This window comes from Nycticebus coucang, chromosome 8, assembly GCF_027406575.1.
Source record: "Nycticebus coucang isolate mNycCou1 chromosome 8, mNycCou1.pri, whole genome shotgun sequence".
Taxonomy (NCBI): domain Eukaryota; kingdom Metazoa; phylum Chordata; class Mammalia; order Primates; family Lorisidae; genus Nycticebus; species Nycticebus coucang.
The window spans coordinates 115,629,203-115,699,636 of NC_069787.1; the positions used below are offsets into that span (position 1 = coordinate 115,629,203).

Genomic DNA, 70,434 nt, shown 5'->3' on the forward strand with positions numbered 1-70,434 from the left:
TATATTGTTCCATAATCTGATTTTTTGCTAACATATCATAAACATTTCCATATCATACAGTATCCGCCTACATTACTTTTAATGTAGATTAATTCTAGGTGTATCATAGCTTTTTTGACCAACCCTTTATTTAAGTGCTATTAAATTTGTTTCCAATTATGTGATATTTTACATGGTAATGTAAATAATATCCTTGCATATAAATCCTTGCATATACTCATTACTAGTATTTAGAATAACTTCCCAGGCATGCAACAATCCTACAGAAATATGTATATAAAGAGAGTAGAAAAATTATATACACATTTTAAGAAAGGAAAAATCTATCACAATTCTAATACTCAAGTCATGTTTGACTTTTCCAATTATGTGAGATACTCAAACATCACTTGTATTTATCTTTTGTTATGGGCATTTTTTGGCACCCTCTGTATTTATGTATTTACAAATATGTACATATGTGTGTGGGGGGACCATACTGGCTTCCCCACAACTTTCAAATTTTGATGCGATCATCTTCTCTTTTTAATCTTTGTTAATTTGATAGTTCAAAACTTGCACATTTTGCTTTAAATTACTGGGAAGAATAAACTTTTTTTCCTGTTGATTGGCCATGGAACTTCTTCTTTTGCATTTCTTGTTGAATTTGACCTCCAGACTGATGTTTAGATTTGGGCCTCTGGTAGATGATCTAGACTGTGACAGCAGCCACGTCCTGCCTTCAGCAGACGTGAGGCCCTGGGGTATGGCCTTTGCTCCTCTAGCATTTCAGCGACCAGACTGTCCTTGAGTTCTATGCTCACACCTGGCGGCTACACAGTGACAGCACCTTTCAATCCTTCCTTCCTCGTGTGACTCACACACACAGGAAAGAAAGAAAAAGCCTATATCTAAATTTCACAATTTTAATATTAGAAACAGATTAATGAAGGAGATAAAGAAGTTTTATCTCTTTTTTAAAAACATCGAAACGCTAATACATCCGTGACCAGCATGCTCAAGTACCTGCTTCTCACTAAAGAACACTGCCATCTGTTAAGCACCGAAGAATCAGTATACTCTCTTTGTTTCAGCCCTGAAAAATGTTTGGGGAACATTATTGCCCATATATTAAACATCCGTATTAGAGGAAAAACTTGCGTAAGTGTACAGGCCTAACAAGTACCACAGCTAGCCTTTGCGTCCCTCCCTCTAGTCACCACACTCAGGTGCACCTTTTATGGGATCAGCATGTCACTGTATTATAGCACAGCAGCCAGGATTAAAACCACATCGTTACTCAGCCAATTCACCACAGTAATACAGATGCCATCAATTTCTTGGAAGCTTGTCCTTCTCATCTGCTTCTTTCGATGATATAATAGCCTGAGAGCAAACCCCACCCTTGCAGGAGGTTTTACCCAGCTCAGCTGACTCTCTACAAAACTTCAGCCCTCAAAACTATAATTATTTTTGAAACCAAGTTGGAATTTAGTATGGAGAGTGACTGTGGTTAATGATTTATAGCGGTAAATAGATTTTGAAATATAAAGATCTCCTGAATCTTAATAATCACAGGAGCACTTCCAATTTTCATTCAAAGCCTTCAGACTCGGTTGTCCCTCACTTCTGGCTTTCCACAAAGAACTTGTGATAAATGGTTCTAAATATCTGTGAGGCTATGAGGTAAGGCTCATGAAGGTTCCAATTTTAAAACTGAGCTAACACGTAAATCAGTGCCTAGGACAAGCTCTGCACTCGATGAGAGAGTCGTCTATTGCAAGTTTCCTCTCTGGTCTCATAATTCCTACATGTGGACCCCCGCACCTTCCCCAGCACTGCCAAGCTGCACCCCAGAGTCAGCCGCATGTGGCCTCCTGTCAGGGGAGGTTAGCCAGTGACTTTCATCTCTGCTCCCTCATCACTGAGCATAGCACCAAATACAAAGAAGCTCAATAAACATTGCTAAGCAAATAACCCAGGAGAGGCTACTGAAAACTGTATACACAGGAAGAAGTTATATAAAATAAAAAGAAATATTGCCGGGGTGAGTTCCTGACTGCTGGCAAGCACGGTAAGAAGGGGAATGCCACATCCAAGAAAAGTGTTATGCATTGCCTATTTAAAGTAGCGCACGGCAAGGCTAGAAAATCAATGCTGAAAAATAAAAGAAGTGCTGCGAATCCTAGAAATCTGTAAAATCTCGCCGTATTTTAATTCTTAACCACCGTTTCTTCAGGTCCTCAAGTGACCCCAGCCTCCCAGGGGTCACTCTCCCTCCACCTGTGCCGCTCCTGCAGCTGGTCCCTCTGCTCTGGCCTCTTTTGCTGTTTACGGCCCCCTGATGGCTTGTTCTCTCCCTCGCTGTCTGCTGTTTCTCCTCTCTCTGCCTATGGTTTCCTAAATTTTAAATACAGGTCAAGGTCTCTGCTTGATTCCCTCCACTATGCACTCTCCTCACTGCCAAGTCTCTTGAAATGCTCATTTCTGTGGCCCCCACAGCCTCTTTGGAGCTCCGATCATGTGTTCATCCCCTATGTCACCACCCTCTCCTCTACTCTAAGTTTGGATCAAATTCCTCGTCACCCCAGTCTGGAATAGAAATACAAATCTTTAAAAGGTACCACAATCTGTGACTATCTTTTCCAGCCATTTGAGCTAAAACAAAGGGTACCTACAAAAAGTAAACAGAGAAGTAAATATCTCTAAGCCCTCCAAAGGAGACCCAGACTTTTTCCAACCCTAATGGACAGTGAGACATCTCTGCTCAAAGTTCTTAAATGGATGAAGCTGACCAGCTGCCTCTCATAACCATCCCAATGAACCCACTACCCCAGTGATTTCTGTAGAGCCTCTGTGTTCTGTCTTCGCACTGTTTCTAGGCCTCATTTCACCAAGGTGGTTACTTCTTTGCTACTTCTAGCTCAGTCCATTGTTATCCCTACTTCTAACACTTCCACGCTCTAACCTACCATGCACATTGTGCCTTTCCTCACTGGAAAGCCTCAGTCATTCCTCAAGAGCCAAACGAAGTTCAAACCCCTCTGCTAACTTTTGAAGTTCACTCATGTGAACCCCATCTTTCTAGCTGTTCTGCTTGTAGTGAATACACAGGCTATAATGCCACACAATCTGAAATCTTGGCCTTGCCTCTTACAAACCATGTAACCTTGGGAAACTTGCTCAACTTCTGTACCTTAACTTCTTCATCTGTAAAATGGGGATAAAAATGTACTTTCTATATGGGGGTTTTCACCAATTATTAATTAGGTTAATGGGTATGAAGGGCTTAAAAGATGCCTAATATGTGCACAGAGAGAGTAATTATCCAATAGATGATAGCTTTTGTTACAATTATTCATGGTGCTCTAGAAAATTTTAGTAACTATCTCTTCCCACATAAATGATTCTTTTTTGCCTTAGTATTTTTATATATGTTGTTCCCCAGTCCTCAGTTTAAAAATCTGATCTATCCTTTAAGAACCCATTTCAAATAACATTTCTCCCAAGACATAGTCCTTTTCTTTCAGATCGAGTCCCTGGGTGGAGTGCTGTGGCTCACAGCAACCTCCAACTGAAGCTCAAACAATCCTCTTGCCTCAGTTTTTCTACCTTTTTTTTCTTTCTCTTTTTCTTTCTTTTCTTTTTTCTTTTTCTTTTTTCTTTTTTTTTTTTTTTTGAGACAGAGTCTCACTTTTTCACCCTTGGTAGAGTACTGTGGCATCACAGCTCACAGCAACCTCAAACTCTTGGGCTAAAGCAATTCTCTTGCCTCAGCCTCCCCAGTAGCTAGGACTACACGCACCTGCCACAACATCCAGCTATTTTTAGAGACGGGGTCTCACTTTTTGCTCAGGCTGATCTTGAACCCATGAGCTCAGGCAATCCACCCGCCTTGGCCTCCCAGAATGCTGGGATTACAGATGTGAGCCACAGCACCCGGCCTCCAAGACATAGTTCTTATACGGATTGAAAGTCAGTCTTTGCAGTGTGCTAGCATGTGTAAGGATTCTTACCATGTTCCTGACACCCCAGGAACACGGTTAACTGTTAAGGCCAGCCTCTGTCCCAGAGACACAATCTGCTGTCTCCTTCCCATGTTAGTATGTTCAAGACTCACGGACCATGTTTTCCTCAGCTTGGCATTCTGACCAAGTCCTCCTGCAGAAATCTATGTTAACTACATGTTTGATTACATCTAAGTACATTTGGCATTTCTAATTTTATAAGAATTCAAAAGCCATGAGTGCTTTCAACATATGGTAGGTTGCCAAATAAAAGCCTTTATTTTTTTAAATGGTCTTAGTTAATAATTAATTTACATTATGTTTCTGACCTACAATGTTGTCTAGCACAAAGGTTGTTAGTGCTTGCAGAGGAAAGCATGAAAGACCAGAGCTGAGTGCCTCCGCCCTCTTCAGAAACTTGGACGCAAGAAACAAAAGTCAGACATCCAGGCCTTTAGTTGGCTACACAAATCTCATATTTTGCCTTTTTAAAACAGCTTTATTTTTTTTTTATTTTTATTTTTTATTGTTGGGGATTCATTGAGGGTACAATAAGCCAGGTTACACTGATTGCAATTGTTAGGTAAAGTCCCTCTTGCAATCATGTCTTGACCCCATAAAGTGTGACACACACCAAGGCCTCACCCCTCTCCCTCCGTCCCTCTTTCTGCTTCCCCCCCATAACCATAATTGTCATTAATTGTCCTCATATCAAAATTGAGTACATAGGATTCATGCTTCTCCATTCTTGTGATGCTTTACTAAGAATAATGTCTTCCACGTCCATCCAGGTTAATACGAAAGATGTAAAGTCTCCATTTTTTTTAATAGCTGAATAGTATTCCGTGGTATACATATACCACAGCTTGTTAATCCATTCCTGGGTTGGTGGGCATTTAGGCTGTTTCCACATTTTGGCGATTGTAAATTGAGCTGCAATAAACAGTCTAGTACAAGTGTCCTTATGATAAAAGGATTTTTTTCCTTCTGGGTAGATGCCCAGTAATGGGATTGCAGGATCAAGTGGGAGGTCTAGCTTGAGTGCTTTGAGGTTTCTCCACACTTTCTTCCAGAAAGGTTGTACTAGTTTGCAGTCCCACCAGCAGTGTAAAAGTGTTCCCTTCTCTCCACATCCACGCCAGCATCTGCAGTTTTGAGATTTTGTGATGTGGGCACTTGGAATCGAATTGAAAACCAAGAAATGAAACTAACATTTTACAACCACCTAATCTTTGATAAACCAAACAAGAGCTTTATTAATATAGTATAATCCACATACCATGTTTTTCTCCCATTTTAAGGACACAAGTTCAATGTTTTTTAGTAGATTTGCCAAGTTATGCAACTATCGCCGTAGTGGAATGTTTAACTTTTCTTTTTTTTTTGAGTTTTCAACTCTTTATTTATTTTTATTATTATTATTATTAAATCATAGCTGTGTACATTAGTGCGATCATGGGACACCATACACTGGTTTTATAGACCATTTGACACATTTTTGTCACACTGGTTAACATAGCCTTCCTGGCATTTTCTTAGTTATTGTGTTAAGACATTTACATTCTACATTTACTAAGTTTCACATATACCCTTGTACGATTCATCATTCTAAAAAGAAACCTTACCCCCATCATTTCCTCCCACCCCTCCATCCTCAGTTCTAGACAATCAAAATTTTTGACAGATATGCCTGTCCTGGGCATTTCATATAAATGGAATTAAATTATATGTGGGCTTTGTGAATGGCTTTTTTCACAGGGTTTTCAAGACACTTTCATGTTGTAAAATGTACTTTATTCATTTCTGTTGCCCAATAATATTCCCTAGTTTTGTTTATGTAGTCATCAGTTGATATTTGAGTTGTTTCTGTTACAGAGATTTTGTAAATAATGCTGGTATGAATTTTCATGGGTATGTTTTTGTGTAGACTGATATTTTAATTTCTCATGGTTATATACTTAAGAGTGGAATTGCTGGGCCATGTGATAACTAGGTGCGTAACATTTTGAGGAACTGCCACTGTTCTCCAAAGTGGCTGCACCATTTTATGGTCCCACATACGGTGAGTGTATGAGAGCTCCAATTTCTCAACATTCCTGTCAGTACTTGTTATTATCTGACTTTTTGATTATAACTATCCTAGTAGGGATAAAGTCATATTTCATCATGATTTTCATTCACACTTTCTGGTAGCTAATGATGTTGAGTTTTTCCACGTACTTACTGCCCATTGTCTACTTTCTTTGAATAAATGCTTACCTATCGAGAAGGGTATTTATGTTTTTATTATTGAGTTGAAACAGTTCTTTATCTATTCTGATTATAAGACCTCATCAGCTATATGATTTGTAAATATATAATCATATTCTGGTGGATTTCTTTTTACTTTCTCAATGTCCTTTGAAACATAGACGCTTTTAACATTGTCAAAATCTAATTTATCTATTTTTCTTACATTGTTTATGCTTTGGATGTTACATCTAAAAAGGCTTTGCATAACCCAAAGTCACAAAGACATATGGTCCTAAGTTTTATAGTTAAAGTTTTATGATGTTACCTCTTACATTTATGTCTTATGATCCATTTTTAATTATTTTTCATGTGTGATATTATAAGGGGTCCAATTTCAGTCTTTTGCATGCAAACATCTAGTTATTTCCAGTACCACTTATTGAAAAGACTATTTATTCCCCTTGAATTATCTTGGTACTCTTGTTGAAAATCAATTGATCATAAATGTAAGTTTAATTTATAGACTCAATTCCATTCCATTGACTGATATATCTATCCTTATGCCAATATTACACTGCCTTGATTATTTTACTTTTATAGTAAATTTTGAAATAAGGAAATAGGAGTCTTCCAACTTTGTTCTTTTTCAGAATTGTCTTGATATTCTGGGTCCCTTGCACTACCATATGAATTTTAGAATAGCCCTATCAGTTTCTGCAAAAAAAAAAAAAAAAAAGTAGCTTTTTGGATATTTCATCTGTAGATCATATGGGCATCAATGTCATTCAAACAATATTAAATCTCCCAATCCATGAATATAGACTGTCATTTCATTTACTTAGGTATAATTTAATTTAATTCAACAATGTTTTTGGTTTTCAGAGTACAATTTTTGTGTTCTTTTTGTTGCATTTATTTTAAGTATCTTGTTCTTTTGATCTAAGGTAAATAACATTTTTTCTTTGAATTTTTAAAAATTTAGTAAAGTTCAAATAAGTGTATGTGGTTTCTTTCATCTGCTTCTCTGGCAAATGAGGGGGCTGGGACTGCCACTTCTCTGCTTTCTCCTTTTTGTGTGTGTGTGGGTTTTTTTGGGTTTTTTTTTTGGCCGGGGCTGGGTTTGAACCCTCCACCTCTGGCATATGGGACCAGCGCCCTACTCCTTGAGCCATAGGCGCCGCCCTCCCTGCTTTCTCTTTATCTGTGATGACCAAGCCTGAAGGTATCTGATGCCTCAAACCTCACATTTCTCTGACTTTTTCTGACCTTGACAGATGCAGCCTCCTTCCATCTGGCTGTGAGCAGAAAGTCCTCGATTTCCTCCATTTTTCCAGACATAACAACAAGATGTACAGGGAGAAGGTATAGATGGCCACAGTGAGTAGTAGAAATGAAAGAGTAAAATGTTTCCTTCTTCTCACTTTTTATGTTTATTGCTAGTGTACAGAAATACAACGGATTTTTGCATATTGATCTTATACTCTGAAAACTTGCTGAGCCCTTTCATTAGCTCTAATAGTTTTTTAGTTGATTCTGTAGGATTTCTTAAAATACAAGATCATGTCACCTGCAAACAGAAATATTTCTATTTCTTTTCTTTTTTTTTTTTAAAATTTTTTTATTAAATCATAACTGTATACAATGATATGATTATGGGGCATCATACACTCACTTCATAAACCATTTGACACATTTTTATCACAGTGGTTAATCTAAATGCCTTTATTTCTTTTTCCCACCTCACGGCCCTGACTAGAACCTTTAGTACAAAGTTGGATAGAAATGGGGCAAACAGACATCCTTATCTTATTTCTGGTCTTAGACACATGAAAACATCATCTTTCAACATTAAGCATGATATTAGTAAGTTTTGCATAAATGGACTTTGCAGTTTGAGGACATTTCTTTCTAATTCTCCTTCATTCACCGTTATCATAAATGGGTGCTGGATTTTCTGGACAGCGTCTGTGGCTCAAAGGAGTAGGCCCCATATGCCAGAGGTGATGGGTTCAAACAGAGCCCCGGCCAAAACTCCAAAAAGAAAAAAAAAGATGCTGGATTTTCAATTTTTTTCATTTGTTAAGAAAATTATGTAGGTTTTGTCCTTTACTGATGTGGTTTATCACACTGATTGTTTTCTTTCTTTAATTTTATATTTATTGACACATACTAGATGTACATATTTCTATGGTACAAACAACAATTTAATACATTCACATAATTAGTAAAAATCAACTCAATGTAATTGGGATATTAACCATTTTAAATATTTGTCTTTTCTTTATTGTAAAAACATTTGAATTATTTTCTTCTAGGTATTTTAAAATATATTAATACAATAAATTATTGTAAACTACAGGAACATCCCTGATCTATCAGACATTTTTAAAAAATTAGTAACTAATCTTACTTTCCTGGGGAAAAAATCTCACTTCACCATGGTGTATAATTCTTTTATATGCTACTGGATTTAATTTGCTAGCATTTCATTGAGGATTTTCCTCTAGACTCCTAAGACATATTGGTCTGTATTCGCCTTGTAATAAAGATATCTTCATCTGGTTTGGGTATCAGGTTTAATACCGACCTCACAGCAGAAGTTGGTAAATGATCTTTACTCTTCTATTTTTGGAAGAGTTTATGAAGAATTGATGTTAATTCTTCTTTACATATATAAAAAAGAAGTTCTTTAATTCGTCCTTAGAAGTTTTCCAAGTTTAAATCTAAACAGTGGAGGCACATTAATCTTCTTGGGAACTGACACTTCTTCCCCAGCTCTCTCCCCCTGCGCGACCCCTCCGGACGCCGGTCCGGCCAGGGGAGGCTGATGTGAAGCTGGTGGATGACCCGGGGTGACTGTGGCATCGTCCCCGCTGCCGGCGAGTCGGGGAGGGAGGGCCGGCCGTCCTCCGGGGCGGGGCCGGGAGGAGGGAACGAAACATCAAGCTGGGTCTCGGAGCCCGCAGAGCAGCAACGCCCCTCGCTATAAATGCGGAGCTGCCTCGGAGCCGCGGATTCCAGCGCCTGCCGGCAGGACCCCGGGCAGCGGCGCGTGACAGCCCGGGCGGGCGCACCGCAGCAGCCCCGCGGTGGACAGGCAGCGGCCCCGGGGAGGGCGCACGGCCGGGGCGCGCAGGCCGCGGGCGGGGGCCAGCGCGGCGCTGCCCGCTGGGACGGGACGTGGCCCGGGGACTGCAGAGGCTGGGGTGTCTTCACTGCTGGCTCTGCGCTGGGAGGTTCCCGAGGACCAAGGAGAAGGAAACCGTCTCCGAGCCGGCGCCCTTCTCCAAATCAGGTGAGCGGCTACTGGAGTGGGAGGGAGCAACGTGGGCTTGTCCGCTGCGTGTCCCCAACATTTCGTTCACTTCCACCAACTCTTCCAAGTGAAAGGGCGAAGTCTATTGAAGTGGGCTGCCCCCAAACTTTCTTCCCCAGGCTCTCAGTTAACTCTTGTCTTTTTACCATGACTTAGATGGGGAGTCCGTGTGACTCTACGGGGCCCCCGTTTAAAAGTTGTGCTACTTTGGAGGTGAAGCTGAGAGTATCCTTAACCCACCCGTCTGTTTCCCAGGCAGAGTTCCTCCACCGCTCACTTCCCACCCCTCCGTAAACCGTCCCGGCGGTTCTTGACACTGGACAACGCCCCCAGTTTGGCCAGACTCTCCACCCTCCACCCTTCGGTGCCCTGGGTGTCCTTTGGAGGAGCAGGGAATCTCCACAGCCCGCCTACAGCCCGTGGCTGGCGCACCTTTGCAGCTGGGGCAGGATCTTAGCAGGTCTTCTGCTCCCGGGGCTGACCCTCTGTGCAGCGTATCTAGCTCCCGCGCTGCAATTCTCAGGGTCTGCCAGTCCCCAACCGCCTGTGGTCTCCAGAAGATCGCAGCCCATCTCGCCCCGCCGCCCCGTTGTCTCTGGGCGACCCCTGACCACCCGGTTGTTGATCCCATCTGCGTTGATCTCTGTTGATCTCTTATCTGCGTTGATCTCTGTTGATCTCTTATCTGCGTTTGCTGACAGCCTCAGTAAGTATTTTAAAACCCACCACTGGCCCTCGGCAACTTTGTCTTCCTGCTGAAAGTTTAGGTGCTCACTTTTTCCAGGACACATCTGGGACTTGGCTATGTTAGTTTCCTGTGTCCGGAACAGAGAGGCAAGACATTGACATCTGACTGTTCTGTCATTTTGGGGGGCAATTTGTGTCTCCTCCTGAAGGTGCTTCGCCCCCAACATGACCGTCTTAGTGGTCACCTCTCTGGGCCCTGGGTCCCACCTTAGCACAAGGCTTAACCCTCTTACCCCTCTTCTCTAGAAAATTGCCCTGCTTCCCGTGTCTTCCTTGGTGTTTCCCCAGCTGTAAAGGCCCCCGGTGCTGATGGAATTCCTGGTAATGCCCTGGCACCCTCCTCTTCCTCTCCCCCACCCCTCCTGACAACACAGAAGCAGGGAAGCTCCGAGGAAGGGAATGAGACTCCCACTTAAGTAGCTGTGAGATATCAGGAACATTATTTAATAACCCTGCACTTCGCATCTCTACTTATAAAGTCCCCTCCAGTGATAAATTCTTTGATTTCTTTTGTTTCCTGGTTATTGCTTTTTTTTAAAACGTCTAAAATAATTAGTCCATTAGAATAATGAACACTGTTCTGGTGATAGACACAGGTATAGCCCTGACACTAGCCATGTAGCAAAAAAATCTGTACCCCTTAATTTTTTTAAATAAACAATCAAAAACAAAGTAATTTACTCTATTATAAGATAGTTTTCAAAACTGTCTAACTTCCTGTTAAATTATCTGCTCTGGACAAACATTAGGATTTTCGGCGATTGCTTCCAAGTGTCCATTTCCCAAATTCTCCGGGGCAGTTCCTACAACCTGGGTTCATGCTGAGGGATGGCCCCACATAAATAGGTCTCAATATTTGCTGAAGTTTCACGATTATTAGTCTCAAACCCGTTATCTACTCTCCCCCCTCCCCTTTACCTTTTGACTTCATTGTTCTTTGCCCCCATCACCAGGCCTTGATTTCTGGTTCTGATCTTCTTCGATCTTAAGCTGAATTAATTGTTCCATCAACCAACTCAGAAAATAACTGGTTTTCTTCCACTGGTTCAACTGATGCTGATGAAAGACTTGTGCTCCTCGAAATTCACAAAATGTCTTTTTGTCACTATTGGCTATTGCAATGCTCCCCCTCTCACAGTACTCTGAGCTCAAATCTTTCCTCAGCCTCTCTTAGTCTGGGTAAGTGTTCAAAAGAGGACTAATTTCGGATTTTTCAAGGTTTTTACTTTCTTTTTCTGTCTAGTTTGGGGTCAGAATTGTGTGTCTGTGTGTATATGTTTTTTTTTTTTTCTGCTACTACTGCTTATTACTGATGGTGCTATTATGGCTTTGCTAATTCACAGTAATAACTAATTTTCCCCACGCTAAAGGGAACATAAGAAAGAACAGCTACTTACCCAAAACCCAAGTAAAATACTTAGCTGAGAAAGAATTTGAAACTCACAATTGCATATCTCCTGTAAAGCCCTTTCAAGGAGATAACTGCGAGTGCCTGTATTTGGTTTTACATTTGCAACAGGGACAAAGATAGGGACCCTTCACAGTTACATATTTTGGCTGCTTCATGCAAGCTCCTGCCCTCCAGCCCCATGTTTGTTAGTGTACCTAGTCCTTTTCCAGTTCAGTCATGAATCTCCCAAGAATGCCAAAGAATCTCCCAAGTAGGCCAGCAAATTACGAATTTTGTTTAGAAGTTTGAAGTAAGTCCAAGTGTTATAAAGATTAAAAAGCTGTCTTGAAGATACATTGTGGCAATAAACAAATGTGGATCCAGGGCAACAAGATATCACAAAGTATCCAAGCGCAGCAGGTTAGGGGCACTTTCCTCCCATGTTATCTGGCAAACTGGACAAATCAGCTTTTAAAGGCATCACCACCAGAAAATGTTATTATTCTTCTTCAAAATCATTGTAAGGTTTCTCTTTCAAAATTACCTGCTCATTGATTGCATGGTTTGTATTTCTTTTCATGTAGATGTTTATTTCATCAGTAGACTAAATTTCCAATAAGCAATAGTAAATGTTGATCAACTTCTATCCTACATTTAGCTATCACTTTGTTTCCTATCCTATAATGATATGAACTTTAGCTTTCAAAACTCAACTTTTTATTGGCTTGATGTACAAAACCATTTTAAATCGAGGAGTATCTAACAGGATTTAAGGTAATATTCAACTGATTTGACAAGTGACTACCATATTCCTATTAAAGCTCTAAAATACACTGGATCATGGCAACAAAAAATTTTAAAGATTGCACATTTTCCAGATGTTTCATTAGTTATTAATACAATGACAACTTTGATAAGTGGAAATAGAAAGCAAAGTATATGCTTAGAATAGTCAATCACAACTGAATACTGCAACTAGCTGTGGTTGTATAACATTAAAAGATTTGCTATTTGATTTCGATTATTTTTCTTCATAGTAGATATGGGGGGGGATTCCTCTGCATATGAAAACCAAAAACCAAAATCGTCTTTCAAAATATGTTAGTAAGAAAGAATGCATTGTATCATGTAAATGCTGTATAACTGCTTTCGTTTATGCTATTCTTATGGCTCAGTTCAGAAGGGTTCATTTGGTTTGGTTTGGTTTGGTTGGTTCTTCAATAGATGTATCTTCTAAATGTCTTAAGTAGACATTTAGTCAGAGTTACTTTTCTATATCCAAGCATGTTTTTAATTGTATTGCTAGTCTCACATTTAATTACTTTTCTAACATATAAAAGTTCAGAAAATAGTTAAGAAAGGACTATAATTGCAATATGCCTTCCTATTTGTTTTGTTATAGTCCTTTTTTGAAACTGCATGAACTTTAGCTTTCGAAACTCAACTTTTGATTGGCCTGGTGTGTAAAACCATTTTAAATCAAGGAGTCTCTAACCGTCCTTTTTTGAAAGGACTATAATTGCAATATGCCTTCCTATTTCAAGTCCTAGCTCTACATGCGCTTATAATTTAAAATTATAGAATTAATCCTTCAGTTTGGGTTAATTTTTTATGTCATTCCTTATTCTATACCCACATATGTATACATAAAGATGACTTAATCTTCACCAAATGATGTTAAAATCTTATTTAAATCAACTGGACTTAAGTACTCTGAATAGCTGACTAAAGAGTAAGGATATTGGAAAATATATTAATACATATGATTGTGTACTCTTGAAGAGAACTTAATTAATGATTGTTAATTTGCTAAGTTTCTTTGGGTATATTCTCATCCTCTATTAATCAAAGCTCCTCTTGTCTACTTTGGAAAGTGAAGAATTATCTTTATAGAATGTATCAACAACAGTTGCAGATACTTAACAGAGGATATACTATAGATCTGAGTGACATTAGACCCTGAGGTTATAGCAAACCATAGAAATGATCTTTGGGCCAAGCACAGCAGCTCATGCCCGTAATTCCAGAATGTTGGGAGGCCGAGGTGAGAGGATCGCTTGAGACCAGAAGTTTGAGACCAGCCTGAGTGAGGCCCCATCTCAACAAAAAGTGGAAAAATTAGCTAGAGGTGGTGATTCGTGCCTGCAGTTCCACCGACTCAGGAGACTGATCCAGGAGAAACACTTGAGCTCAGGCTTCAGGGCTACAGTGAGCTGTGATGACACCACTGCCTTGTCAACAGCACAAGACCCTGTCTCAAAAAAATGTTGGTTTTGACCTAGAGAAATATTGATCAAGCTAAGTGCATACCTAGAGATGAGTCCTTAGCTAGTCTCAATGCCACTGGGGTGGGAGGACATTTAAAAACAGCCCCTCCTTCTGTCCTGCCTGGGCAGTGTGTCTGAAGAAGTCGTGTTTGGTTCCATCTACTTCTGTAATAACGTCTGCTCCTTTCTCTTCCTCACAGGATTATAACTCCTTTGATAGTACAGGCCACGTTCAATGGATCCTTGTTTTCTATTACTAAACACGCCACAAAAGTCATCTGTGGCCTGTTTGTAATTTGTTTGCTTTGGGTTAAAAGTGCAGAAAATGTTAAATATATTTTCAGATCCCTATGTTTTAGAAGAGAAATGTTGGAAAAACCATTTTTTCTGATCTCATTTAGGTGTATTATCCTATAATATACAATAAAATCACTTAAAGTAGTCTTGCCAATTGGGGGGCTGGCATTAATTCCATATTTCAGCATACGCAGCAATGGCCAGAGAATAGTACAAGAAAGAATGAGGAAATGGAGTGGGGGGAGGATAAAAGTTGAAATATCTATCAGTTTTTCTTAAGGTATTGGGAAGCAGGTAAAACAAGAATATTAGAATATCCAGAGGAGCATATTAAATCTTTTTATATATCGCCACACCTTCCTCTGTCCTCCTAACCCCCTTCCCCATCTTAAGACACATTGTACTATGTATTACAAATTAGTAGCAACCATCCACATCAACCTCAGGGGTCGTAGCCCACACTCCAGCACCACGGGCATTGCCTAGAAGTTTGTTAGCTGTGCAGACTCTCAGACCTTACCCAGGTGCACTGCATGAGAATCTGCACTTTAACAAGATCCCCAGGTGATTCAAACGCACATAAAATTAGAAAAGTACAGGACTTATGGCTTGTGTATAGTGTTTGCTCAGAGGTCATCTGCTTGGCTTTTTAATAAACTAACATTTTAAATAAATGTTGTAGAAGTAAGACAAACAATGTGCCAAACACAATGTTCATCCTTTAAATGGTTTTCATTTAATTCTCACAACCACTTTGCAAGATCGTCACTGCTTTATTCTCATTTTATAGATACTGAATAAAAAAGATAAGGAACTGAGGGTGTTGAGAGTTAAACACAAGAGTTCTAATTCCAAAGCCTACGCTCTTAGCAGCTCTGTGCTAGGCTGCCTCCTTTTTAAGACCAACTAATTACTTGAAAATTTATATTTTAAAATGTATAATTTGAAATTCAATCCTCATAAAAGAAAAACAAAACCTAAGCCATATTGACTATAATATTTGTCTTTGCTGCAATAATAAATTCTAGAAATTCTCTCTTTAGTTGTTGTGAAAAATACTATGACAGCTTACCTAAATTTATCATAATACGTATCTCATATGTACAAAATAATTTTGCGTATCAATTATGCTTCAATAAAGATGTTTTTACGGAGTGAGATAACTTTAAAAAATTAGCTTTTGATATCTCAACTTTTTCCCATAACTTATCTAAAATTTGCTGTTTACCTTTTGTTGTTCTGATGCTGCAAAATCATTTTTCTCTTGAACAAGTTATCCTCCACACACACTTGGACTATTTAACATCCCAACCCAAATTATATACTGCTTTTCAGCTTTTAATAGAAATGCTTATTTACTCTATGTGTGGTTTACAGAACCGTAGTCTCATATACTTACTAACCAGTCAATATCCAAGCAAATGATGACTTATTTGAAGCCAGTGACTGTCCAAATGATTTGCTCCCTGAACTATTTTTCCCAGTGCATGTAGATTCTGCTAGCTGTCAGCTAGTTCATGCCAAACTTCATGTGTTTTGGGCCTTGGTGTCAGTCCAAAGACTAACGCGTCTGGGTTCCCCAGGATCATGGTTGAGAGGAGAGGTGTGCTAACATGACTGAGCAGCCAGTTTTCTGAGTGATGCTGGAACATTCCTAAGAGACAGAATTTCCCTGAATGCTTGGATCTAGAATTTTAGCTGTTCAGGCAGTACTAACAAGACAGCATCTAACTTTTTAAGTTATGGGTTAGGGCAAAATCAACCCAGAGGTACCATCATGCAAAGTAGTGGGCCGGGAAGGAGAATTACCAAGGAGACACCCTACACCCAGACACAGGTTTCTTAGAGCTTGGAAGTGGTAAAGGACCAGTGATCATCTCCTATGGCCCAAATATTTTGTGACTGTGGCTTAATATAATCTGCACCGGATTATTTTTTTAACATATTTTTTAAAAGCTCACATTTTTTTTCTATTAAACTTCATGTATTTATAATTTTATCAGCACAGACACTTTTTTCACTTTCCAACCCTTGTCATCTGATCCAAATGCTTCTAAATTACACAGTATGTCTCTGGAACAAGAATGTTCCATTAACCTAGCTTTAATAACCTAACTCTCTTTCCTCTCAAATGATGTCACTTCACCTAAAACACGTTGTTCCAGAGTATCCCCCGGCCCTTAATCTTTACACAGATAATTGCTAAAACTTCATCAGGAATGAAAAAGAATTAGATGTGATTTTTGCATAGTGATTGCTTGACTATATCCTGGCTTTTGATTTACTGATGTATCAGAATGCATTTTTGAGAAAACACACATCTATTAAGATTCTTTTAAATTCCCACTAGGTTAAGCCACATTATAGAACATTATACATTATTTATAAGATACAAATATATAATATAATGTAATATACAACACATATTTTATATGTTTAAATATATTTAATGGCAAGGAAAGATAATCAAGTGAAAAAATCAATATATAAAACATGAATCATAAGCATGACCCTGGGGGCAGCAGATTCTTCTGAAAGTGCAAGTAAAATCTGTCTTGAGTTACTGTTGCCTTCGTGAAAGTAATTACGTTAGCACTGATTTGTGAGGATTTGTGAGTAAAATCACTTATATATTTTTTAAATGCATGCATACCTGTAGAGTAGATAAGACTAGGAAAAAAATATAATAAATCTTTTGAGAGTTATTAAAACCAGAGGTGATATTTTTTCTTCTTTCTCTCTGTCTCTCTTTTATTTTGTATATGCTTTCAAAATTTTCTGTAGAGGATCTCTATTGAGTTTGTATTTCCTACTTTCTATTTATCTTAGAATTGTTATTCTATTCCTTATAACTCACTCTGCGTGTTTATTTTAGGTCTTAGAACATCACTGTTAACTCTTTATAGAATACTATAAATCTGACACTTTCCATCATTTTTTTTCCCTAAAGTGCACCAGAGACTTACAAAATAGCTCACATGATGCACACTGGGTTGGTATTTCGCAGGTCAAATCATTTGGGAAATTTTTTTGGCTAATAGATCCTTCTTATGCCAAAATTCTTCTATATGACAATGCCAGAGGAAAGCTGGTATACCTAGCTGTTTAAAAAGTAACCTGTACTCAGTATTCTGTCTTTAATTTTAAAACATTATCTATTTAATCCTTCAAATCTATGATGAAAGTTAATGATGAATTTGGCTATGTTCATAGATGTTTGCACAGTAAAAGTACAAGAAACGAAGTCAAAAGAGAAACAAAGCCGGGAAATCAGTTTGCCAGCCACTGTATGTAAAATGCCTTTTTATTTAACATGAGTTTTTTAATATGAGAAAACATGAACAACCTAATTGGAAAATGAGCAATGGCCAAGGCTGGGCAAACTAGTAGAAGAATAACTCCAGAAAATAAGAAAAAAATGAAAAGACACTCGACCTCATTCATCACTAAAGAAATGTGAATCAGAGCAAAGATACCTTTTCACTTATCAGATTAAGGAAAAAAGATTTGATTAAAGCAAGATTTGGGGTATCATAAATTGCTATTACCTTTATAGAGTATATTTTATAAATATCTATAAAAACTTAGAGTATAAAATTTAGTTCAATAATTCTGTTTGGAATCTATACTGATACATTTATGTAAGCGCTAGAATGCATATGTATAAATATGATTATAGAGAAATTTTTGTAGCAGCCAAAAGGAAAACTGATAAAAAGACTAAGACCCATTAGTAGCAGACTGGTTAAATTATCATGTATCAGCACAACAATGGAATATTGTATAGTCAACGAAATCTATGAGGTAGATTTATGTATGCTGCTGTGGGAGATCTGCTAGCCATAAAAATAAGTAAAATAAATGAAAGAAAGCAAAGAACAGGATAGTATGATGTGAAAAAGAAAAAAAGGATATCTACATTTATATGCACGTGTATGCATTTCTGAAAGTCTTGGGCTACCTAAGAAACTATTAGTACTTCTGAGAAGTAGCTCCATAGAGAAGTTTAGAGATAGCAAGGAGATGTTTACTTCTGTTTTATATTCTTTAGTAACTTGACGTTTTACCACGTGCAGGTATTACCACTATGAAAAAGAAAAACAGAAAAGATAATCTTTGAAAAAAAGATATATTTTAAAGTATGGGATTGTAACACGGATATAAGCTTTATACTACAATGGAAGTAGAATCATTTAACACAGTTTAACTGTAAATTCACAAGTAAAAAACCAGTCCGTTATTATATATCTTAGTAACTGTGTCTACAGAAAGAAGAGTCTCAGAAGACTACACTATTTTAACCAAAAATATTCTTGTTCTTTTTCCCTCCCAGGGGATGGTAAAGATACTGACCATGAACAGGGAGAGGGGGAGACCCCATGACAGCCACATAATACAGCCTAACTCTACAGAAGGAAAAATAAGTTCTTGATGTAGACCAGACGGTTTTATTCCCTGTGAACATTCCTAGGATACAGTGTTAATGCTTGTTCTATAAATTAAAAACGAAAAACCTTACCATATTCAGTTAATCACTTTAATCTTTTTTTTCTTTTTCCAGGTTTGATACGTGATACATTGGTCTAGAATGACTGGGGTGTTAATCTGAAAAAGTCACTGAAGCCATCCCGGACAGTTCGCACCAGGTAACGCCTTACATCTACAACACTGTGCCTGCCAGTAGTTTTTCCCAACGTGTTAACACAGATATACCTTGAGAAGCCACACATGCCTTTGTCCTGTGAAAAAAAATAGAGGAAGCAGAAAAATGAGAAATTTCAGTTTTGCCCCATCCTCCTCAGTATACAGATTAAGAATGTATGTGCTCACCTGATTTTAACTGTAAATTGTCACCTTTACCAAGCTATTTCCCTTCATGTGCTGCTTATAAACTGTGTGAGAAATTTGCAGCCCTTTAGCAAGGACCCTCATGGCTACAGGCGATTACTCTGAGCAGTGTTCTTGCTCTGCAGGGTTTAGGAGGAGCAGAGAGGAATGACCACGCCCTCTCATCAGTGCCCTAGCAAGGAACTGGGGCTCTGGGATACCCCAGCATTCACTCACTTCCAGGAGACTTAAGTCAATCTCAAAACTTGACTGGTTCCCCTTCAGAAAACCCAAATGTCTGAGAGTTTTATCATCTACAAACATCTGCCTTCCTCCAGTGATGAGATGGAGGAAGAGCAGTGTGCAACCAGAGAAGAGGCCCCTGGGAGGCCGGTGCAGACTGGGCCCTGGCAGGCACCAGTCAGGGGGAGTCACAGCGCAGTACCTTAAACACTCCCAGAACCAAACGTGGACAACGTCAGGGTTAACCAGGACTGCTTTGCTGCTGTCCAGCACCTGTCCCAAGGGCCTGTGTGAGATTTTTCATTTTCAAAGTCCTAGATTTACTTACTAGTGGTTTTTTTTTCCTTCCTAACAGAAAGTTAATTCAAAGAACACACCTTTAGCCTCCTTTGTCCCTTCGAGGGAAAATGAAAAGGATGGCTTGTCCAATTCTGAATATGCTGTGCTTCTGTTTTATCAAGGTAGAGGAGAGGGAGGCCCTGGGTAGGCAGAGAAATATACTAGGTGCCTTCACCCTTCTTTGCTAGACTGGCGAGTAGGAACCACCATCTGAAAGGCACTCTACAGTGGTGTTAGGAGACTATTTAGGACGGCTTTAATCTTGAAGATAAAAATAGTCATGTTCAACAGAGTGCTGTCACTGGATAGCTTCAGTTGGTTTTTTGTTTGTTTGCTTTTTTTGTTTTTGAAGTGAAGTTAAACATGGGAATCTGGGTTATATGTGTTTTCAACAAAAATCTAGCTCTGGAAACGGTGCCCTAAAATACGTAGTCAGGATAACATAAAGACAGGAAACTTTATTTTACATTTTAGGAGTACTGAGCAGAGGAGCTTTCTTCGTGGTACCACGTTAGCCCTGACGGTTAATCTAGGGGGTTCCTGCTGAAAATGACTCTTCCTGGACCAGCCTTCACTTTCTAGGAGTCACTTACTGGTAGCAAAACTTCCAAGATATTTATAACATATTTGCTTAAGAATAAAAAAAAAGAGAGAAAGAGAAAAAACAGTCTGAAATTTTAAACTTTTTTAAACCTTTAGGTTTCCATTGAATAAGCAAAACATAATTCTAAGAATCTTTTTTGATTATTCTGATAATGGTAACTGATGCTATACACAGTCCACTACCCCTAACTGGCAACTTTGGCCTCACTTTCCTGTAAAATAATCTCCCCATCCTGACCTATGAGCACCATCCTGACCTATGAGCACCATTCTGAAATACAAAACAAAACAGAGCAGAAGGACCTCTGAACTCTGTAATATCCCTTTAAAACTTTTACTAGCTTACAGCTGGAGAACTCTGATCTCCTATTGATTTACACCAGTGATGTGTAAATAAGGTTTCAGAGCTTGTTTCATAGAACCAAAGCTGAAAATGATGAAATCTACTTATCAGAAATGGGAAAAACCTAATTAGGACATTTTAAAGAATAAGTGAAGAGCCTTAACATCTATAGTCCCATACTATCCAATATGGCAGCCATTACCACAGGTGGCTATTTAAATTTACACGTAAACTAATTATAATTAAATAAAATTAAAAATTCAGTGCTTATTTGCACTAGCCACATCCCAAGTGCTCTGCAGACATATGTGATTAGTGAACAGCACAGATATGGAACATTTCCATCATCATAGAAAGCAACTACTAGAGGGTGGCACCTGTGGCTCAAGGAGGAGGGCACCAGCCCCACACGCTGGAGGTGGTGGGTTCAAGCCCAGCCCCAGCCAAAAAAAAAAAAAAAAACTGGAAAAAAAAGTACTATTGAATAACACTGAACAAACACATTTATTAATAATGCAGTAGACTGTCATCACCACTTGGTAAGAAATTTTTATGTTCTTTTAAATTTATTTGAAATGTTTTCTAAAATTTCAGTTTTCTTAGGTTAAGTGGTGTATCGCTTCTACAGGTGTCTATTTCCTTTTTTAATATGCAAAAAATTTCCTTTTTGCATATTAAAATACACAGAATTCAATATTTTATGTATCTTTAAAAGTTTGAAGTTCATGATTTCTTAAAAGGAAAGAGCTACCATGGTTGTATTAATGACAGACTTAAGGCTATTGGCTTGGTTACCTGCCTCAGTGGCAACTCCAAGTAAGCAAAACTACACAAGGTGTGGGAACACTTTTAACAGGCAAAACTTTCTTCTTTACTCTTTGCCTTCTGTAAGGCTTTATGTATTTTTTCAACAATAATAAATAGGTCTCATTGTATTAACTAAAGCTGATTTGTGTTTTTTAAGCAGTTAGAGTAGCAAACAAAATAAGTACTTTTCTCATTTTTTTATAAAACTTTACATGATATGAGAAGTCTGTACATTTATTTAAATTATATATCATAAACAACAGTAGTTTGTTTTCATTTTTAATGAATATAATCACCCCATGTTACAGTACATACTTAAAGTTCTTAGTCACTATTTTCCGCTATTATGATACCATTACTAAAACGTCAGGCTCAGTCACTTTTCCAGTCACTTATACCTAGCAGTTTTATATTTTGGTTTTTGGACCAACAGTTGTGTGTTACACAAGGCAAAAAAGTTAAAAACAAATTTGCCTTCGAGTCATTGAACACTGGGGATTTGAAAGAGATATATAACCAGCTGTGAGAAGGGTTTAAATATTCTGCCAATGTTCCTTTTACACGTTTACCCCTATAATTTTCAATTAAAGCATAAAAATAATAGAAGTTTGGAACTTTTGAATTTTTGAATATTAACCTCAGAATCTCATCAATGAAAAAAGTTAAGGTACATGCTATTCATTTGTGTTGTCTCTTTAAATAAATAAGAAATAGAGCTGGTTTATAAGGTAAACAGGTTTGCTCCAAATGAACTATTCACACAGTTTATTTACAATGATCTTATTTCTTTGCTAAAATATATAGCTAGGTATGTTTAACATACTGCTGACTAGACAGGAAATTATAATTTAAATTATATTACTTCAAGATTTTTTAATGATTAAAAGAGCTCAGAGAATTAGTCTCTGAATTGAGAGCCTCTATTTTGCTGGCAGAAAAATCTTAGCTAGCATCAAAAGTGGCATCATCCTCTCACTTCAACCAGTTTTTCCTTTTGATGCTCTTAAAAAGATTTAGATATATGAGTCTCTCTTTTTTTTTTTTTTTTTTGCAGTTTTTAGCCCAGGCTGGGTTTGAACCTGCTACCTCCAGCATATAGTGGCCGGAGCCCTACCCCTTTGAGCCACAGGTGCCACCCAGGAGTCTTTTTTTTTTTTAAGATATAATCTCACTCTGCCACCCCAAGTACAGTGCTGTGGCATCACAGCTCACAACAACCTCAAACTCTTGGGCTCAGGCAATCCTCTTGCCTCAGCCTCCTGAGTAGCTGCGGCTATAGGTGACCTCCGCAACACCTGACTAGTTTTTCTATTTTTCATTTTTTTATGTCTTTAATTAGTTGTATCCATTTATTTATTTATTTTTAGTAGAGACAGGGTCTTGCTCCTGCTCAGGCTTTGCTCACACAATCCCCCTGCCTAGGACGGCCTCCTTGCTCACACAATCCCCCTGCCTAGGACGGCCTCCCAGAGTGCTAGGATCATAGGTAAGAGCCACCACACCTAGTGAATGAGTCATTTTTAAAATTCCAGAAAGGTCTAGGATGTCTCAGAAACATAATAATATAGTGCAGATGTGGTGGAAGATAACCATCTATCTGCAACTAAGTCTTTGATGCCTTTGTAGAATTTGAGCAAATGAGCCCTCAGACAGCAGGAAGCCGGTGAAGCCGCCTGCCCGAGTCCAGTCGGGAGCAGCATTCTTCCCCTCTCATCCAGGCAAGACCAAAATAAATATGGACACAAATTTGCACCACAAAAAACAAGCAGAGCCACTGCAGATGAAAACCAAACGGGAAGTAAAAGCTGTCTTTTGAACTGAACGTCCACCTTGGTTCCTGAGTGATACTCCAAGTCAAAGAGTAAAAATAACACGGGCATTTGCCTGTTTTCTGGTCCCTCTTGTGGGGTCAGAGTATGAGAAGGGAGACAGAGTAAGTAAGTATCTTCCTTAACAACAGGAAGTAAGAAATCCAATCTGCTTTGGCAAAGTGAAAGCAATACAGATTTGAGTCATTGATGATGACAGTGCCTATGAGAATTGTAAGGTTGTTATATGATAGTGATGAACCCACCATATTTTATTCAGCACTAAACCCTTAACGGATGCTAGCCTTCATTTCACATATAGCATATTTATCTATACACAACTGAACTAACAGAACATTGATAACGACCTTGGCTCACAAAGCATCCGCTGAGCTTGGGTCAATTATAGTAGGAAGCTCCTCCTGGAATCTGCTAGAAGTTATCTATAACTAGATGGATGGATTAGACAAAACATACTATCTTAATTAAAGAGAGAGAAATACAATAGGCATCAGTCAGGTGAAGGAAAATCAAATAATAAATGTGAATCAATTTGGAGGTTTGAATTTATTTTAGGTTCTCCAAGATAATGTGGCCAATTTACCAGACCTAATTTAACATCTTAAAATAAAGAAATCCACATGACCTATTTTGTAATTTTATTTTCTTAGGAGAATGCTTCAATATCTTTAACTTTCATATTTAAAATTTTTGTTCTTTTGTAGTTTTTATAATCCCACCATTTGCCAATCTATAATGGTTGGGGGAAAAAATACAGATATGTGGGTCTCCCAAGAGAAAGCAATTTTGCAATCTTCCTCACCAATGTAGTCTAACAATTAAGAACCCTTAAGCTAAATAGAAAAATTCATGTCACAGGAAACTTTTATTCAATACGTATAATTAGTTTTAGTTAACTTTATTAATGAAATGTCGCAAATCAATTAGGTTTGCAATAATCAGATGCTGAGGACCCAAGAGGAGCCATTCCTCTCACAAGAGGGGAAGGTGATATACAACTTAGCTGGGAATCAAATGTAATTAGATTTGATCAATTGAGTATTCCTGGCCTGATGTAGAGTCAGGCAAATACCTTGGGTGGAAAAGAGATAGAAAAACAGTGTGACTTAGAAATGTCTTCATGGCTTCATGGTTCTATTGGCTACAAATGGCAGCCAAAATGGGCTTTGAAACCATAGATATTGTTCAGATAGGGATAGGTTTTAAATTTATTTTTCAAATTTGAATGCTTTTAAGGAGGGCGCAATATGTAAGTTCCTATTTGTCACAGACCTCAGTATTCTTTAATGCCTTAGGTCGGGTACTTCATACATTTATTTAATTGCCTGAATTGAACGCCCAGTGACATTTCAATTTGCAAATATCCCCTAGAGTTAGCTATTGAACAGGAGTGAGAGAACAGGAAAATTTCTTTTCTCTGACTCTAAAATGGGGATACCAAAGAAATGTTATGGCAGTAAGAAATTATAATATCAGACACAATGTATTCTATTTAAAGCTACACTTTGCAACAGATTCTGCTGTAATTCCCTCAGTACCTTTTAAACAGAACATGTTAAGTCCCTGCTCTCAGCACTGAGCACAAAGTTGCAAGCAAAGCAGACAAAATCCTTGGCCTCAGAGGACTTACATTCTAGCACCTAGAGTAGAAAAGCAATCAAGTAAAATATGTAATATGTGGGACGACATGAAACATGGAGACAGAGTAGAGGAGGCTACAGTTTTCAGGGTGTTCAGGAGCTCCTTAGTGAGAAGGAGGTATCTGTGTGGTCATGTGCGTGAAGGGGGCCCTAGGCCAGCAGTTCTCAACCTGTGGGTCGCGACCCCCTTTTAACAATGAAAATACATGGGGGCATTGGAAAGGTTGAGAACCACTGCTCTAGGCAGAGGGCACGGCAAATACAAAGGCCCTGTGGCCACACTACAGTGAGTATACAGGGCACAGCAAGTAGACTAGTGTCTTTAGAAACCACAGAAGAAGAGTGGATAAAAATAGTGACACCACATTTTGAACGGTACGTACTGACAGGTACATATTTAGAATAGACGATAAGCATTCTTTTCGAGTTGTACTATGAAGCTATTTGTCAAAAAGATACATGTGAGTGTGTGGCGTCTGTGGTTCAAAGGAGTAGGGCGCTGGCCCCATATACCTGAGGTGGCGGGTTCAAACCCCAGCCCTGGCAAAAAACTGCAAAAAAAAAAAAGATACATGCGTGTTAATGCTTACAACAAAATCTTGAAAGACATTTGTTAACTAAATGATGTGATTCCAGAAGTTCAAAAAACAACAACAACAAAAGAATAGATGCTAGAAGAAGGGAAATAAAATTTAGAAAGCCAAATGGTTTTAGCCTTAAAGTGCTTTGAAGTAGGGTAAAATGTTCCCAAACTTTCAGATATTAAAAAGGTCCCAGGTCCATGATTTAATGCTCAATGGCTAGTCCTGTGGCAAGGATTCATTAGAAACCTGCATTTTACGTCATTCCTCTGGACACCTATTGGCCATGTTTGATGCCTTTGGTATATTTCAAAAACACATTCACTGAGTGATAAGCTTGTGTTATCCTGTGTCACTGGACCTGGAAATAAAATTCTTCAAGCATACAGTGATGTATTTAAACAAGTCCTAAGGCTACTACTGAAGGCAAAATAATTTCATATGCTGATTATTCCATTTAAATTATTTCATCCACAAGTCCATCAAGAAAATTCTAAATAGAAAAATACATTTAGGATTGTGTTCTGCATTATCCATCCACACAGAAGTAGAAATAAAATTATTTAATGGAAAATTTCAAATGAGCTCACTCTAAAAATGTACAGGTAGTCTGAATAAGAGGAAGCAATCCCGGGTTGGTGTGATTCTTCATTGGTGGTATTTTCTCATAATCCCCATGCTTTTTTCCTGTCCTGCTATTCTTTAAGATTTCCTAATGAGGATTAGGGAACAGGCATAGTTAACAATCTGTGTATGCAGGTTGGAAACAAGAAAATGAAGACTAATAGTTTCTCTCCTGCTAATTTGATTTTCTGCAGCTCTTCTCCTCCCAGCTTCGGCAAAGGACTTAGTTACTATTTCCAGCAGATGGGAGCAGGGGAAACACAGGCATCTCTGATGTCATGGCTCCCCCCCAAGTTGGCCAGCTGCTTCACAGGCCTCCATTAGAGACTCCCCAAGAGTAAGAAATAAAAGGGGATCATGAATAGAATGCAGGAAAGGAAAATGCAACTTCCTTCATTTCTAGAAAAATAATAGCTCGATGATTGGGAAGGGCTGTGGCCTAAAACGTTTTGAAAATGTTTCTGATAAAAATCGAATGCCATTATTCTTACTGACTGTCCCTGTGTCTGCCAAATAAGACTTTAGCAATTGTATTTCAATTGTCTAAGTGTATTAGTTAGTAATTAAATACTATCATTAGGAAGCTTTTTAATACAGAAATGTTAGATCATAAAAATCTCACTTGCCCCTTGCATTATTCATACACACATGTGCAGGTTCTTTGTGCTAAAAAATAGTTACCATTAAATAAGAACCTGTGACTTTGCTGGCCTTTTATCTGTGCTGACTACAATTCAGTCTTCATGCCTCTCTGAGCCGTAGAGCATTTGTGACGTGGAGAACTTTCCTGATAGAAATTCAGGACTTTTTAACTCAGATCACAGCTGTATACTTAACCACTATGCAACAATGGCTTTGTACCCCAAACTGTATCACGTCAGAATGCTTTTTTAGTACTCTGAACTGAATTGTGTTCAGAAAACTGCTGGTCCAGGCAAAGCCAGCAAAGTCAGGTGGCCTCAGCACAGCCCCGGCCTTTTCCGAGCTCTCTGCCGTCAGCACCTCGGCCTCCTCTGCAGAGCTGCTCAGCCGTACCCCTTTCTTATCCTCCACAGTCCCGAATGGAATCACACTCAGCTCATAAAAGTCCTGGTCACACAGAACTAAAAAGGAGGCTTCTGGAAAACAGCGTCGTGTTAAGTTTACAGAAAGATGTGACGTTCAGTCATGGACTGCAGTGTGTGACTAACTCTCAAGAGTGAAATATGACCCCAACAGAGCTTCTGGAGAATTCCAGGGCCTGGGGCTGATTAATAGTACAAATACAGTTATTTATTTATAACTATAAAGGGATTTATTTCCCAGTACCCTTCATACTACTGACATCCCATAAAACCAGGCCCTACAAGGAACTGGAACATTCTGAGAATATACAACACACGACCTTAGAGAAGGAGCTTTCCTTTTCTGCGACACACACACAAAAAAATGCAAACTGGTTCAAATCAACCTGAACTTCTGTCCAGGTCCCTCTTTTGTAACTGCTGTGTCCTTGGAAATTGCTACATAAAGGCCAAACTGCCAAAGTCTAGTTCTTCTCCTCTGAGCAAAGCCCTTTTAGTTGTATGTCATCTATCTGGTCGTTTTTCTGTTTATTTGCAATTTTCCTCAATTGCCAAAATGTGGCAATTCTAACTCCAAATCCCATAGTAGAGAGGAGGCGAGTTGGGTTAAAAGAATGCCTGTAATTTAATTAGCGATCCATCTCCCATAAAAAGCCGGTTCATCACAACCTCCTTCAAATCCCTCTCTCACAGATTTCTCTCTCCGTGAAAGAGGCAGCATACACCATGTTAGAGAAACACACACATCTCTAAATCACGAGGGAGGCCTAAGGAAAGAGTTGAAAAATAACAATTTAAGCAAGATTTCTTTTTGTCTTTTAATTTTCTGAATTTAAACAGTTTTTTCAGTGTCCTGAAAATGATTCCTTTCTCTTGCTGACCCCTGTTCCCATGCAGCATTTTGTCTGGTAGGGTCACAGATTTAAGTCATCACTCAGTAAGAAAAAAAGAGAGAGACTTAACATAATCTAAAGGGAGATACTCTTCTTACTCAACAAATAAAATATCTCGAATCCAGGGATGAGTCATCTTTGAATCCCTCCCAACTTGTGATCTAGTTTTGGGAGAAGAGTTGGAAGCAACTGGTAACTAGGCACAGCTTCCCATATACAATCCTATCTGTTATTCACAGCAACACATAGAAGCAACTATGATTATCGCCATTGTATAACGCTGCCATTTTATAAAGGAAGACAGGAAGCAAATAAGAGGAACATGTGTTCACTGGACACTTCCGGTGCCCAGCACTGTGTCAGTCACTCCACCTGCATTAGCAGGTGGGTATTAACCAGGGTATGAGCCCTGTTTCCCCGAAAATAAGACAGTGTCTGATTTTAAGGTGTGCTCCCAAAGATGCTCTAGGTCTTATTTTCAGGGGACGTCTTATCTTTTCTGTAAGTAGGCCTTATTTTCAGAGGATGTCTTATCTTTTCTGTAAGTAGGCCTATTTTCAGAGGACGTCTTATTTTGGGGGAAACAGGGTAGGTGCTATTCTGTTACTGGCTCCATTTCTTCACAGAAACTGAGACAAAAGTGCTGACACTGCTACCCAGTGCCAGAGTCAGGACTTGAATTGGGGACTGACTCTTGATTCCTTGTTACAACCATTTCTCTCCTGGCAATAACCCACCAATTCACCAGCGCCTAAGGTCTTATTCTTGCTGGTTAAGTAACTGTGTTCTTCTTCATTGAAGTAAATACTGTGCTAGTGTTTAATTATAGGTTTATACTGGTATTGGGTGCAAGGACAAGCTACATCATCATCATGATACGTGCTATACACGCACAAGCTATATCAACATCATTTTGAATAATAAGAGTCAGGAACTCTGGCTGGAATGTTCTGTATTAAAGAAAACAGGTATTTTTCAGTTACATTCCAGTGAGGAAAACTGCTAATTCATATGCCACCAACCATAGGCAGAAATCAACAGAAATGAAGAAAAACTTCACTACTTGAAATACGCTGGGCTGTGGTACAAATTATTGCCCCATGAATTAGTTTCCTTCTACTGTAGAATTGATCATTTCAATTACGTAGACAAGCAGTGCAAAACATTCCTAAAATTATTCTGAAATCCTAGCTCTGAGATCTATATAAAACACTAAGCAATTTACCCACAAATACAAGGAAAACACTTTTTAAAAGGATCAGAATGGGTTATTTTTCCCCTCTGTTAAATATTAGCCTTTGAAATGAACCCGGCTGATCTGCGAAATAACACTTGCAAATTGTTGTGTTTTAATAAAGTGACAGAGTAAGAGGAAAGCCACAGAGAGGCTTTCCTGCTTCTGCTTCTGGAGGCATTACAGGCCAGGAACATTATGCGATGATGCCTTTTAAAGAAAGGGAACCTCTTAGCAAAACACCTTGCCTGGCAGCAAATGTAGCCACTTACTCCAAACACGAGCATATTTAGAGTCTATGAAAATCTAGCATCAGAATCCCAGACCTCTAGTGCAATACTCAGGAAATTATAGCTTTTATGTCTATAATATTTACAACCATCCCATTTAAATACGTGAATATGTGAGTCTGTAGTGTAGCATTGGAGGTCTGCTCCATAGGCTATGGGAAGCTTTCATCAGTCTGCGTGGTCCTAAAATGGGGCACCTCAGGTTCAGGTTTCTGGAAGGCTCAGAGCCTGGGCTGCTGCTGGCAGAGAGAAGACCTAATCCGGCTACTCCAGTGAAAATCTCTATGTGAATGTGGATACCGTGGATGCTGGAGAACCAGCTTGCAGGGGGCAAAGTACAATCAGCAAGCATCACTCTTACTATACTGGAACCGGGTGAGCTCAAGCCCATACATTAGTTTATAAAGTAAGCCTGAAAGGACAATTAATTTTTAAACCAACCTGGTATGACCCCTAAAAGAAATTTTTATTTTAAACCCTCATAAATGTAGTAAAATTGCTGTTTCAAATGAACTAAATGAGAATTCAGTTAGTTTTTCTTTGGTTGCAATAGGAAAATAAAAGCTTTAAAAATTAAATTTAATCCAGAGATCTTTCAGTGTATTGGGGAAAAATTATTTTGTGTAGGCATTTGTCAGAAAATGAATTTCGTTCCCACGATCTGTGACTGACCACTGATTTCTGTTTAACGGTCTGAAGGCGTGCTCACACCTCAGTTAGAAATAGGGCAGGGCAGACTCAGGCTTGTTCCAAGTTAAAGGATTCCTTTAAGATTTTTCTCCTTCACTTTTTAAAGTGTTGTGATTTTTATTCCCTGGGGTGGTGTCTTAAGGAGATTTTAAATCTTAAAACATAGAAATAGCTATTGAAAATGAAAGCTGAAAGTCTCAGCCAGTTAGTTACATTTTTTAAAAATAGGTAATACAGACCTCTAGTGGTTGAATGGTTTGAAGCTCTTCGCAAGAAAAGGAAATTGAACAGAATGTACCTGCCTATTAAGGAAAAAGTTAGCTGAAACTTTGTACTTAGCAGAATTCAGATGTTTCCTAGAAACAAAAAGGTAAGAACATACTTTGCGGGGGGGAGGGGGGCGCTCCCCACCTTACAGATGTTTCTCCATTCCTTTAACACAAGCCAGGACCCTCTGACCAAAGTCTCAGCAAAAGTCTGTGATCGGTGATTTTTCCACTGAAAGATTATGTGAATGGAACTGGCAGATATTTGTGTTATATGAAAAATGTTTTAATATCCTTTGTACATAGTTTCACTTTATGGGGGCTTTTCTTCTTCTGCACTCCAAAGGCTCTCCATGAAAACAGAATCTCCAGCAGCCCCAGCTGACCTGTCTAGGGGCAGCCACACTTCAGCTGGGTGGCAGCAGTGACAGGGTGGCTCTCCAGTCCACGGGTACAAGTTCAAGTGATTACTAAATGTGCCTCTGGACTAGTTCTTCTCAAACCTTAATGGACACTGAAATCCCCTGGGCAATCTACTTACAAGCAGATTCTGCCTTGGAAGGTGTGGGGTGGGGCCTAAGGGTGCTGGTAACCCCCAGGCGATGCTAATACTATGTCTCCAGGGCCAATCTGGAGCAGAAAGCCAGCTCTAAGACAGCTTGCTAATTCTTTTCATTAAATTTTTAGTATTTACTGATTTCTTCTTTGTTTTCATCTTTAATGGCATCCTTTAAATTTCTAATTTTTGAGTTTAGAAAACATTTAAAGTTCTTTTTCACTTGGCTGTGTACAATATCGCTGGGATCCTGTTACTGGAGTTCTGAAGAGTCGACCTTCCATTTAACAAAACAGATTCCATACACCAGTGTTTTACAAACTTTTTTATCTCACGGCACACTTGAACCTGTAGACAAACTTCAGCATACTTAAATTATGTTGGTCAAAAACAAAAAAGAGTCTTGCTTTAAACTCTTTTGATAATAATTTAATTAATGATCTTTAAGAATTTCTGCGGCACACCTAAGATCTTCCCACGGCCCGCCAGTGTGCCCAGGTGCACAGATTGAAAATCACTGCCATGCATTCTTTAAGCTTTTAGTTCTTGGTAGTTGTGGGCGCTTTGCTAAGAGCTTGAAGTGATGAGGCACTTGCAGCCACAGTTAAATATGTGATAGCCACATTGGGAAAGCGGGTGAAGTCAGGCTTCGTGCATGTCACAGTTTGTAGAAAAATGACTAAGGGCCCAAAGAGCAGACGCGTCTTGACATCAAGCAGAATAAAAAAGCACGAGCTGAAATCCTAGGAGTCGACAGATGGGAGTAAAACATGGGCGAATGCATTTTTCAGACCAAATCTATTATAATTCCATCAAAATAACTTCCTATCATAGCATGTTGTCAACCTTAATTTTGAAATCCATAATTTTAGAACTTATGTCATGGGGTAGTCTTTAAAAGCCTCTTACCAACTTATAACATGCAGTTTCGAATCAAAAATAATATATTAACAAGCTGTAGCGTGGAGGGAGTGCATAAATTATCATCATTGCTCTGCATGAATAGTAATTCACACGTTTGCCTCAGATACAACTTAGATGAAATAATTAACTATGTACAGTACTTAACAGTATAAAAGTAATTAATCTGGCTGCCTCATACTGGTTTGGCCTAAATAAACATGCAATAAAAAAAGCCATAGGATTTTATTATTTTTTCACTCACGTTACTACTTTCGTAAGTTGGAATTTTAATGTGTCAGAAGAAAGATACCGTTGTATCCTTGCTTGGTAAGAAATCGCTTTCTTTTCATATGTTAATGTGCTCAGTTTTATATATGAATAATTGAGGGTTGATGTTCTCCATAGTTTTATGCATTCTTCCTACTTCATAGTTTAGTGAAAATGATTATTTTAAGTTAAGGTATAAATGAGAAAAAAATTTGATTTTTATTGCTCTGAATCACACAGACTGTTAATGGTACTGTAATCCTGGGTTGGCGTAGCTTGGGCAAAAATATTTCAGGCAAGGTTATTAGTTGGCAAGAAGGCAACAAATAAGGCAAATATCCCTGTTTGGGAAAGAGAAAGGGGCTCAGGTGACTCCCAACAAGGAGAGAAAAGGTTCGTTTCCCTCTAGTTGTTTTTTTTGTAGAAACAGAGTCTCACTTTATCGCCCTCTGTAGAGTGCTGTGGCGTCACACACTCACAGAAACCTCCAACTCCTGGGCTTAGGCGATTCTCTTGCCTCAGCCTCCCGAATAGCTGCCCCTCCAGTTCTTTTTTTAAAAGCCCGCTGCAAGTGTGTTCATGTGCCTTTGCCTAATCGTATCAACTAGAACAGTTTTTCCCCAATGCGACTCCGTTAATTAACCATGGAGTGTTACCCCGCTTCATAAATGGGAAAAGAAGAGATGAAGCTGAGTAGTTCTTCCAAAATTGGATAGCATATAAGATACAGGAGTGAAACTCAAACCCAGAGAATTCTGCTTCTAGCGATGGTGGGAAAATAGAGACTATTGACCTCCCCACTTAAAACAACTTTTAAAACTGGGCACATAGATGGAATAATAATTTGGGAGACAACAGGTATCACATAACAAAGGCCAGTGATCCCCAAAGGGTAGAAAGCAAATGAAGAGAGCCTTGTGACTGCCCCAGCTCACGGTGTGCAGAAAGTTCCTGCCACGGTACAGGGAAGGCAAACCCAGGCAGAGCTCAGAGGTCTCCCTGAGTTGAGAAGATGGATCTGGGAGCCCAGAGAGACCAAGGAAGGAATTCAAAGGGCACCAGAGAGTTGATTGCGACATGAAGTTGATCTCCAGCCATGGCACCTTCTGAGTTAGTTACAGGACAGTTTACATCATCAGACTACTGTCTCCAGCTCTGTGCTTCATCTCTGAAAACTCAAGTTTAAACAGCGTAAGATGTCACCTTTGCAATTAATTTGGAAGATAGCATTTTTGCAGCTTCCAGTCTAACATACGGTGTATGAAATCATGAACTATTGTTCTTCCAGCCAACAACACATTAAACTGATATATATATATGTAAAAAGTTGTCCTTTTACAGAATTTGAAATTCGCTATTGAGCGTTAAATTATTTGTTTTTAATAAAGCTGAAAAATCAGCTTGTCCAGGAAATTTTATTAGGGCTAGAATCCCAAAGAATAAATATGTTAGCCAAGCATGACTATTAATCAGAAACACTCCATGTTCGTCCAACATTAATCCCTTGTCTCTCCCTCGATGTATCTGCCCGATTAACAGCAGATATGTTCTCCTCACACACTGGTGTGTCTGTGTGTGAGACGAAATCTGCAAGGAATTTTCTAATGAATTTAGAAAATACATTAGTATCAAAAATACAAATAGAGCTTTGTAACATAAATATGCAGATAATTTTTTGGAGCAAAGTCACTTCAGAAACTGACAAAGAAACATTTAAAAATAAATATTGCAGCGCTTACTAATTTTTTTTTTCTTTTTTCGAGACAGAGTCTCACTATGTCGCCCTGGGTAGAGCACTGTGGCGTAACAGCTCACCGCAACCTCCAACTCTTGGGCTTAAGTGATTCTCTTGCCTGAGCCTCCTAAGTAGTTGGGACTACAGGCACCTGCCACAGTGCCCCGTTGTTTTTTTTGTTGCAGATGCCATTGTTGTTTAGCAGGCCCCAGTCAGGTTCAAACCCGCCAGCCCCAGTGTATGTAGACAGTGCCCTAACCACCGAGCTTCGGGTACTGAACCTTATTAAAATTGTTTTTTTTAATTTTAGCTCCTCATCATCTATACAACAAGGGCCATTGAGTAAGTGCGGCTTTATGAAATAAAATAGAACCTCTGTACGTTGACCACCAAAGGGTGCATAACAAAACTGGGCAACACACAGAAGTGGTCAACGTAAAGAGCCAGGCCTACGGTACTGTGGTTCATGTCTACGCTATGAAAATTAGGTCAACTTCAGGAGGTGGCCGGTGTACAGAGATGGCAACTATGGAGGTTCTTCTGTAGTTTCAGTCCCTTTCACTACTGATGCCCTTTTGATTACTAGACGTTATTCGTTGAATGAACGTCAAAGTAATAAACAACACTACCCAAACATTATAGAGTCCATGCTCTAATCACTTTTGGAGCTGTAACAGTCCTAAGAGTCAAAATAGTAACCTTCACAGTATGGAAAAGTGAAAAAGGAAAAAATAAGATGCTGGCAGAAACACTGGAGTGAGTAAAGGCTGCCATGCTGAGATCTCTCTCAGATGCCAAGCCAGTCTCAACCCAGAGTGGCCAGCCTGGCTGGACGGTTACTTCATCCCTCACATCTCACGTTTCTCATTTCCTCAGACTACTCTGCCACAAATTGGTTTTGAATGTGGACACAGACGGGGGCATATCAAACAGGTGGAGATATACTTCAAGTGTTTAACAGTAGAATGAGGGTCCTCAGCACCTTGCTGGGGATTGGAGTCTTTTTTTCAGTTGTAAGATGAGGTGATTGGCCTGGATCCCAAGTTACAGACTGGCAGCCCTTGGACCACTTTTGACTTGTGAAGATTTCTGTTCAGTTTCATAGTGTTGAGGTTTTTATTTTTTTAGTTGTTGAAAACACTTTCCGTTAGGATAGTTCACATAAAGTTTGAAATTTCCAGCTTATCTTCAAAAATCAGTCACGCCCCCCCATTACAATTGGCACCGTTGACTATAGCTGAAAAGGGACTCCCCCACCAGCTTTTGAGAAAGGGGAAGGGCCTTCCATGCCCACTCCTCTCTTTTACTCTGAGCCTACATAAGTATTTGAATACGTGAACCGCCAGAGCGTATAATTTCTAGGGACCAGCCCAGAAATAAAATGCTGTGAATCTCTGACTTAAGTTGTTTCCTTAAATTGCTCAAGGGAAGAAAAAGACTGTAGAGATTAGTAATTCAACTACATTATAAGTTAAACAGACTTTACTTGGATAACCTGACAACCAAAACACCCTTGACAATATAGTTATTGTGTATATTTACCAGGAAAAAGTTTGTACATATTCTTGCATTTCTCCGAAGAACATCAATAAATTTGACCTACAAATCTTCTTCTATAGCAGAAATTTTGAGATAAAGGTACTCTTCAAATCTACGTAGAAACTCTGTAAGTGGCAGAATGACTTTTCATGTAAAAAGGACATGTTAATTTTTGTTATATCATAGAGAAATCATGTAATTTATCTACAGGATGGCTTTAAGGTCATCACTGACTTACGCAGATGATTGTGCCTACAGGAATAGACTGATTTCTAAAGCACATTTCCTTTAGAATCGAACTCTCATTCATATCAAGATATCCAAAATTATTAGCACGTTACGTGATACTCACAAAGTGCTAATGAACTTCACAAACCTCCCTGCTCTGTTCTGAGCACAAAAATATTTACCCTAATTTGTTTTTCTGTTATTTTATATAGTCATAAAGTAATACCAAAAATGTTATTACCAGAAACAAGACAGTGTTATATAATTATTAGAAAGTGAAATCATAAAATCATATGAGATAATAGCAATTGCAACATGTTAAATCAAATAATTCAAGGAAGAGGCTTGTAGAAATACTAGGGGAGCTACAGGCAGAGTATTTTTTCTCTGCCTCCTGCATTTTGAAGGAAATTTGGTCATTTCATTAGCTGTGCTGTGATTCACCAACCGAAGGTCTATACAGTGTGATGTTCCTCCTCCTCCTCTTTCTTAAGGTCACCTGCATTTTGGACATGCATTCTTTGCCTTCAAATGGATTCCTTAAATTGCTTTAGGGGAATAACGATATCATCACATATTATGGTATTATTAGAGCTTTTAGCACAACCTCAGTTTCTTGGTTATATGTAACAAAGTGACAAATTACGCATATAAGGTAAAATATTGTGCAGTAATTTCTTTAGTATATGTGTGAGGGCATATAAATGTATGTTGACAATATATATAATCCTGATTGGTAACTTTGAGTATGTGATTTATGGCCATCTTTGTCCCTCCTCTGTAATTAACCCTCGAGTTAATGGTATAGACTAGGGTTTTTTTGTTTTTATAGTAGCTCTTTATTTTTTACACCTATTATGCCATGAACTCACAGGGAATGGTTTCAGTAGCTCAAGCTCCTTTCCGTTAGTTCTCACAAAGTGGGCTTCTCTGGGAGCAGCAGGCTGGTGCTTCAGCTGACCCCAGGTACCTTTCTCTTTGGCTTCCTTCTTCTTCTGATCATTTTCCTTCACGTGTTTTAAGCACTCTAAGATCCCGGCTCTTAGAGTGCTCAATATGCTCGGTATGAACATTCATCCTTTTGTCAAGGATTGACTTCTTCGTTTACAGCAATGCCAACAGCATTCTGTGTAACACTGTAGACTCTTCCAGTTTTGCCATGGTGACATTTGTGGGGTCTTTTTGACCAGCACCCATTCCCTTGATGTCTACAATATCATCTTTCTTGTAGATTCGCATATACGTCGCCAACGGAACGACTCCATGTTTTCTAAAAGGCCTGGAGAACATGTATCGGGGCTTCTCCTGTTTCCCTTTGTGTTCGTCCTTAGGGGGAATTACTGGAAGATGGCGTCTCTGCCACCAAAAGCAGTATAAAGTAGGTTTTTATCTCATTTTAAAAATAAAGAGACTCGGGCTCAAACAGGGTAATTGGCCAGTTGCACAATTAGACAGAGACGGAGACAGCTTCTTAACCCTGACATTGGTGACCACAAAGCTTAAGTTGGTGTTTCCTATCATGCTGATGGGCCTTTACACTCTTCAAACATTAGTTAAATTAATGTTTCCTTTTAAGATATTAAATGCTGAATATATACCTCCTGGTATACAGATTAGTTTTTACACTTCAGCCATTTATTAAAGGTGTTTTATTGTATAGTATAGATAATATACTATGTTTGGAAGAAATTGTTTTGTACACATAATCTTAAAGCATTCATTTAAGGGCCAGGCTGTCGTTCCTATGTATCAAACCAAAGTTCAATAAAAGTTTAATGATGTGCCTGAGGTCTCAAATTCTACAGAGGCAAATAAAAAGCCCCGAAGACCCCCCCCCAACCCCAATTCTAAGCTGGTGTTTGTTCCGAGTCGTTTTTTCCCCGCTAAATCTTGCGGTTAACATATTTCTGCTCTTCAACTTCATAAATTATGTTGCTCTTTTAAACGCATTGCTTCTGGTTTTATATATTAAAACTCAGCATCAGTATTAACCATATCTCTTCACTCTTAATTCTGAAGTGTTTCCATCTGATTGCTTTTTTAAACTTTTGTACTTTATGAGCTTTTTCTTCATTTTTGCTTTACCCCGATTATCCAGGAAAGGCCGCCTGCATCTTTTGAAAGCTCTTATGTTCTCAGTGAAGAGACCTTTCAAGTGACCTTGTTTGTCTCTTACCAAGTCACATATCCTGACTTCAAATGCCTCCCTAAAATGTTCCTCGCTTGGCATCAGTATACAGAAAAGGCTGCACTCAGTGATAAGAAAGAATAGCAGTGTTTTCATTGTAAGAGAATGGAATTCTTAATGGGAAAGAGGAGAATGTAACTTCTTCCAGTTTAGCTGGTCTTTCAAACTTCATGCTGCTTTTCTCCTTGAACTATAAGAAAATCGTAGGGAAAATACCACAGAAACCAATAAATGTTGAAAACCATGGGCACATAATTTTGGTAGAGAAGTCTATTAATAGTGCTCTTTTGAAAGTTTTTTTTCCCAGAACTATTCTTCCTTGACTACCAAAACAACTACTCTGTGTCCTTATGAGACAGAAAAGCAGTGTTATAGAGAAGGCAAGTATTTGAAACTCTGTGGTGGCCAAATTCTAGAAAGTACCATTTTTAACTAGGTATCTTTCTCCCTGCTCTCACTTTTCTCTACTTTGAATTCTAATAAGACTTCGAGACATCTTCATGTGCTGCTCCACCAAGAAGAAAAAGCCTAACGTGAATGCAAAGGTAAAATTTACTCTCAAATATTGCCGTGGGTTCAAACCGTAACTAAGAAAATGCCAGGAAGGCTATGTTAACCAGTCTGATGACAGTATGTCAAATGGCATATAAAACCAGTGCGTGGTGCCCCATGATTGCATTAATGTACACAGCTATGATTTGATAATAAATAAATAAATAAATAAAAGAATGCCGACTGGTGCCCCTGACCCTCAGATTCCCTGTGTGGCTTTGGCAGTGATACCACAAGGGGGCAGGGTTTCCTTACTTCCGGAGCAGGTGGCTTTCTTACTTCACTGGAAAAAAACTTGGGGCCACCACAATAGCCTTTAATCACTTGAAGTCCTTATAACAAATCTAAGCTCAAATTTACTCTTTCAGTGTATTTTTACAAATACACATTTGTCCTAGAGTTATGAAAAATGCTTAAGAAGATCATTTCCAGAAGACCTAACACAGCAGATAATTAGTCAACTCCCAGCTTCACAGCTGCTCCTAAGCACTCAACACAACCTTAGACTTTAAGGGGTTAACCAACAGGATTTTCTCTCTTGAAGAGTCTATAGTTTTCCTGGGAAGATATGTGTATGATACATGAAATAAAAGCCACTAATAAAATACAGTCCACAGTTATTCCATAAAAGCTAAGAGCTATAAATCATCAAAGTTTTTTGTTTGTTTGTTTGTTTTTAATGGGAAGGAGAGTGGACCAGAGCAGGGTTTTTCAATAGCAACACTTGGCATTTGGGGCTAGATAATTCTTTGCTGTTGGGGCCTGACCTTTAGCACCATCACTGCTCTCCACCTGCCAAGGTGCTAGGAATACCCCCTCTATTGAGAAAATTTAAAATGCCTCTAGACAGACATTGCCAAGTATCCCTGGAGGCAAAAATCACCCCCAATTGAGAAGCAGTTACTGGAATATGAAGAGATAACCTTACAAAAAATAAAATTAATACAGCCTTGAAACATTACTTATACAACATCAAAAATGTGATGACATGCTCTCTAAGCCTCTTTCCTTATCTGAAAAATGGGACTAACAGTGCCTTTCTTCATAGACACTTGTGGGGACGAAAACAATGAACACAGTACTTGACACAAATAAGCATTCAATTAATTATAAATGACAAATTATGGTATTGTTAATATTAAACTGTTATTGTAAGTCCTTTCTGTAAATCAGCAGAAAAACCAATTATAAAATAATTGTACATTAAATAAGCTTAATTATATACTGGCATGTCACTTTGTGCTAAAGTTATGGAGCTGAAAAGATTAAATTGACATTTCCCCCATTGACACAGTTAATCATCTCAAAGATGAACTGTTTCCCTTTGCGTGAAGGTCAAAGTCCAGTAGCTTCCACATCCCCATTCTGACCAAGTAGTTAATGATCCGGAAATAAACTTTTAAGTGCTTTGGAGGATTTCTATGTATAGAGAAGTTCTATGTAAATATTTCTCCAATAGGAGGCTTGAGAATGATAATTTACTTTCATCCTCTTAATTTGATTTCTAAGCTTCACCTATCTTATAAGTGATAAGAACCAAAATTAATTGGGGAGAAAAAAATAAACAAATGATTTCAAACAGCCATGATCTTCAGCTGGAACTGAGTAACTTCAAAAAAAAATGAAATTGCACAGGAAGTGGGCTGAAGTTCAGCTAAAAATATTTGTTTATAAAAACTAGAGAGTATTAGACATTTCTATCACACTGGCTTATCATTGAAATTTCTGCTGGCTCGAGTGAAATTGTGCTCTTCTATTTCCAACCGCGGGGTTCCCTCCTTAACCACAATTGCTTTCAAACTGAAGGCTTATAACTTCAAGAACAAGAACAAAGTAGGCTTAGCTAGCTAGAATAACAGGAGAAGAGTTTTAATATCTCATGAAGTAAGAAAAGCACTAACGGTGTCGTTATAGCAGAGTTCGGGAAGAGGAAAGTGGACATTGACAGGCGTTGACTCGAACAGTTTTGTGGCTGGCAATAAAAAAAAAAAGGAGCAAAACTTGCTTGCTGAAAGTGAAGGAGAGAAAGAAGGAATTTCCATGGAAAAGTTAAAAACAAGAGGGGATGGTAATCCTGGTGTGGTACAGAATGTTCAGAAAAATGTCCCTGTCCTTAAAAGTTGCTGTGACATGGGGAACGTGCTTTACCGCATAGCCCTCCTATGCAGAAAGGCTGTTATTTCCACTTTACAACCCGAGGGATGCATTTTATTTCACATTTAGAGGAGAAACAAACAGTCAAAAGGCAAAAATGGTACACTAGCCTAGGCAGATCTCTTGGAAAGAGTTCATTTTTTTTAACTCCTTTTCAGACTGCACAGAAATACTAGGAATATATTTTAATTTTAAATCTGACATGTGACATCTGGTAACTCATTTATTGCTAATGAAGTGTTCACAGGAAGCAGCCGTCACTGGTATCTCATCTTATTTTTCAGTTGGCAAAGTGTTGTTTACCTTTTATTAGCCCAGCATCCGTTCCTCTTATCATAGGCTGTTTAATTAGAAACCACAAGTAGCCCAATATAGAGAAGAAGCAAGATGGTAAATAATAGTAGATAGAATGGTTTACATTTTTTATTATAATCAGTGGCATAGTATCACCACTGGAGCTGGCCAAGTCCAAGCAGCCTTTCAGCAATGCCCTGTCAGCCTCCCCTGGGTCTTTCCATCCCCTTGGATACGTTCATTTCTTCCATTTCTAGCACCACAAGCAGTTTCCCAGTCTCTCTTATCCAAATTTGCTTGCAGGAGAAAAAAAAATAGTCATTTACACCATACTGTGAATTTAATAACACCATTGGAAGTCCCAAAGTTCTGGAATCTCATAGCATCTCCATATACACAATGTCATTTAATGTTCCCACCAATTCTGTGAGCCAGACTGGACAGGTATTTACTACATGATCATCGTCATCATGAACGTTATCAGTATCATTGTTTTCCAGATGAAAAAAAAGAGTGACAGATTAAATGAAAAGTCAAAAACTCAATAGCTCATAAGAGGTACATCATGTGTTTGATTCATATCTCTTGGTTCCATCACTAGCCTCTTCCCGCCACTTTAACACTAGCTCTCACCTGAACCATGATGGTCCCTTCCCATCATAGTTCTAATGATGCTATGGAAATGAGTATCGACAGAATTTCAGACAGTTGTATTTTACCAGATGACATCTTGTTGGGTTCATCTTAACTACACCAGTCCTCAATGTGTAAAAGACTTACACATTCTTTTAATGTGTAAGTTTAAGGAGTAAACATTTCTCATAACTTCCATTTTTTGATGCCTCATAAAGGCCTAAGTGAAAACACCTTAGCTGAGAGTAGTTTAGTTGTTTGTTGGATTTCTTTTTGCCTATTTAATCATCATCATCATTTAAGCAGAGTTCCAAATTAAGTTGCCTCTATGGAAGTGTTTTTCAAATGTTAGTGTGCATCAGAATTACATGCAGAGCTCATCCAACACAGCTGGCTGGACTCCTCCCCTTCACACACACACACAGAGAGCTCCTCATTCAATGTGTCTGGGGCAGGGCCTGAGATTTCCATTTCTAACTAATTCCCAGGTGAGGTGAGGCCCGCAGTGGCTCAAGCCTGTAGTCCTAGCACTCTGGGGGGCCGAGGTGGACGGATTGCCCTGAGCTCACAGGTTCCAGACCAGCCTGTCTCTAAAAAAAAAATAGCTGGGCATTGTAGCCTATAATCCCAGCTACTTAGGAGGCTGAGGCAAGAGAATCGCTTGAGCCCAACCAAGAGTTGGAGGTTGCTGTGAGTATGAAGCCACGACACTCTACTGAGGGTGACGTAGTGAGACTCTGTCTCAAAAATAACCAACCCAAACAAACAAACAAACAAATTCCCAGGTGATGCTAACACTGCTGCCCCAGGACCACACTTTCAGAACCATTGCCGGAGGGACAGAGAGAGGACTTCAGTGGGTTAAACGCCCTCACTCTGCAGTCCAGCATGGCTATCGCCAGCCCAAGGTAGTGGTGAGCACATGAAATGTGGCTGGTCTCAACTGAGACCTGCAGAAAACATGAATTATACTCTGGATTTTGTAACCATGGTACAGAAAAAGTAAAATATTTCAATAACTTCACACTGAATACATGTTAAAATGATGAAAGTTTTACATATTAGGTTGGTTGAAGAATACTGGCAAAATTAATTTCATCTGTTTTTTATTTTAATTTTTTTACTAGAAATTTGTTAACTATATATCTGGCTCATGTTATATTTCTTTTGGACAGCACTGACCTTAAAAATCAGAAAATATAGAATGATAAGGATTAGTGAACTACAGAGAATTCAAATCTCAAAAGCTACAAATATTCTGGAGGCCAAAGAAAATGTCTGTTGGTTAGATTTGACCAAAAGGCTCAGTTTGCACTCAGAAACCTTTGCTGCTACCAAATATTCAATGTAGAAACAATCTAATATCGATAGTTTTACTTTCCTTTCAGCGTTTAACCAAGTACTTTGTTATAATTCTTGAAATAAGAGCATTAGATTCTAATAATGAAAATATTCTTGTGAATTTCTGAGTACAAAATTCAATTTATCTCTTGAAGGTCTGAGCTTGCTTTCATGAAATTCATTTCACCTTTCTTTGCACTGTAGAAAGATTGTGTTTCCAAAATTTCTTTGTCTTCCAGTGACCTCACATTTTACCTTTAACAATCTATGAAATAGAAATAGGAACAGGTGTTGCTATTCCCATCTAAATAATTTGCAATAGTTGAGGGATAACAAAATAAGAGGTTAAGTTACCTGTGTAAGATTGTGTCACTGGTTACTGGAAGGACAGACCTTTTGCCGGGATGCCAGTCCAGTGCTTTCTCTGCCAAAATGTTCTGCTTCCCCTCAAGTTTTATAGCATTTAAATGTTAAAAAAGAAAGAAAGAAAGAAGAAGAAGAAGAGTATAATGTATACCAAAAAAATTGGAAAAATGAAATAAATACTACCCTTACAATCTTTATTTTCTTAAAACAGAGTTGCTTGAATTTCTCAAAATGTTGCATAATACTTAAAATATTAAATGATCCTTGATAGGAGTTTATTTAGGATGAGTAAAACTCTGCCCTCACCTCTGTGTTTTTATCTGGGCGACTGAACCACATAAAATGGATTGTTAAACTTTAAAAACTTGTATTTTCCCATAAGGAATCTGAGAGCAGGTTCATTCTGAACTTTGTCTTCCTCCCCCCCGACAGGACGATGTAATTTCCACTCCCTAATTTCAGGCTATGCTTTTAATTTTTAATTTCAAGCTTGGACTCATCTCTTTCACCCGGCAATGCCAGGGACAAAACCAGGGATGTCTGAGAGATTCCCAGGGCCCAAACCAATGACATTGACCTCATTAGCCCAGGGCCTCATTGGCTATCCAAATGTAGTGTTTGGGAAACTTCTGAGTAATAGTTAATGATTTTAAAGAAAGGAAAAAAAAAAACTGTGACTGTAATCTTATATGGAGTTTCTTTCTTCATCCTGAATAAAAAGCAAAATTATTTTCCTTTTGTTGATTTTAATAGAGAGTTCTTATGTTTAATAAGGAATATTATTAAATTAATGTGGGATTAAAATACATAGATAAACAAAACTAACTTCTTTAATAATACCTATTTCATTTCCACTGGTCAAGCCATATCGGCTTTGTCTTCAAAAGAAACATACCTATTCAAAAAAAAATTATGATTTTTTTTTTAAGTATTCAACCAACTCCCTGAGGATACAGTAGTCTAAGGATGCTAACTGATGGGTTCAAGGTCACCAAGGTACTGAGTGGGAAAGCCAAAATTAGGACCTGAGTCTCCTTCCACATTTTCAGGACCAATCTGCAAACTATCATTCAAGAAATAATCCTGCTACAATCAGAACATTGAGCAATTTGGATAAACATGTACAGTGTATTGAATATTTACTCCTTCTAGCTTCATTTAAAATTCATGGTTGTGTGATTTGTATAATGCTAAAAGCTTTAAGCTGAAATGAATTGCCATGTGGCCAATAATCGCTAACATAAAACTCATAATACATATAAATTCTACAATATTATCATAATTTCTTAAGGGCTCAAATTAATTAGTGCTGCTTTTCCTATCCAACGACTTTCCTCAGACCTCTTACAGTGGAATTTGAAATGAGATCAGCAATTTCTGTTTTTGAATTAAAGTTTCAAGGAAATAAAAGTGAATTGGCTTCACATAGGAAATCTAGGGCTTTCTCAAGTTGGATGAAGCAGCTAGTATTGGCCGAGAAGCCCACATTGGTGCCGCCTTGTTTATTTGTTGAAAAGCCTGGGAGCCGTCTCCAAAAAGCATATTACTGAAAATGATGTTTTCTCCCCCATGATGGCTGAGCTGCTGATTCATTGAACTGTGGTCATAATTCTAGTGGGGTAAATTCTTTGAATCTATAAGTTTGAAGAATTTGAGAGTATAAGAGGAATTGATTTATTTACAGGCTTTCTTCCAATTAGGTTTTGTTTACCTTTTCCCTGGTCTCTGGGGTCTCTTCTCTCCAGGCTCCCTAAAAATGCCTTTCGTGGCCCTTCATACTTAATAACAATATTTTCTGCAAACACCAGCATGTCCAAGGGAGACTTTTAAAGCTTGTAAATTAGACTTGATCACGTATCTTTCATCCCTACCTGTGTCTTTTTTCTTTTTGAAATAAAAACAACAAAAACAGCCAAAAGTTGAGACAGTGATATAGGGAAGACTTTGGGACATGTATTGCGACGGAGTTGTTTAAATGATAATTTATAATACACAGAAATTTCTGGAGTAAAATTTAATTGTAGAGTTCCATTACATCGTAGTTTTCCATAATTCCAGGAAGATAAAATGTGGGATTAACATTTTACTTTCATTGAAATGTACACCCTAATTTGAAAGGAATTTCTGAATTTCCTTTCATAAAGCTGGGTTCTTTGGGATAAAGCGAAGGGGAGGGCCAATTGGGATTGACAGAAATTTAACCACCATCACAGTTGGTCACAATTGGCTACATGCAGAATTAAGAACCCAGTTCACCTTGTTTTCATTCTTCATGGGGTCAGACCACAGTGGATGATACTGACTTGGGATGAAGGCCAGAAACTGCTATTTACCACTTAGGAAAATCACACAGCTATTGATTAAGTTTCAGGAGATTGGATCTTAAATGCTTAATTAGTATGACATTAATAATTTTAATAAAATGTTTTGTTTCCCAGATAAACATTCATCCAGAAATTACAAGGGTAAGCAAAATCACCTAAAAAGCATTTAACATAGAGAAGTTAGGCCAGAGTTACCAACCAAGAGCATGGCTTTCTCTCATGCATCTGACTTGACAGAGATTCTAGTCACTTGTCCCTCGGTGCCAGTTGCTGTGCCCTCTTCCCCTGCTCGTGGCTGCCAGAATTAACAGTATGGAGACAAGTGCAGCCAGGAAAGGCGTGGATGGCCCATCAAAGGCTGTGACTGTGGAGGACATCTTCAGTACTAAGCAGGCAGGGTGATCTCCTTCCTACCCAAAACACAAAATGCCAGATCACAGCTCTGATCTTTTTTTTTTTTTTTTTGATTGTTTGGGATTCATTGAGGGTACAAAGAATTAGGTTACACTGATTGCATTTGTTAGATAAAGTCCCTCTTACACTTGTATCCCACCCCCAAGAGGTGTGCCATAAAGATCACAAAGGCCAGGGAAAGACCAACATTAGGTGCACGGCTGAGATAAAGGTTTAATGACTTTGCCAGTACAGAAGTCAGAGCCAGTAGACATAGACCCTAAGAGCAATTGAAACTGTATTTCCCGATTAAAGCCAGGAAGTGGAATAGTACTCCCTATTTGGGACCAAAATTGTTTGAGTGTGGGAGAAGGGCCTCATCTATAGGGTCTTCAAAAACAAATTTGTGAGATTGAAAACTAAGCTTGGAAATTGGCATTAAAAACTTTTCCAGGGCGGCGCCTGTGGTTCAGTTGGTAAGGCGCTGGCCCCATATACCGAGGGTGGCAGGTTCAGACCCAGCCCCGGCCAAACTGCAACCAAAAAATAGCCGGGCGTTGTGGCGGGTGCCTCTTGCCTCACTTGGGAGGCTGAGGCAAGAGAATCGCTTAAGCCCAGAAGTTGGAGGTTGCTGTGAGCTGTGTGAGGCCACGGCACTCTACCGAGGGCCATAAAGTGAGACTCTGTCCCTACAAAAAAAAAAAAAAACTTTTCCAGGTCAAGGGAGTGTCGTATGTCCAAGCAGAAGTATTACAGGCTGCCATCATCCAGACACAAAAGCCTCGTAAGGAAAATAATTTCCAAAGATGAACTCACAGTGAAAGATTACAAATACCAAGAATAGAGCATCTGCAGGTGCAACAAATAGAATTTATATCTGAGGAACTACAAATGGAAAAGCAACTAGGACGTGGCTCTTAACATACAGATATCCAAGATGTTAAAAGAGATAAAGGAAAAGATTGACTTCATAAAATAGGAGTAGAAAGGTAAGAAATAAGAGGATTTGAAAAAGTAGAAACCCTAAAAATTTTAATGCTGTCTTCTTCTACAAGTCAATAAATCCACAATAAACATACAGTCGTTCCCTGTAAAATTACTGGGAAGGAGGTGAGGGAGGTGACACAGGAGTAGAAACAGTCGCTCTTTAACATCTGAATTATAAAATTAGAACAGTAGAGAGAATGGTTTATTGCACAAGGTGGTTTACTGAGCTGTCTAGCACTACATGCAAAAGACTTACAATAGCCTACTCTTTTTGGTATTTGAGAAACATACTTTGATCAAAGATTATTCCAAAATATAATTCGTCTTTTAGTTCTGTCTTTTTTATCATAGGAAACTATGAGGTATTTTTTTCTCTTGGATGGCTAGCTCACTTAAAAAGGAGATTGTAATGAACAATTTAATTATATTGTTTCTGGATTGCCTGAAAGCTTAAGAAGGTATTAATAGTTTAATCAAAAGTTTGGGGGAAATATTCTTAGAGTAAAAAAAATTCTTGTGCTTATTTTTTGGAACTAGTAAAGCTATCAATGAAAACAAGGTAACTTATAAAAACAATCAGTAAACAAAGATGGCTTAGTCACAGTGAGCTAACCCCTGTGTTTGCAACAGACTGAAGGTTCCCACCTGACCCATGGCAAATTTATTCAGCTGCTTAAGATTATTTTTTACTCACACTTCAAAAGAACAACAGTTGGAATTTTTAGCCTTTTAACAGCAACAGAAGGAACTTACCAATGATAAACCTTTTGGTATTTTTTTCATCTCTCACACCTTCCTGACCCATGGCTGTTCTGAGTCAGTGCTTGCCTTAGACTCAAAAAATAATAGTAAAGATTCAAATAATAGATTTGAATAACAGATTAATTACTATTTGAATAATATGCTGTGTGCTTTCCCATTATCTCATTTTATTCCTACAATAATCATGTGGAATAAAAATCTCTGTTCTTATTTCTTACACTTGCTCTTAGCCAAACAGCTGAGAAGCAATCGCTATTCTTATTTCTTACAGATGAAAACACTGAGGCTCATATTGAGAGAAATGGGATGGTGCCCAAAGCCACAGACATTTGCACATGGCAAATACTCCATTTCACATCTATGAACTACAAACCCATATTTTTTTCCTTAGGGGAAATGGTTGCTCTTCAGAGTCCGACTTATAAAATTGGAACAGTAAAGAGAATGGTTTGTTGAACAAGATGGTTTATTGAGCTGTCCATCACTGCAAGCATTCCCGAGCATGGGTAAACACTATAGCAAGACCCAGACTTGGGAAACAAGAAGAGATGGGTCTTCTTATGTTTTTATTAGTGTTCTGCTCACCTATCACCCTTCTGGAATACAAAGTAGAATGGACCTGAAACATAGCTGCTTTCTTCAACTCACAAAGTTTGATTTTCCTAACAGATCACATCTCTCTCCTTCAACTTCTTGCTAAAACAGCTTCCTTTCAGCTTCAAAGAGAAGAGATTGCATTGTTTACCATTAATTTATCATCAGCAGAACATAGCTTCACTTCACAAGAATCCCATCTTTCCCTCTCCCCTGAAAGACAATTTTCTCTAGGAAGACTTATCAGCACCAGCAGTGCAGACTGGGGAATGGCCTGTGTCACCCTTCCATTCAGAAATACCCAGTGCACATTCAGATCCCACATTCCCAGGAGGGTTGCGCAATATTTGTAAATTTACAAAAGCTGTTTCCCATAGATGACGCTGCAGGCATTGGCAAAGGGGGGAAAGTTCAAGTAATAGCACAATCTCTAGGCCGGCCTCCTTTCAGTTTTAACCCTTCTGTTCCCCATACATGCTCCCAAATCCCTCTCCCTTCCCCCCATCCTGTACTCCCCACTAAACTGCATCAGTGATAAGCACAGAATATTACATATACCTTTAATATTGCATTTAATACCCTGAATATAATTCTGCCTGTAAGCCTTCTGTCCCTACCCCATCCCCAGCTATACTCAAGCAGTGTACAGGGGAGAAAGCAGGGTGTAAACCGATTTCTAACATCTCAGTACTATTCAGTTTGCATCCCGACCCTCGCCCGGAGTAGGTGCCCAGTGACTATGTTAAGAACGGACAAATCCCCACTGAATATACTATTTGTGTTTCTGCTTCCCTGAGCTTGCCTCTGCTGTTTCTATCACCTAAAACTCCTCTCTTTCTTTTTCCTCCACCCTCAAGTGTGAGAAAACTTGTTTTCTCCCTAGGTAGGTCGTCTCTCTCATTAACAAACATTTATGCAAACTCTTCTTCTAATTAATATATTCAATGCTACGTCCAGAGTCTGTCGAGTGATATACTCATTAAGATAATAAATACCTCAAGCAGTTTCCAAGGGGGAAAAAAACAAGAAGTTTCCAGGGATGTTCCTCTAGCTGTTCAATGCAACCTTTCAAATATTGAATATTTGTCAGTATGGATGAATGGTAACTGAAGAAGAGGCTGACTTTAGCTTGTGAAGGAATTGGAGTCCAAAACTATGTTTGTAAATTGGTCCTTACAAATGCAAACTTTTTCACATATAAATTCTATTATGAATGCCTCTTTCAGTTTCAGAGCCAATAAAATTCAACTCGCTCTGAACATAGGATTGATGGAACCAATGTGAATTATATGTAGCTGTCGGCCCCCAAAGTAGCATCAAGAGAGGAAAGAGAAAGCAGAGGAGAATTTCCTCCCTAATCTCACAGCTCAGAGCACCCAAGGGATTCTAATGGGTAAAGTGTGTTCCTTCCTATTTTTCACTGCCCTAACGCCTAAGCTGAAAGACATGTTTACCTCTGCCCCAATTTTCAGTTATGGAGTTCACCCAGGCCCTTGTTAAACTTTGAGGTTTTTTAACCTTAACATTTCTAATTTTTTCCCTAAGCAAAATCTGTCTGATCTCAACTAGATGTTAACAGAATAGCAAATAAGTAAATTAATCAATAGTAAGCTGTGAGTGACTGCTAGCCCATAAACCTTTAATAGCTAATGAATTTTTAATAAAAATATTTACTCCTACATGTATAAGTGAATTTATACTTCTAAATTGGCTTAAATTCAGTAACTATAATAAAATGAACTGAAAAATTCACAAGACGTAGAGAAATCCTCTGAGTGAGGAACAGCTAATCACACCTCCATAAATTAGGCCTAGTTTCTATTAAATTATCCCTTCTTTTCATCTTCTATTGTCTCAACTGCAGATTTCTAAAAGCATAAAGGGGGGTTCTGCTTGTTTATTTTGTTTTGTTTTTGTTTTCTTGCCCAAAGTGAGGCTGAGATTGACGCTGGGTATTTTCTCTGAGACTCTGTCAGAGGGGATAGAAATTGATTTCAGGGAGCAAATGGAGGCTGAATAACAGCTTCCTTGCTTCTGGGCACTAGGAGTCCGGGGAGATAGGACTCCAGGCATCTCTGGCTGGTGAGATCTGCCTATTATCACCCCTGTGAGGATACAGAGAGTTAGCGAGAGACTTCTGGACCCCAAGAGGAGGACTAAAACAGTGAAAAACCAGCAAGTGGTCGCATGTGTTCAATCCATCTAAACCCGCCAGCAACTGTAAGTTCAGTAGCAGCGAGACTGCAAACCAGAAAGGCCTTACCTGTGAACTGTTTTGGTGTCTTTGGACTCGGCACTCAGTTGAGCTGCCTTGGGGAGATCCTGAGCGGGAATGTGGAGAACTTTGGCCTTTGTCTAGGGCCCCAGTCTGAGTCGCTGAGCCAGACGGAGCTAATAGTGTTTGGCTGTGGGCCACAGGGAGCCACTGTGAGCCATCTGCCCCGGCAAGCTCCACCCTCAGGGTCGCAGAGCTAGAATTGGGTGGGAGCTGGTAACCCAGCACGGAGTAGCCTAAGGGTGGGGTCTGAGCTGCCTTGCAGCCCTAACCCTCAGGGGCAGAGTGAGACCAGTTTTGGCACACTGGGTAAGTGGATAGCCACTTCAGCAGTGATTCCAGCTATAAGCACTTTCCTGGGAAGGCTTCTGCTCAGCAAGTTTACAAGCTCAAAGTACCTTTTAAGTGGGCTGAAGAGAGATTTAGGGTGTCTACCTGCTGAGGTTTGAGAAATCAGCAGCCTCCAGTCGTATCAGAATTGTGATTAACATCTCATACCCCAGAAGACCATGTGTTGCCCAGACAATATTCAACGACATATACATACTGCTTTGTTTTTGGTTGTGTTTTGTTTTTTTTTTGTTTGGTTGTTATTTGTTTATTTTGATGTTGCTGATGTTGTTTTGTTTTTTAATTTCAACCTTTTCCGTACAGATCTTTTTTCTTTCTCAATTTTTCTAGTTTAATTATAATTTCCCATTGCTACCTTTTTTAATAACTACAACTTCATTTTTGCTACTGTTTCTACCGCTATTATTTGGTTTTTCACCCAATTTTATCCCGTAAAGTTTTCTGTTTGCTTGTTTAGGTTTGATTTATAGAATTTTTGTCTTTCCTCTCTACTTGGTGGAGGTGGGGTACTGTGTCTGATCAGGTTAGCAAAGAGCTGCTGACCTCAAGGGAACCACCCAACTGGGCACCCCAGAAGGTGTTTTTTTATTTTTTAAGGTTGTATCAAAGTACCCTACTGTACACCTATATTGCTCCGTCTCCCTCTTTCTGTGCCTCTCTTCTTTTTGTCAATATTCCTTTTACCCACCCCCTCTCCTTTCTCTATTTTTTTTTTCTTTTCACTTGGTCCTCCTTTCTTTCCTCCCTTTCTTGCTCTTCAACCTTCTCACCCTTCTGGTCCTGTACCAAAAGGACTCATCTAACCCTTAGTCCACAGGCACGAGAACTTAAAGAGCAAGAGGAAGTGAAAGGAAAATTAGGGCAAGGAAACATAAAAGAAATCACTCATGAGGAAGAATCAGCAGAAAACTCCAGGCAACATGAAGAACCAGTCCAGAACAACCCCGCCAAGGGACCATGAAGTAGCTACTGCAGATGATTCCACCTGTAAAGAAATGTTAGGAATGACAGAAAGGGAATTTAGAATACACATGTTGAAAACAACGAAAGAAATGATGGAAACAATGAAGGAAACTGCGAATAAAGTGGAAAATAACCAAAAGGAAATCCAAAAACAGAATCAAATAAGAGATGAACGATATGAAGAATATAAATAGAATATAGCAGAGCTGAAGGAACTGAAACAGTCAATTAGGGAACTTAAAGATGCAATGGAAAGTATCAGCAACAGGTTAGACCATGCAGAAGAAAGAATTTCAGAGGTAGAAGACAATGTTCGTGAGATAACTCAGATAGTAAAAGAGGCAGAAAAGAAGAGAGAGAAAGCAGAACGTTCACTGTCAGAATTATGGGACTTTATGAAGCGTTCCAACATACGAGTTATAGAAATCCCAGAAGGGGAAGAAGAATGCCCCAGAGGAATGGAAGCCATACTAGAGAATATTATAAAAGAAAATTTCCCAAATATCACCAAAGATTCTGACACACTGCTTTCAGAGGGATATCGGACCCCAGGTCACCTCAACTCTAACCGAGCTTCTCCAAGACACATTGTGATGAACCTGTCCAAAGTCAAGGCCAAAGAAAAGATTCTGCAAGCTGCCAGGAGTAAGCGCCAGTTGACCTACAGGGGCAAATCCATAAGAGTGACCGCAGACTTCTCGAATGAAACTTTCCAAGCAAGAAGACAATGGTCATCTACCTTTAATCTACTTCAACAGAACAATTTCCATCCCATAATTCTGTACCCTGCTAAGCTAAGCTTCAAAATTGACGGAGAAATCAAATCATTTACGGATATATAAACATTGAGAAAATTCGCCACAAAAAGACCAGCTCTACAGGAAATACTTCAACCTGTTCTGCACACTGACCACCACAATGGATCAGCAGAAAAGTAAGAACTCAGAAATTAAAGGACAGAACCTAACCTCCACACTGATGCAAAAGATAAAACTAAGCAATGGACTCTCACCAAATAAGATGAATAGAATACTACCACACTTATCAATTATCTCAATAAATGTTAATGGCTTGAATTCCCCACTGAAGAGACATGGATTGTCTGACTGGATTAAAAAACACAAGCCATCCATTTGCTGTCTGAAAGAAACACACCTGGCTTCAAAAGACAAATTAAAGCTCCGAGTCAAGGGTTGGAAGACAATTTTACAGGCAAATGGCATTCAGAAGAAAAGAGGAATTGCAATCTTATTTTCAGATACATGTGGATTTAAAGCAACTAAAGTCAAAAAAGACAAAGATGGTCACTTTATATTGGTCAAGGGAAAAATACAACAAGAAGATGTTTCAATTCTAAATATTTATGCACCCAATTTAAATGCTCCCAGATTCTTGAAACAGACCTTACTCAGTCTGAGCAATATGATATCTGATAATACCATAATAACAGGGGACCTTAAATTCCTCTTACAGAGCTGGACAGATCCTCTAAACAGAAATTAAATAAAGATATAAGAGATTTAAATGAGACCTAACTGTGCTTGATAGACGCATATAGAACACTCCATCCCAAAGATAAAGAATATACATTCTTCTCATCACCCCATGGAACATTCTCCAAAATTGATCATATCCTGGGACACAAAACAAATATCAACAGAATCAAAAGAATTGAAATTTTACCTTGTATCTTCTTAGACCATAAGGCACTAAAGGTGGAACTCAACTCTAACATTAAAAAACGCTCGACCCCACCCAAAGGCATGGAAATTAAACAATCTTCTGTTGAATAACAGATGGGTGAAGGAAGAAATAAAACAGGAAATCATTAACTTCCTTGAGCATAACAACAATGAAGACACAAGCTACCAAAACCTGTGGGATACTGCAAAAGCAGTTTTGAGAGGAAAATTCATCGCTTTAGATGCCTACATTCGAAAAACAGAAAGAGAGCGCATCAACAATCTCACAAGCCATCTTAAGGATTTGGAAAAAGAAGAATAATCTAAGCCTAAACTCAGTAGAAGAAAAGAAATATCCAAAATCAAATCAGAGATCAATGAAATTGAAAACAAAAGAATCATTCAGAAAATTAATGAAACGAGGAGTTGGTTTTTTGAAAAAAATAAATAAAACAGATAAACCATTGGCCAGACTAACAAGAAATAGAAAAGTAAAATCTCTAGTAACCTCAATCAGAAATGATAAAGGGGAAATAACAACTGATCCCACAGAGATACAAGAGATCATCTCTGAATACTGCCAGAAATTCTATGCCCAGAAATTTGACAATATGAAGGAAATGGATAAATATTTGGAATCACACCCTCTCCCTAGACTTAACCAGGAAGAAATAGAGCTCCTGAACAGAACAATTTCAAGCACTGAGATCAAAGAAACAAAAAAAAATATCTTCCAACCAAAAAATGCCCTGGTCCAGATGGCTTCACACCAGAATTCTATCAAATCTTCAAGGAAGAGCTTATTCCTGTACTGCAGAAATTATTCCAAAAAATTGAGGAAGAAGGAATCTTCCCCCAACACATTCTATGAAGCCAACATCGCCCTGATACCAAAACCAGGAAAAGACCCAAACAAAAAGGAGAATTTCAGACCAATCTCACTCATGAATATAGATGCAAAAATTCTCAACACAATCCTAGCCAATAGATTACAGCTTATCATCAAAAAAGTCATTCATCATGATCAAGTAGGCTTCATCCCAGGGATGCAAGGCTGGTTTAACATACGCAAGTCCATAAACGTTATCCACCATATTAACAGAGGCAAAAATAAAGATCATATGATCCTCTCAATAGATGCAGAAAAAGAATTTTATAAAATCCAGCATCCTTTTCTAATTAGAACACTGAAGAGTATGGGCATAGGTGGCAAATTTCTAAAACTGATTGAAGCTATCTATGACAAACCCACAGCTAGTATTTTACTGAATGGAGTAAAACTGAAAGCTTTTCCTCTTAGAACTGGAACCAGATAAGGTTGTCCTCTGTCACCTTTACTATTCAACATAGTGCTGGAAGTTCTAGCCAATACAGTTAGGCAAGACAAGGAAATAAAGGGAGTCCAAATGGGAGCAGAGGAGGTCAAACTCTCCCTCTTTGCTGACGACATGATCTTATACTTAGAGAACCCCAAAGACTCAACCACAAGACTCCTAGAAGTCATCAAAAAATACAGTAATGTTTCAGGATATAAAATCAATGTCCACAAGTCAGTAGCCTTTGTATACACCAATAACAGTCAAGTGAGAAGCTAATTAAGGACACAACTCCCTTCACCATAGTTTCAGAGAAAATGAAATACCTAGGAATATACCTAACAAAGGAGGTGAAGGACCTCTATAAAGAAAATTATGAAATCCTCAGAAAGGAAATAGCAGAGGATATTAACAAATGGAAGAACACACCATGCTCATGGATGGGAAGAATCAACATTGTTAAAATGTCTATACTTCCCAAAGCAATCTACCTATTCAATGCCATTCCTATCAAAATACCAACATCGTACTTTCAAGATTTGGAGAAAATGATTCTGCGTTTTGTATGGAACCGGAAAAAACCCCGTATAGCCTAAGGCAGTTCTTAGTAATAAAAATAAAGCTGGGGGCATCAGCATACCAGATTTTAGTCTGTACTACAAAGCCATAGTGGTCAAGATAGCATGGTACTGGCACAAAAACAGAGACATAGACACTTGGAATCAAATTGAAAACCAAGAAATGAAACTAACATCTTACAACCACCTAATCTTCAATAAACCAAACAAGAACATACCTTGGGGGAAAGACTCCCTATTCAATAAATGGTGTTGGGAGAACTGGATGTCTACATGTAAACGACTGACACTGGACCCACAACTTTCCCCACTCACAAAAATTGATTCAAAATGGATAAAGGACTTAAATTTAAGGCATGAAACAATAAAAATCCTCCAAGAAAGCATAGGAAAAACACTGGAAGATATTGGCCTGGGGAAAGACTTCATGAAGAAGACTGCCATGGCAATTGCAACAACAACAAAATAAACAAATGGGACTTCATTAAACTGAAAAGCTTCTGTACAGCTAAGGAAACAATAACCAAAGCAAAGAGACAACCTACACAATGGGAAAGGATATTTGCATATTTTCAATCAGACAAAAGCTTGATAATTAGGATCTATAGAGAACTCAAATTAATCCACATGAAAAAAGCCAACAATCCCATATATCAATGGGCAAGAGACATCTTCTCTAAAGATGACAGTCAAATGGCTAACAAACACATGAAAAAATGTCCATCATCTCTATATATTAGAGAAATGCAAATAAAAACAACCCTGAGATATCATCTAACCCCAGTGAGAAGGGCCCACATCACAAAATCTCAAAACTGCAGATGCTGGCGTGGATGTGGAGAGAAGGGAACACTTTTACACTGCTGGTGGGACTGCAAACTAGTACAACCTTTCTGGAAGGAAGTATGAAGAAACCTCAAAGCACTCAAGCTAGACCTCCCATTTGATCCTGCAATCCCATTACTGGGCATCTACCCCAAAAGAAAAAAATCCTTTTATCATAAGGACACTTGTACTAAACTGTTTATTGCAGCTCAATTTACAATCGCCAAAATGTGGAAACAGCCTAAATGCCCACCAACCAATACTATTCAGCCATTAAAAAAAATGGAGACTTTACATCCTTCGTATTAACCTGGATGGACGTGGAAGACATTATTGTTAGTAAAGCATCACAAGAATGGAGAAGCATGAATCCTATGTACTCAATTTTGATATGAGGACAATTAATGACGATTAAGGTTATGGGGGGGGACAGAAAGAGGGAAGGAGGGAGGGGGGTGGGGCCTTGGTGTGTGTCACACTTTATGGGGGCAAGACATGATTGCAAGATTACACTTTACCTAACAATTGCAATCAGTGTAACCTGGCTTATTGTACCCTCAATGAATCCCCAACAATAAAAAAAAAAAGAAATTGATTTCAGACAGCTCATAGAAGTTACTCTGCATGCCCTCTGCTCACAGCATTTGAGTTCTACACTTCCACTCATTCTTTTGTCCACTCACTCTCTCATTCATGAGACATTTATCTTCTGTCTCCTGGAAAGCACCAGAGCCCACCTACCTAGTAAAGGTGATTTAAAACAGACCCTCCCCTCAAGCAGACCAGTGGGGGATACTGATATGTCAACAGACAATTACAATAAAGTGTCAAAACCTGTATCCACGGTGCCAAAGCAGCTCAGAAAAGTTGGGAAGATTGCAGAAGGTGTGAGAGTTGTGGTAGATACTACTTATCCATAGAGGCTAAGGTCCTCATTGGTGAAAACAGGATTTAGATTATTTGAGGCTGAATACAAATAGGAAAAATATTGAGGATGTGGAATCAAAAAGTTGGATAGGGGAATAACTTCACCAGAAAGACCATGTAAGAATCCTTTTATGTGCCTGTGTTATCCCTTAAAGGCCAACGACTGGGGTCTCGTCTGGTGCCAGCACCTTTGTGCACCAAGGTGGTCACTAAGAACGTGTTCAGCTCTCCTGGACACCAAGCACAGCCACGCTGGGCAGAGTAGTCGCGCCCTGTACCTGCGCTGCTTCTTCCCAGGGCACATTGCTACAGGAGACTGCACAGCCGTGCTCCTTGGGGGTCCTGCTGCTGGTGCAGCAGTGGGACCTCTGTACCCTACACCACGGCCTGCCCGGCTGTCCTCGCCTGTGCCCAAGGCCAACCTGCACCTCAGAGTGTGCCTGTACCACCCCCCCACCGTCACGTTACTCCCACAGGATCCTCAGCCTCCGCCCCAGGACTTCCTGATGGACTCTCATCTAAAGCAGAATGTGCTTATTTTCTAAATAACATAAATGAACAGCTTGATGGCTGATTATATTAGAAGTACCGTGGAGCTCATTCCTGAGCATCTGATTCTTCCTAAAATCCTAAAGAACTGCTGTTATCTCAGCCCTCCCTGAAGACACCCTTAAAGTACTCATTCGACATCTTTGTCATAGAAATGGTTAAATTCAGAGACAGCCGACAGGTTTGAGAGGTAGGGATTCAGGCCCTTTTGCTAGACAGAGTTGAATGTTAAAAGATAATGGGTAACCGCCTGGAAAGGCCTAGAAAACCAGGGAAAGGCTTCTGTTCTCCAAAGGCTCGAGCCTTCCCTCTTACCCCTCTCGAATCTCATCCCACAATGTCCAATTCCTCTGTAACCTAAAGGCAGCTAGTCTGGCCGCTTAAAAGAGGATGCTAATAATTTTTATACCTAAGTAAAGATTGTGAGATGAAAGAAATGGCTTAAAGAATAAGGTACAAGTGTGTCACACTTCTGAGTTTAAAGATAAATTAATGAGCTTTGCTTACCTCAGGAAAAACTTTTAAGTCTTTCTGAATAGCTAATTGACTGTGTTTTCTAAGATTTAGGTTCTGTCTTTAATCAATGCGGAAGCTAGAATTTACTGATTTTTAAAAAATGAAAAGAGCCTAGGTAGGTTATTCACACAGGACCTCGCTTGCATTTCTCTGGAAGGTACTTACTGCTTTACACAAAAGCAGTACGTTCTAAGAATTAAACGTACCATCTTTGACTTTAGCAGTTGACAGCGTTTCTCTAGAAAATATGATCTAATATCTTTTCCTAAGACTAAAGTTGAGTTACTGGATGTATAATTGAAAAAATAAAACTTACTGTTGACAACGGAAAGTTTCAAAATAATTTCTTAACCCTATAATTTTTATTTTCTCCAGGTGCCTTTGGTATACTGTCTGAGACAAGTTCAACCCCAGGAAATCAAAATGATTCTCAACTCTTCGACCGATGATGGTATTAAAAGAATCCAAGATGACTGTCCCAAAGCTGGAAGGCATAATTACATATTTGTCATGATCCCTACTTTATACAGCATCATCTTTGTGGTGGGAATATTTGGAAACAGCTTGGTGGTGATCGTCATTTATTTTTACATGAAACTGAAGACGGTGGCCAGTGTTTTTCTTTTGAATTTAGCCCTGGCTGACATATGCTTTTTGCTGACTCTGCCGCTGTGGGCCGTCTACACCGCTATGGAATACCGCTGGCCCTTTGGTAACTACCTGTGTAAGATTGCTTCCGCCAGTGTCAGTTTCAACCTCTATGCCAGCGTCTTCCTTCTCACATGTCTCAGCATTGACCGCTACCTGGCTATCGTCCATCCAATGAAGTCCCGCCTTCGACGCACCATGCTTGTAGCCAAGGTCACCTGCATTGTGATCTGGCTGCTGGCTGGCTTGGCAAGCTTGCCCGCTATCATCCACCGAAACGTGTTTTTCATTGAGAACACCAACACCACGGTTTGTGCGTTCCATTATGAGTCGCAAAATTCAACCCTCCCCATAGGTCTGGGTCTAACCAAAAATATACTGGGTTTCCTGTTCCCTTTTCTGATCATTCTTACAAGTTATACTCTTATTTGGAAGGCCCTAAAGAAGGCTTATGAGATTCAGAAGAACAAGCCAAGAAATGATGATATTTTTAAGATAATTATGGCGATCGTGCTTTTCTTTTTCTTTTCCTGGGTCCCCCACCAGGTGTTCACTTTTCTGGATGTGCTGATTCAGCTGAGAGTCATACGCGACTGTAAGATCACGGACATTGTGGACACGGCCATGCCCATCACCATCTGCATAGCTTATTTTAACAATTGCCTAAACCCTCTCTTCTATGGTTTCCTGGGGAAAAAATTTAAAAAATATTTTCTCCAGCTCTTAAAATATATTCCCCCCAAAGCCAAATCCCACTCAGGCCTTTCAACCAAAATGAGCACCCTTTCCTACCGCCCCTCGGATAATGTCAACTCGTCCACCAAGAAACCTGCACCGTGTTTTGAGGTTGAATGACACATTCAAAACCTGTCTATGAAGTCGTCTTGTGAAAGGAGGGGCGAGGGAAACTTTCCTCTACAGCGCTTCACCAAATGAACATTAACTACTTTCCAGAATTTAACAAGAAAATGGATGACGTGGACTGAATCACCTTCTCTAAAGCTCTGAACAAAAGCTTTTCTTTCCCTTTGCAACAAAATTAAGCAAAACTACTTTTTGCATTAGGTAGATGACGGCTACTCAAAAAACAATCTCAGAAACTGGATGAATGTATTGATTTGGGGAATTTCATTGACAGAAATGCAATCCCCCTAGTTTGCTCTTGGCCTATCATTTTTGACTTCTGCTAAAGGTATCTAGAATATGTTAAGCCTTTAGAGGAACAACAGGAGTTCAGAGTTCCATCGTTCTGCCTACTATTCAGAAGGACAGCAAAGCTTTTGTGCCTGTTTAGCTGTAAACAACCATGGAACAACTTTTACCTGCTACTCCACATTTTGGACAGAGATTTGCCAAGCAGTAGTTGTCAAGTTTCAAAACCTTTTGCAAAATTCATACAGCGTCCTACAGCTGTACACTGCCAACACTATGCTGGTAAGAAGGCTTCTTTGTATAAAAGTGTTACGAAAGTCACATATAAAAGTTAAACTACTTGTAAAGATGTTACTCTGGTCTCAACGAGTAGCATCTTTCTAGTCCTATTAGTTTGATGTCGTATCTGAGAAGTGTATGTGGTTTGTGGTAAAAAGATTACACATGTATCATAAAGTATCCCTTTACTGTTTTAAAAAAGTATATATTCTGCACACGTGTATGTATATATCTCTAAACTGATGTTACTTAATTAAAATCTGTCAAAGTTATAGTTACCTTAAAATAATTTTATTGTAATGTATTTAATCTTCATTACTCAAAATACCTGTATGTGCTGATTTATTTTTTTAAATAAGACAACTGTGAATAAGTATGAACTCGTTTTCATTTAAATTTGGTAAAACTGATAGTTTATAGATTTTGTATATTGCCATTGAAAAGATAAAGAAAAACTATGTCGCTTTACTGTACAACAAAGAATAAACATACCATTTTGAATTTTACAAAATGTTTCAGATAATGTAGAAAAAAGCCTCATTCCTTATAACACTAAACTAACACATTATTTGATGAAAGTTTCAAGAACAGGATTTTTCTAATTACATATATAATTATTGTAGGAAAGTTAGAAGGTAGAGAAAAACATGAACCTAAAAGTCAGGTTTAGCTTCCTCACCTAAAAGTCATCATAATAACATGTGGGTGCATTTTTTTTTTCTACTTTTTAATTTATTATACACAGAGACATGTATACATCATGACCCTGAAGTCATAAGATGTGGAGTAATTTGTGTACAGATTTTTTTGTTGTTGTTGCATTTTGGCCGGGTCTGGGTTAGAACCCACCACCTTCAGTATATGGGACCAGCGCCCTACTCACTGAGCCACAGGCGCTGCCCAGTGTATAGATTTTTAACTTAGTATCATAGTACAGTAGTTTCCTGCCCCATTAAGTATTTTCTTAATATTTGTGCAATATTACAAAATACAAATACACTGAGGTAATTAGCTGGTGACCAAATTGGCACATTTAATTCTTTTCTGATTTTTCAGTGTTATAAATTACACTGAAATAAATATGCAAGTACACAAATCTGATAAATTTCTCCCACTCACAGAAGTGCCACAACGGACTACACAGATAAGAATATTTGTAATATTCTAAATACGTGCTGCCAACTATTTTCCAGACATATAAAAATTTATAATATCATAAAACACATACAGAGTTATTTCACCACACCTCACAGTGTGGGGCAGGTACTGAATTTAAAGAGACAGGAGACGTTTACTGTAGGGCTGCAGGTGCCATACCCAAGGGCAGGGATGCAACTGTGCTGGAAGGACATGCTCTAACATTTCTGTGCACATTGGGCAAATGTCTCCTTCTTCCAACCTAGAGGCCTTTGCTGAAGTACACATGGCAGGCAGAGGTGTTCATCTGGCCCAGTACACTGTGGCCAAAGGGTTGGGGTGGTGCACAGAATAACTGGAGGAGGCTGAGGATGAGGGGGTCATCTTGATGCATTGGGAAGAATCTTCACAAGGATACAGTTATTTTATGAAAAATTAGGGTCATGTATACCTCATCCTTTTCCTTTTATATTATTTTAAATTTCATTAATGTAATGCCAACCACTCACCCCAAAGAGCCTTTACTATTTTCACAAAGGCGTACCTCTAAAAAGAAATAAACTCTAGCTTATTCCAAATTATAGTCTAAACTTACCCTATTTGTACTCCCTCCCGGTCAGCTTTGTAACAGTTCTTTCCTTTTTCAATAGTCATTTTAATCTGAAGGATTTTAAGCACTTCAAACTTGCTGAACCATTTGATGGGTTATAGTTGATAAGATTCCCAGTAGATAATTGTATTTAGATATCCTCGATGCTATGTATTTATTAACTGGTATGAATAACATGTTTTCATGCCTCATGTTCATTATAATTTCATCAAATTATTTTGTGATTTTACCCTGTATAATTTGTGAGGAAGGTACCGATGACCTAGATGGTTACTCTTGTTTTTTCGGTGAGACTAACTTAATGTGGAAATTGAGATTCTACTTCAAAATGTTAGGATGGGCTGCCAAGCTTTATTCTTTATAAACATATTTAGAGGTTAGGTAAACTTCTTATTTTTGAAATATTTTAAAAATTTACACAGAAAGGAATATATAACATAAAAATCTAGGTGCTTAACAAAACTCAAGAGCTATAGGTATAAATTACATTCCAGTTTACACTCTCATTCTTCTTCTCCCATGAACAAATTCATCTTTTTAGTCCACACTTAATTCATTTGTGATCAGCTGTTGTGGGCAGTGGGGAAGAGAAGTAACTTGATCGCCAAGCTATGGAAAGACTCACAGAGGTTTGATACTGCAGATTTTTAGTTTTGTAACTCTGTGTACCGGTGCACTTTTTTCCAACAATACATGCCAACCTGGGGAGACAGAGAAAAGAAAATACATTCAGGGAGATCGTAAAAGTGGTGCATGAAGAAAACACACCCCAGAGAGTTTCAGATTCTTGGTGGGAAGGACGAGATCTCTGAGGGTAAAGAAAGGAAATCGGGCACAAGTGATACGGAGATGCTGAGATGTGCACAGGAGCAGGGAGGCAGCCCCAACGGCCAAAAAAGGCCAGGAGCAGACACCACTGGAGAGCTGCACACGGTCTCTCGGTCCCGAGGGCCATGTGTATCTACAGAACCCAGATCAGTCAAGGAAGAGGGAACCCAAACATAGGGGAGAGAAATAAGCTATAAACCGCAGGCAGAATGGCTGGGGCAAGACTCAATCTTATAAATGTTATGTATTTCAGGATGCAAGACAGGAGAGACAGAGCCCCTATAGAACCGTACAGGAGGCCTGATGAGAGTGAAAAATAAAAGCAAAGGGAATAAGGAAATAGAAAAGGTAAAATATCAGAGATAATGAACAGAGGCAGATTTTCCAAATTTTAAATTGTGATTGAGTCAGTTGAAACGTGACATCTGTAACTACATTCCCTCTTGTCGGTTTTGAGGAGCGGACACCCACGGAGCCATCTGAACAAAGTGTCTTCTCCCCTTATTGTGGAAATGTTCTGCCTCACCCAGGGGCAGGGCCACCTCAGGTTAAGGCATTTTCATACATCACCCCACCCCCAGGCCACAGTGAATTGGTCCAGGCTTGAAGTGAACCAATCACAGTTTTTCCAAAGGATTTTTCAAACAGGTATTGATGAAGAGTCAGCTCCTCCCCAGTGAGATCCAAGTTTGGGAGCAGCCGTGGCTCTCACCCTGTGGAGGAAGCTGGTCTGTGGAACGAGTGAAGTAAATAGAAAAGGTAAGACAGTCCTGGAGGTGCTGAGTCCTTGATTATACCTGTGTCTGTGCCCAGATAGATCCCTGCCTACCCCACATGTTTCTAATCAAGGAACCAGAATACAAAGATATACAGCTTAAGGTCTCCGAGGGTTTCTTCCTCCTTATGACCAATAAGAATTTCCCCAGCACATTACCCATTGGCCATTAAGCAGGGGTGATGCCATCTAAGTCCCCAAACTTCTTGGTCCCCATCGTAATAAGGAGCATGTGGACTACTCCCCTTTCATATGTCCCCTTATGAGGGCAAGGGCCAGGCCGTTCAACAGTGTAGCTGTTAAGGGGGGAGAGGTGTGATGATATAGAGGGACCAATCATGGGAGGGGTCTAAGGTTACTGTTGTAGTATGATATCCACTGTGTAAGTTATTGTAAACTGAGATCTCCCCCTGAGAGGGAACGGGGGTAAAATATTGTTTTATTGCATGAGGAGTTATAATAAATCTGACTGAACCATGAGATTGTAAGCGGAGAGAGGAAATGAGTATCCCATGCTAGCTAGGACACAAACACCTGGCCTGCACACTGCCTGGACCCTCCTGGGAGTTCCCTGGGTCCACAGAGCCAGGGAGCCCAGTACCCAAACCTTCCCAAATCCCATGGGAAAGGCCTGCATTCACCCACCCAGCCCACCTTGCTTGATAAATGATGTAGCTGAGGTTCGAAAAGATGAATTTTGATAATCAGAAAGAGACTGAATTAGAAATCTGACTAGGGCAGCGCCTGTGGCTCAGTCATTGGGGTGCCGGCCCCATATACCGAGGGTGGCAGGTTCAAACCCGGCCCCGGCCAAACTGCAACCAAAAAAATAGCCAGGCGTTGTGGTGCACGCCTGTAGTCCCAGCTACTCGGGAGGCTGAGGCAAGAGAATCGCTTAAGCCCAGGAGTTGGAGGTTGCTGTGAGCTGTGTGAGGCCACGGCACTCTACCGAGGGCCATAAAGTGAGACTCTGTCTCTACAAAAAAAAAAAGAAATCTGACTAGCCTTTACCCCTCAAAAGCCTAAAATGAGGGTGGCGCCTGTAGCTCAAGGAGTAGGGGGCCAACCCCATATACCAGAGGTGGCGGATTCAAACCCAGCCCTGGCCAAAAACTGCAAAAAATAATAATAATATAAAAGCCTAAAATGAGAGAATTTAGCTTTAATAACATTTCATTCTAAATCATTTATATACAAAAGAGCTTTCTATAATAGCCCCTAAGAGTTTAAAGACCCAGAGATTTACCCTTCAAGCAATGCAGTAGGAAAGTGTTTATCTATATGCGTAAGAGTTGTAAATATGATGAATAAATGATGTTAATTTTGAAACTATTAAAAGCTAGTTTGCTGTTATGATTACTTTACTTCAAGTATCCAAATGATGATGAGCAAAAAACGCCCCTGGGCCCAGTTGTGGATTCAGTCCATGTCCTATGAAGCTTCTTTAGAAAAACCAAACAAGATAAGAAATAGGGATCCCAGTCGAACCTCCCAGTGAGTGGGGATATAGCTCGTGGAACTTCTTTTCCAAGCCTGATGAAGTTCTGCCATTGCCATATGGGCACATAAAGTTGCTAAATGATAATTTTCCAAAAATAAGCTTCAATTCTCCAAAATGGCAAATAGAGAGCAGCTGGTATTAGCCAACAGGGAGAAGCCCCCTGGAGCTCACCAGGAGAGAAAAGCGCCGTGTCTGTGGCACCGGAGCAGATCTGCTGAGAAGCAGCCAGCGCTGGGTGGCGCGAGGAGCCCCAGGTGTAGATTCGCGCTGCCCGGTGGCCTCCTCCTGGCCATTGTTGTTACACCCAAGCAGTCGTGAGTGCACGCAGCGGAAAGTACATTAGCCAGAGGACGTGCAGGCAATTCCCTAAATAAGCAACTGCTTGTTCTGATTTATTCACATAGTAAGTGGATAACGGGATGGGGAAAACCCTTTCTGTTGGTGATATCACCTTTATAGCTGGTTCTTGAGTTCGTGTATCTGTTCCACTGTCTTTAGAAATAGCCTCCTATTTCCATTTGGGTGCCCACTCAGAGTGCAGAGTCTGGGTAGGGCTGCACCCCCCTTACCGCCACCAAATCCGTGGAGGGCGTGAGAGGACATAAGCAAATCAGGCCATCAGATTCCTCTGCCTGCAACGAGATGGACACATGACCTACAGGAACCCAAGCATGGTTATTTAATGTCCTGGTTTGTCCAGGAACAACCACAAAAAAATGCTTATTCTTTCCTACTAGATGGACCCTAAATGAATGTGAGGAGACACTGCAGGCGTTTGTCGCTCCAAAGCAAGAGGTGGGAGTTTCCAGGAGTTTTCACAGAGGACTGGACTGAGAAAGGCTGGACGAAGATGTGGACAGGAACCAAGTCGTTAGAACACGGTTTGGCAAGTGTCAGTATCGCCCTCCAGGCTTCTCTTTTTCTGAAATTAGCCTTCTTGTTTTCTTAAGCTAGTTGGGGATGGATTTTCTGTAAAAGTTATCCACTAAAATCCAATCTTCCACAAAATAATTATAGCTATTATTCATCAAATTCTTATTATAGGACCCGCACAGAATTCTCTACTTATTTGCATTATATTTAAGCCTCACAATAACCAATCATGCTACTTCTGTTGTCTAATGAGACCAAAAAGAAGATTAGAGATTTTTGCATAATCAGTCCAAAGAACACTACCGGGAAATGCTGGCACTGAATTTTTTTTTATTATTAAATCATAGCTGTGTACATTAATGTGATCATGGGGCACCATACACTGGTTTTATATTACATGGATGGAGCTGGAACATATTCTTCTTAGTAAAGTATCTCAAGAATGGAAGAAAAAGTATCCAATGTACTCAGCCCTACTATGAAACTAATTACTGGCTTTCACATGAAAGCTATAACCCAGTTATAACCCAAGAATAGGGGGAAGTGGGAAAAGGAGGGGAGGGAGTGGGGAGGGGGGCGGAAGGAGGGCGATTGGTGGGATTACACCTGCGGCGCTGAAATTTGAACCCAGGCATTCTGACTCCAGAATCTGTGCTCCTATAATATTTGGTGAAACTACGCTGTCTTCTCTGATTTTACTCCTTACCCCTAAATGGTGTTACAATTTATGGACTGTGTAGGCACTTTCCAAAATACTGTCTGTGCCTATTTATTCAACATCAAGATAATAATATTTTACTGTGTCTTAAACCCATCTTACTGGATTTCAGGCTAAAATTTCAATAGTCTTTGTCCTTGAAAATTAGGCTTACTAATGGAAAGCACTAATTGACCTTACACAGCACAGTGCTGGGTTTTACATTTATTGTAATTTGATTCTGGATGAGTTTATATTGGGTCTAGGAAATAAACAGGCTACAACTGTTAACTGTCATAGTAATTAGTTAAATGCTCTGTTCCTTTCTAAAGGGAAGAATTTACATAGAGCATTTCCTAAGTGAGAGGGGGAAGGAAATTCCTAAGTTGATTTTCATGTCAAAGTTTTGCCTTCTTACAGCCTAACGGAATGATGTTTTTACAAAGACTATATTGCGGAGAAACTACATCATATTCTGAGAAAGACTTTCTTGTAAGGTATGTAGTTCAGATTCGGCAATAGATTTAGGTGGAGAATAGACCTGGAATAGATTATTCCAACCGTGCACAGATTTATTTCAACCGTACAGAGACACAGAGAACAAAGGAGATGTTATCCTCCAAGAGTCCTGAAGACGGTTCTAGCAATAGCACTGAAAACTACCTCAAAATGCAAGCTCTTCAGGACATGGAGAGGCAGGAGGAGAGTTGCAACGGAACAAAGCATGCACATTGCTTCAGCTTTTACTTCTAGCTGTGGGACAGGGAGAAAGGAGCAGTTATACAAGAAACATTAGATAACAAGGTGATTCATTCCCAGGCTCAGAAAATGACTATGCCATGATGAAAGTCCTAGCAGCCAAGGAACTATGCAGCCTATCATGATAGGAAAGTTGGGCAGGAAGGTAGACCAGTGATTCCCAACCAGAGTGACTGTGCCCCCAAGGGAGTATTTGGCAATGTCTGGAAACATTTCTAATTGTCACATCTTGGGGAAAGAGAGTGCTGCTGGCATCTAGTGGGTAGAGGCCAGCGATACCGCCCAACACCCCACAATTCTCCAAACGGTCCTGTACCACAAAAAGCTGTCTATCTCCAACTGTCAGTACTGCCAAGGTCGAGAAGCCATGTGAGTTAGCTACAGGACATTGTGCTAAGTACGGAAGAGTTGGTCTCTCTTTTTTTATAAACTATAAAGTGCAGTTTTCTTTCACTTTTTCCTGTGTTCCCACTCACTTTCTCAAAATGCATTCTACGTGAGCTTCACCCAAATAACATATTTCACGGAAAAGGTGTGTTAAAAAGAGCTGTGTCATGTCTGAGGCTAAGTAGGCTAATCTATTCATCTTCTATTAAAAGTGGTATATTTTAAATTCGCTCATGAATGTTAGGAACAAAATCAGCGGGTGGCATGACGCAAAGGTTAAACTCCCACCTCCTGGGAGACACAAGGTAAGCGTGGGTCCCACGGAGCTGCTAGTCCCCCCGGAAGACTCGAAGTGCAGAAAGAAAACGTGGGAGTGCAGGGTGATTCCGGCAGCTCCACCCAGGTCCTCGGTAGTGTCTTAACATTTGATGTGTGTCTGATGAATTTGTATTGAACAAAATCAAACGTGTATGGTATTTCCACTCTAAATATTTCCATAGAGGTGTTGAGCAGCTTCCAGATTAAAACAGGATGATACAAAAGAAATCAGACAAAAGACCCTATAAAGGAAGAAGCAAAACCACTGACTGTGTGGGGAAAAAAGGAGTCGTGGCTCAGAAAAATCCTGGGTTCTGAGATTCTCGCAGCTTCTTTCAGGTGGAAAAGCATCTTTAAATCTTCAGCTCTTTTTAGGAAAGCAACAGCAGAGCAGGGCCCCAAGTGGAGCAATCTTCTTGGTGCTAAATTCCTAAGGATTGTGGACGGAGAGATGGAGTCACCTAAAGATCATGTCTAAGCAACATTTTTCATTTGGGACTGGTCCTTAGACGCAACCCCGATTCAGTGAAGCTTGTTGATGTAGAGGGATCTAGTACTGTGGCCAGAGAGTCGTCTGACGGTGCACTTGACAAGGCAGTGATGTCATGGTCTGAAACCCCAGATAAAATTGGTTCAGACTCTCTAACGAAGTCCAATATCTCCAGAAATTTCTGTAGAAGGCTGAAGAAATTCTGTTTCTCTAATCTCCTTTAATTTTAACTATTTATTTCCCCAGTTCGGATCATCTCACTGCTCCACATGGGCTATAAGAAGCCCCTATTCCCTGTGATACAGGCAACAAACAGCTCCAGTTACAACACACAGAGCACCCTGACATGCTAGGTCCCTTGGGGAATATCATGGATTCACAAAGGCCCCTGGCGGTCCCAAACTTCATTCCTTCTCATGCATCCTCCCCTTCGTTCTCTGCACATTTTCCTTTTTTATCATCACCTCCCTTGGGGAAGTAAATCCAGTTTCTATTTCCTCACCATTCATTTCCTTCGCCATCCCCCACTGAAGGTCACCCACGCCAGGCCTCCTTGCCCAGAGATTCATCTTCTCCCCCCAGTTGATTGCCAGGATCTGTCCTTAGAAAAATTCCCTCAAGAGGATACCAAATAATAGTATTTAGTATTACTAAATACACACAATACTAAAATAAGGAATTGTTCGACTCATCACTGACAGTCCAGAGGTTCTCAAAAAGAGGTGCCCACTCCTGATGGTGGGAAGCAGAAAAATTCCTCATTGAATGGAGTATCTTCAGAGTTTGATTCACTCAGCCTTGTGCTCCATTGATCCCACGTTTTTCTGGCACCTGAGGTGTCGCTTCCTAGGACTATCCAATGCTTTGCGTAAGGCAGGGCCCCTGCTCTGCTCAAAGTGAGTGTGAGCACCCTCTTCTCAAGGAATGCTCCTGAGGTTCATCCAATGGACGTTTGCTAAACTGCCTTCAACATAAACATCGACATGTTTCTCCTCTCTTGGAACACTGCAGTGGGCTTAGTTTTTCTCATATTCCACAGTTACTTAGAAAATGTAAAACAAGATCATGTTTATTTTAAAATTCTAATCATTACGTATTTAACACCTTGAAGCATACATTCTAAGGAAGCATTGTCTCTGTCACATGCAAGCACAAAAATTATTTTAACAGAACCTCCCATTTTTAAAGACACTGATAGCAAGAGATCAATTTTACAGAAATTAAAGATTAACATTTGTCCCCTTGATCTATATGTTCCTTTCCCACCCTTCTGATGGTAAGAGCCATATTCAGACCTTGTTAGAATCAATAATACGAAGGGCACAGCTTCCAGCCTTCATATGCTCCATTTGTTTTTTATTATTCAAGAATACCAATACAAGATAAGAAAAAGAAAAAGCATTCATAAAGGAGCATATTTTTCTCAGATGTCAAATTCCATTCTGTTTTTTTTAAGAGCCCAAACCCCACTTTTTAAATAAAAGACATGAGTGTTGCCCCTTGTTATGATCTTTCTCTATACTTGATGCCCAAAAAAGTTATGGCTCCAAATTAAACTTGATGCCATTCTCTGAATACTTCTTCCAGAAAGTCCTTTTTATTTTATTATGCAAGATACAAGTCAAGATTCTCCTTCAAGAAAACAGATCTGTAATTTTTTTTTTTTTAATCAGA

The 70,434-nt window shown here is 39.2% G+C and overlaps 1 protein-coding gene and 1 long non-coding RNA gene across 3 annotated transcripts; one reads left to right on the forward strand and one right to left on the reverse strand.

Moving 5' to 3' along the window:
- The first annotated feature begins 9,195 nt into the window (after nt 1–9,195).
- AGTR1 (angiotensin II receptor type 1) lies at nt 9,196–60,682 on the forward strand. Of its 2 annotated transcripts, XM_053599851.1 has the most exons (4): nt 9,196–9,513; nt 18,797–18,881; nt 23,024–23,334; nt 58,682–60,682. In XM_053599851.1, exon 4 carries the CDS (start codon nt 58,730–58,732, stop codon nt 59,807–59,809), a length of 1,080 nt encoding a protein of 359 aa, XP_053455826.1. In that variant the 5' UTR covers nt 9,196–9,513; nt 18,797–18,881; nt 23,024–23,334; nt 58,682–58,729; the 3' UTR covers nt 59,810–60,682. The 2 variants fall into 2 exon arrangements, with proteins under 2 accessions (XP_053455826.1, XP_053455825.1); XM_053599850.1 differs by lacking the exon at nt 23,024–23,334 and having other exon boundaries at nt 9,197–9,513.
- LOC128592013 (uncharacterized) lies at nt 41,039–43,822 on the reverse strand. The gene is made up of 3 exons (XR_008381741.1): nt 43,571–43,822; nt 43,253–43,335; nt 41,039–41,220 (listed from the first exon to the last, which is right to left on the reverse strand). It is a non-coding gene; the product is annotated as an uncharacterized LOC128592013 (long non-coding RNA).
- Nucleotides 60,683–70,434: the final 9,752 nt, after the last annotated feature.

Bases quoted from the DNA above. Each gene is read 5' to 3' on its own strand.
- AGTR1 (XM_053599851.1), top strand. From the start codon at position 58,730: ATGATTCTCAACTCTTCGACCGATGATGGTATTAAAAGAATCCAAGAT.